A 72089-nucleotide genomic window follows, 5' to 3' on the forward strand; every position below is an offset into this window, starting at 1 on the left:
ATTATTTGTGATTAGTTACTTTTGTTCCTGAGGACATGGGATAAGTCATGCTAATAGTAGTCATGTGAATTTGGTATTCGTTCGGTAATTTGATATGTTGTATGTTGTTTGTCCTCTAGTGGTGTTATGTGAACGTCGACTACGTAACACTTCACCATTATTTGGGCCTAGAGGAAGGCATTGGGAAGTAGTAAGTAGATGATGGGTTGCTAGAGTGACAGAAGCTTAAACCCTAGTTTATGCGTTGATTCGTAAGGGGCTGATTTGGATCCACCAGGTTAATGCTATGGTTAGACTTTGTCTTAATTCTTATTTCATAGTTGCGGATGCTTGCGAGAGGGGGTAATCATATGTGTGATGGTTGTCCAAGTAAGGGCAGTACCCAAGCCGGTCCATCCACATATCAATCTGTCAAAGTAACAAACGCAAATCATATGAACATGATGAAACTAGCATGACAGAAATGCCCGGGTGTCCTCGGGAGCGTTTTTCCTCCTATAAGACTTTGTCCAGGCTTGTCCCTTTCTACAAAAGGGTTTGGGCCACTTTACTGCGCCGTTGCTACTTTTGTTACTTGTTGCTTGCTACGAATCATCTCACCACACAATCAATTGTTACCGACAATTTTAGTGCGTGCAGATTTTACCTTGCTGAAAACCACTTGTCAGATCCTTCTGCTCCTCGTTGGGTTCGACACTCTTACTTATCGAAAGGGCTATGATTGATCCCCTATACTTGTGGGTCATCAAGACTCGTTTCTGGCGCCGTTGCTGGGGAGTGAAGCGCCTTTGGTAAGTGGAACTTGGTAAGGAAACATTCATATAGTGTGCTGAAATTTATTGTCACTTGTCACTATGGATACTAATCCTTTGAGGGGCTTGTTTGGGGTATCTTCACCTCGAACGGAAGCACAAATAGTTGTCCTCAACCTGCTGCACCTACTTAAAATATTTTCTTTGAATTTCCTTCGGGTATGCTTGAGAAACTGCTGGCTAATCCTTTTACAGGAGATGGACCATCACATCCAGACTTGCATCTAATCTATGTAGATGAAGTTTGTGGTTTATTTAAGCTTGCAGGTTTGCCCGAGGATGAGGTTAAGAAGAAGGTCTTTCCTTTATATTTGAAGGATAAGCCGTTGACATGGTATAGGCTATGTGATGATACTGGATTATGGGACTACAATCGGTTAAAATTGGAATTTCATCAAAAGTTTTATCCTATGGATTTAGTACATCGTGATCGGAATTATATTTACAATTTTTGGCCTCGTGACAGAGAAAGCATCGCTCAAGCATGGGGGAGGCTTAAATCAATGCTATATTCATGCCCCAACCATGAGCTCTCGAGAGAATTATCATTCAGAACTTCTATGCTCGTCTTTTGCAGGATGATCGCACCATGCTTGACACTTCTTGTACCGGTTCTTTTATGAAGAGAGATATTGACTTCAAATGGAATTTATTGGAGAGAATTAAACGCAACTCTGAATATTGGGAGCTTGAAGAAGGTAAGGAGTCAGGTATGAATTTCACGTTTGATTGCGTTAAATCCTTTCTTGAGACAAATACTTTTTGTGATTTTAGCGCTAAGTATGGACTTGACTCTGAGATAGTAGCTTCATTGTGTGAATCCTTTGCTGCTCATATTGATCTCCCCAAAGGGAAGTGGTTTAAATATCATCCTCCTTTTGTAGTCAATGTAGTTAGACCCACTCTAGTTGAAGAGGAAGTAATTGCCTATAATGATCCTGTTGTTCCCAGTGCTTACAATGAGAAACCACCTTTCCCTGTTATGATAAAGGATAATTCTAAAGCTTCAACTATGATACGTAGAGGCTATATTAGAACACCTACACCCCCTGAGCAAATTAGAGTTGAACCTAGCATTGCTATTATCAAAGATCTTCTGTTCGACAATGCTGAGGGACATAATATTCACTTCTATGAAGATGCTGCTAGAATTGCTAAACCTCACGCTAGAGACAAACATAGGCATCTGGTTGGCATGCGTGTAGTTTCTGTTAAGATAGGAGATCATTGTTATCATGGTTTATGTGACATGGGTGCTAGTGTTAGTGCAATACCTCAATCCTTATATGATGAAATCAAAGATGAGATTGCACCTGTTGAGATAAAACCTATTGATGTCACTATTCAGCTTGCCAATAGAGATACTATTTCCCCTGTGGGAATTGTTAGGGATGTTGAAGTCTTGTGTGGTAAAACGAAGTATCCTGCTGATTTCCTCGTTCTTGCTACTGCACAAGATAGGTTTTGTCCCATCATATTTGGTAGACGTTTTCTCAATACTGTCAATGCTCATATTGATTGTGAGAAGCAAACTGTCACTGTTGGCTTTGAGGGTGTGTCACATGAGTTCAATTTCTCTAAGTTTGGTAGACAACCTCATGAAAAGGAGTTGCCTAGTAGGGATGAAACTATTGCCTTAGCCTCTATTGACGTGCCTCCTGCTGATCCCTTAGAGCAATACTTGCTTGAGCATGAAAATGATATGCATATGGATGAAAGGGATGAGATAGATAAAGTTGTCTTAGAACAATATCTTATCCTTAAGAATAACTTGCATGTTGAACTGCTTGGGGATCCACCCCCACCAAAGGGTGATCCTATGTTCGAGCTTAAACAGTTGCCTGATAATCTTAAGTATGCCTATCTTGATGAAAAAGAGATATATCCTGTTATAATTAGTGCTAGCCTCTCAGAGCATGAAGAAAATAAGTTACTAAAAACCCTGAGGAGGCACCGTGCTGCTATTGGATATACTCTTGATGATCTTAAGGGAATTAGTCCTACTCTATGTCAGCACAAGATTAAAACTGATCCTAATTTCAAACCAGTTGCTGATCATCAAAGGAGATTGAATCCTAAGATGAAAGAAGTAGAGAGAAAAGAAATACTAAAGCTCCTATAAGCAGGTATTATCTATCCTGTTGCTCATAGCGATTGGGTGAGTCCGGTGCATTGCGTCCCTAAGAAGGGATGCATTACCGTTGTCCCTAATGATAAGGATGAATTGATCCCACAAAGGATTATTATGGGCTATAGGATGGTGATCGATTTTAGGAAATTGAATAAGGCCACTAGGAAAGATCATTACCCTTTGCCTTTTATCGACCAAATGCTAGAAAGGCTGTCCAAACACACACACTTTTGCTTTCTAGACGGTTATTCTGGTTTCTCCCAAATACCAGTTGCATAATCTGATCAGGAGAAGACCACTTTCACCTGCCCTTTCGGTACCTTTGCTTATAGACGTATGCCTTTTGGCTTATGTAATGCACCTGCCACCTTTCAAAGATGTATGATGGCTATATTCTCTGACTTTTGTGAAAATATTGTTGAGGTTTTCATGGATGACTTCTCCATTTACGGGTCTTCCTTTGATGATTGCCTCAACAACCCTGATCGAGTCTTACAGAGATGTAAAGATACCAATATTGTCTTGAATTGGGAGAAGTGTCACTTTATGGTTAATGAAGGCATCGTCCTAGGACATAAAATTTACGAAAGAGGTATTGCAGTCGATAAGGCTAAGGTTGATGCAATCGAGAAAATGCCATACCCCACAGATATCAAAGGTATGAGAAGTTTCCTTGGTCATGCTGGTTTCTATAGAAGGTTCATCAAAGACTTCTCTAAGATTTCTAGGCCTCTTACCAATCTCTTACAAAAGGATACCTTTTGTTTTTGATGATGATTGTGAGGAAGCCTTCGACATACTTAAGAGGGCTTTGATAACCGCACCTATTGTTCAACCACTTGATTGGAACTTTCCTTTTGAGATCATGTGTGATGCTAGTGATTATGCTGTTGGTGTTGTTCTAGGGCAAAGAGTCGATAAGAAGTTGAATGTTATTCACTACGCTAGTAAAACTCTAGACAGTGCCCAAAGAAACTTAGCCACTACGGAAAAGGAGTTTTTACCAGTCGTGTTTGCATGTAAAAAGTTCAGGTCTTACATAGTTGATTCCAAAGTCACTATTCACACTAATCATGCTGCTATTAAGTACCTCATGGAGAAGAAAGACGCTAAACCTAGACTTATCAGATGGGTCCTCTTTCTACAAGAATTTGATTTGCACGTTGTCGACAGAAAGGGTGTTGATAACCCAATAGCAGATAACATTTCTAGGTTGGAGAACGTTCTTGATGACCCACAACCTATTGATGATAGCTTTCCCGATGAGCAATTGAATGTCATCAATGCTTCACGTAGTTCATCGTGGTATGCTCATTATGCAAACTATATCGTCACCAAATATATACCACCTAGTTTCACATACCAGCAAAAGAAGAAATTCTTCTTTGACTTGAGACATTACTTTTGGGATGATCCTCACCTTTATAAGGAAGGAGTTGGTGGTGTTATTAGACATTGTGTACCTGAACATGAACAGGGACACATCCTACAAAAGTGTCACTCCGAGGCCTACGGAGGACACCATGCGTGAGATAGAACTGCGCACAAGGTATTGCAATCAGGTTTCCATTGGCCCACTCTCTTCAAGGATGCCCGTAAGTTTGTCTTGTCTTGTGACGAATGTCAAAGAGTAGGTAATATCGCCTATGAACTATTCACTTGTCATTGAACCATTTGATGTTTGGGGCTTTGATTATATGGGACCCTTTCCAAAATCCAATGGGTATACTCACATCTTAGTTGCTGTTGATTACGTCACTAAGTGGGTAGAAGCTATCCCCACTAGTAGTGCTGATCACAACACCTCTATCAGGATGCTGAAAGAAGTTATCTTCCCTAGATTTGGAGTCCCTAGATATCTAATGAGCGACGGTGGTTCACACTTCATTCATGGTGATTTCTGTAAAACGCTTGCTAAGTACGATGTCAACCATAGAATTGCGTCTCCCTATCACCCTCAGTCCAGTGGTCAAGTAGAGCTAAGTAATAGAGAGATTAAACTAATTCTGCAAAAGACTGTCAACAGGTCTAAAAAATTGGTCTAAGAAGCTCAATGATGCACTATGGGCTTATAGAACTGCCTATAAGAATCCCATGGGCATGTCTCCGTACAAAATGGTGTATGGTAAAGCATGTCATTTACCTCTTGAGCTAGAGCATAAAGCTTATTGGGCAATCAAAGAGCTCAACTTTGATTTCAAACTTGCCGATGAGAAGAGGTTATTTGACATTAGCTCGCTTGGTGAATGGAGAACTCAGGCATATGAGAATGCCAAGTTGTTCAAAGAGAAGGTTAAGAGGTGGCATGATAAGAGGATACAAAATCGTGAGTTCAATGTAGGTGATTATGTCTTGCTATATAACTCTCGTTTAAGATTCTTTGCAGGCAAGCTTCTCTCTAAATGGGAAGGTCCCTATGTTGTTGAGGAAGTATATCATTCCGGTGCTATCAAGATCAACAACACGGAAGGTAATTGTCCGAGAGTGGTAAATGGGCAGAGAATCAAGCATTATATCTCAGGTACTCCCATAAATGTTGAAAGCAATATCATCAATACCATAGCTCCGGAGGAATACCTAAGGGATGTTTATCAGCCTGTTTTAGACTCCGAAAACGAAGAGGTATGCAATTCGGTAAGAAAACAGAGTCCAAAACTTTTCAAGTAGGAAATTTTCTCTATTTTGGAATATTTGAAAAAATACAAAAAATGGAAGTAGTCCGGAAAGTGCGCGAGGAGGCGACAAGCCTCCACGGCGCGGGCCCACCCCCTAGCCACGCCGTGAGGGCTTGTGGCCACCTCGTGCGCCTCTCGGACTCTGTTTTCGTGCGGAGTACTCCTTCTAGTCTGGAAAAAATCATTATATATACTCTCATTTGGTCTGACCCCTGCATCACACAAATCTCTTCTGTTTTTCGTTTCAAGACTGTTTTCTGCTGTAGATCTAGGTCAAGATGTCTTCTCAGGATTCACAGGGAGAGAGCTATGTGGATGATTACCTTGCTAACCCCAAGGTCTATGTGGACTTGGATCCTTATGGCTGGACAACTGATGAGGAAGAAGATTATGATCCGAAGGGGAAGGAACAAACAAGTTCCGATGAATAGGAGGCTCCTCTATATCAACCTGGAAACACTCATGTGGAGTTCAAGAAGTCGAAATTTATGATTAGAGGCAAAGGGTGTTGAAGCTTGAAGAGGAAAATGATGATCTGAGGGAGCAGAATTTTATGCTCAAGTGGAAATTTAACAAGCTCAAGACGTCTTCAACATCTCCTCCACCTTCACCACCAAAGGAAGACAACTGAGCACTGGTATGGGCAATCCCCTTGGCTTGTGCCAAGCTTCGGGGAGTTGCCCCGGTATCGTATCACCATCACATCTTTTGCCTTTACCTTTGTTTTAGTTTCCTTTTCAATTTTCTCTTTCTCTAGTAGATTAAAAGTCTTAGTGTTTTAGTCTTGAGTTTTTCTTTGTGTCACCCCTGATGTTTTCGAGCTCGTGAGCCATATAATAAAGAGTGTCTTAGTTGAAGGGCTTTGCCTCTTGCCATGATCAAAAGAGTGATAATAGAACAAAAGCATGAAAGATCATGTAATGATCTTATGGGAAGTGATGGCTTCACATATAAAAAGAATGAGGATTGAAACTTGTTGATGGTAGGCAAACGTAGACCTTGGTCATTGTTGCAATTAATAGGAAGTGATAAAGAAGGAGAGGTTCACATATAAATATATCATCTCTGACACCATCTATGATTGTGAACACTCACTAAACTATTACATGCCTAGAAGTAGATGTTGGACAAGAAAGACAACATAATGAATTGTGTTTGCTTGGCTCTGAACAATGTTATATGATTAGAGATCCCTTAGCATGTGACGATTGCTGCCACCTCATATTAGCCAAACCTCCCGCATTAAGTAGAGATACTACATGTGCATCCAAAAACCATCAACCCAGTTTTGCCATGAGAGTCCACCATACCTACCAATGGATTGAATAAGATCCCTCGAGTAAGTTGTCATTGGTGCAAGCAATAAGAATTTCTCTCTAATATGTATGATCTATTAGTGTGTGGAAAATAAGCTTTATACGAACCTGTGATGAGGAAGACAAAAAAGCGACAGACTGCATAATACAGTTCTTTATCACAGGAGGCAATATAAAGTGACGTTCCTCCGCACTAAGAGGACACACAGTCAAACCTCAAAAGCGCATGACAACCTATGCTTCCCTCTGCAAAGGGCCTATCTTGTACCTTTACTTTTTTCCCTTGAAAGAGTCATGGTGATCTTCACCAATTCCCTGTTTCGCCTTTATCTTGGCTAACGTCATATGCTTGGGAAAGATCTATATTTGTATGTCAACTTGGAGGTAAATATTCATGAATTATTATTGTTGACATTACCCTTGAGGTAAGCAGTTGGGAGGCCAAACTGTAAGCCCCTATCTTTCTCTGTGTCCAGCTGAAACTTTGATCTCATGAGTACCACGTGAGTTGTAGCAATTGTAGAGAACGAAAGAATGATTGAGTATGTGTATTTGCTTTACAAGCTCTTATTTGACTCTTTCTGATGTTGTGATAAATTGCAATTGCTTCAATGACTAAAGGCTATCGGTTCTTACTTCTCGGTAAGGTTCCTGATCCATGCTTTACTTTGTGAAGGAATTATCACTTTAGCATGAGAGATTATATGTTGGTATTGATGTTCTGATCTTGATCATGATGCATGCACGTTCGTATATTGTTTTGTCGAGACCTATCTCCCTAAACATGTGGACATATTTATTGAGCTAGGCTTTCGCTTGAGGACAAGTGAGGTCTAAGCTTGGGGGAGTTGACACGTCCATTTTGCATCATGTTCTCATGTTGATATTTATCGCTTCTTTGGCTGTTATTTGACTTCACGGTACAATTTGTATGCCTTTTATCTCTTATTTTGCAAGGTTTACATGAAGAGGGAGAATTCCGGCAACTAGAATTCTTGCCTGAAAGTGGAGCAAAGTTGAGATACCTATTCCGCGCAACTCCAAACGCCGTAAAAATAAACGAGGATTTTTATCCGGATTTATAAAAAATACTGGGCCGAAGAAGTGCCAGAGGGGCGCCAAGGGTTGGCTACAAGCCTGCACGGCGCGGCCACCCCCCAGGACCCGCCATGAGGGCTTGTGGGCAGCCTGCTCGCCCACTTGACCCCCTCTTCTGCTATATCAAGGGTTTCGTCTGGAAAAAAATCAAGGAGGAGCTTTTTCGTGGTTTCACCGCCGCCATGAGGCAGAACTTGTGCAGAACCAATCTAGAGCTCGTCGCCATCGTCATCACCAACACTCCTCTCATCGGAGGGGACTCATCACCATCAACATCTTCATCAACACCATCTCATCTCCAAACCCTAGTTCATCACTTGTAACCAATCTCTGTCTTGCGACTCCGATTGGTACTTGTAAGGTTGCTAGTATTGTTGATTACTCTTTGTAGTTGATGCTAGTTGGATTACTTGGTGGAAGAGTTTATGTTCAGATCCTTGATGCTACTCATTACCCCTCTAGCCATGAATATGATTATGCTTTGTGAGTAGTTACTTTTGTTCTTGAGGACATGGGATAAGTCATGCTAATAGTAGTCATGTGAATTTGGTATTCGTTCGGTAATTTGATACGTTGTATGTTGTTTTTCCTCTAGTGGTGTTATGTGAATGTTGACTACATAACACTTCACCATTATTTGGGCCTAGAGGAAGGCATTGGGAAGTTGTAAGTAGATGATGGGTTGCTAGAGTGAGAGAATCTTAAACCCTAGTTTATGCGTTGCTTTGTAAGGGGCTGATTTGGATCCACTAGTTTAATGCTATGGTTAGACTTTCTCTTAATTCTTCTTTCGTAGTCGCGGATGCTTGCGAGAGGGGTTAATCATAAGTGGGATGCTTGTCCAAGTAAGGGCAGTACCCAAGCGCAGGTCCACCCACATATCAAACTTACAAAGTAACGAACGCGAATCATATGAACATGATGAAACTAGCATGAAAGAAATTCCCGTGTGTCCCCGGGACCGTTTTCCTCCTATAAGACTTTGTCCAGGCTTGTCCCTTGCTACAAAAGGGATTGGACCACTTTGCTGCACCATTGCTACTTTTGTTACTTGTTGCTTACTACGAATCATCTCACCACACAATCATTTGTTACCGACAATTTCAGTGCCTACAGATTTTACCTTGCTGAAAACCACTTGTCACATCCTTTTGCTCCTCGTTGGGTTCGACACTCTTACTTATCGAAATTACTACGATTGATCCCCTATACTTGTGGGTCATCAAACCAGAACAGACACATCCTCGCAAATGCCGATAGGGAAAGTAGTTGATTTGTCGGCCATTTGCAGAGAGATTTCAGTGGGTGTCAACTTGTCCAGTTCAAGTCTACGATAAAGAGAGAGAGAGGCATAACACTAACACCGGATCCAAGGTCGCATAAAGCAGTTCTAACGTAGTTACCTTTAATGGAGCAAGGTATAGTGGGCACACTGGGATCACCTAGTTTCTTAGGACTTCCACCCTTGAATGTATAATTAGCGAGCATGGTGGAAATCTCAACCTCAGGTATCCTCCTCTTATTAGTCACAATATCTTTCATGTACTTAGCATATGAAGACATTTTGAGCGTATCTGTCAAAGCATTTGCAGAAAGACAGGTCTAATCATTTCAACGAATTGCTCAAAATCCTCATCATCCTTTTTCTTGGATGGTTTGGGAGGAAAGGGCATAGGTTTCTGATCCCATGGTTCCCTTTCTTTACCATGCTTCCTAGCAACGAAGTCATTCTTATCGTATCTTCTATTCTTAGGCTGTGGGTTATCAAGATCAACTGGTTCAGTCTCCATATCCTTGTCATTGCTACATTGAGCATCATCATGAACATCACTATTGATATCATCATTAGGCTCATGTTCATCACCAGATTGTGACTCGGCATCAGAAACAGACATCGTTTGGACTCTCAGGTGTAGCAGCAACAGGGTTGCTAGCGTGCAACTTCCTATCATCTTTCTTCTTCTTTCTAGGATGACTAGGTGCAATAGTGCTAACTCCTTGAGAATTTTGTTCAGTTCTCTTAGGATGACCCTCAGGATACAAAGGTTCCTGGGTCATTCTACCGCCTCTAGTGACGACTCTGACAGAATTGTCATTCAATTCATTGAGCAAGTCATTCTGAGACTTAAGTACTTGTTCTACTTGAGTAGTAACCATAGAAGCATGTTTACTCAGAAGTTTAAGATCATTGACATTTCTGTCCACACAAGCACTTAAATGACTAAGCATACGAGCATTCTGTTCCAATTGTCTGCTAACATAATCATTGAAACTCTGTTGTTTGGCAACAAAGTTATCAAATTCATCGAGCCATAAGCTAGCAGGTTTATCAAAAGGAATATCACTCTCATCGAATCTACACAGAGAATTTACTTCTACTACCTGTATCGGGTTAGTGAAACCATGGATCTCTTCGATAGGTGGTAGATTTTTGACATCTTCAGATTTAATGCCTTTCTCTCCCATAGATTCCTTAGATTCTTGCATATCTTCAGGAGTGAGGAATAGAATACCTCTTTTCTTCGGAGTTGGTTTAGGAGGTGGTTCGGGAATAGTCCAAGCATTCTCATTGCACAAGATGTTATTCAATAGAATCTCAGCTTTTTCTACAGTTCGTTCCCTAAAAACACAACCAACACAACTATCTAGGTGGTCTCTAGAAGCATCGGTAAGTCCATTATAGAAGATATCAAGTATTTCATTCTTCTCGAGAGGGTTATCAAGCAAAGCACTCAGCAGCTGGACGAGCCTCCCCCAAGCTTGTGGGAGAATCTCTTCTTCAGCTGGAGCAAAGTTGTATATTTCCTGCAAGGCAGCTTGCTTCTTATGGCCAGGGAAATATTTTTCAGAGAAGCAGTAAACCATATCCTGGGGGCTAAGCACACAACCAGGGGCAAGAGAAGTGAACCAGGTCTTAGCATCATCCTTTAGCGAGAAAGGAAACAGCTTGAGGATATAGGGTGGCTATATCGTGCAGTTTGGTAAGATGGGCTACAACCGTTTCAGACTCATAACCATGAAAAGGATCAGATTCGACGAGAGTGATTAACTCAGGGTCAACAGAGCATAATCCTTATCGGTCACAAAGATAGGAGAAGTAGCAAACTTCGGGTCGTATTTCATCCTAGCCTTCAGAGATTTTTCTTTCCACTTGCACAGTAATTTCTCAACATCATAGCTATCCTTACACAAAAAGAAAATTCTCAGCTATCTCTCCCTCCATAACATAACGCTCAGGCATATCAGGCAATTCATGTCTAGGAGAGCTAGTTCTAGCAAGGAAAATAGCAGGTTCTACCTCAATAGTTGTAAGTGCTTCTAGTGCCCCTTAGTAATTTTGGTGGTTTGAAGACTAATAGGTTAAGTATCTAATGTGTTTCTGACTGTACACATGATCTATACGTCACTAAGGAGTTTGAGATATTTGATGAATATCGACCCCTAAAAAGGTATATCTTCGGTTGAAGAAATTGGTCTGAAGCTGAAGAATTGAATTGCGAGGAATCTGCGATGAAATTGATATTCCTCATGAAGATATTGAAATTGAGGAATTCGGTGTGTCCTGAAGAAAATCATTTTGAAGACTTTGAAGCATGAAGATTTACTCTTTCTATTTACTTTCTTCACACTTGAGTAATAGGAACACCGTACTGTTAAAGCGGGTCGAAGTTACACTTTGGAATGAATTTCCTCATGATGCTCAACCCAAGCCTAATCCTACCAAAAGCCTCAAGCAAGGAATACGAGTGACATGAGGACTCTCACAGTTGAGGGTTCCGACCGTTTCGATAGCCACGCCACATCATTTGTCTTATCCACACCAACGGTCATATTATTTAAGGGCATTAGTGTCAAATCATGTCGGGATGCTCCCACGCTATAAATAGCCGCCCCCACAACCATTAGCCGGTCGGCTGCTCCGTTAGAAACTGACACTTGTGATAAGAGCAACCCAAATCCTTCAGAGTCTTCGAGAGTAATTCATCAGTGAGGAAATACCCCAAACACCAAACCACAAACCTAGAACCAAGTGATTGAGCATCACTAAAGAAGTTGTTCCTGTGTGGGACTGAAGCCTTTTACCTTTGAGGACTGTGCATCCTCCACACGGTTAGGCGTCATGGTCTAGAGCAATTCAGGAGTCAATTGTGGATCGCCGGATGACCAAGTTTGTGAGGGTTTGGAAGTCTGCCCGGAAGACTTACCACGAGTGTTGGGCGAGGACTGTGTGTTCTTAGCCCAAGGAGAACACGGTAGGGACTGTGTGTCCCGGACTGTGTGTCCTGGGACTGTGTGTCCTTTGGTTTCAATACCAAGCCGCTCGAAACCAAATGTACAAGTGTCACAGCAGTTGGAACTGGGTCATCAACTACTGTCTTCGCTGTGAAACGGGTTCTAATTCCTCAACTCCTTACTTTCCTCGGATTATGTGTTGATGACTTTCACAGTTACTGTTTGAAGAATTTGCTGAAGACTTTCTCAGAAATTCCTCAACCCCAAATTCTTCACGCTAGTTAATCCTCATCTGTTTTCTGCGTGCCTGCTCACTATGCAATCTGTTTTCACATTCCTCACACTGAAAAACCGCTGTTATGAAACTTTGCACTTCTGATCCTTTACTGGTTCCGCTGTAAGTTAGTCATCAGTGAGGAATTTCCTCAAAAGGAATATCCTCAGTGATGAAATTCTAAAATCTCCTATTCACCCCCCCTCTAGTTGATATAACGCACTTTCAATTGGTATCAGAGCAAGGTACTCCCTTTTTCTGTGTGATTTTGGTTTAACCACCTGGAGTTTTAGTTATGTCGACTGCAGGCATGTTTAAGGTTACTGCAGCATGTCCTACTTTCGAAGGAAAGAACTTTCCCTTCTAGAAGAACAAGATGCAAATGCATCTACAAGCTATTGACAATGATCTCCGGTATATTGTGGAACATGGCATCCCCATCATCTCTGCTAGTGTCCCTGCTGCGGATGTGAAGAAATTCAAACAACTTGATTCTCAAGCGAAGAATATCATTTGTGGCCATCTGAGCCCAGGCCAGTTTGGAAGAGTGAGTGCTTTGGGCTCTGCTACACTTATCTGGGAGAGACTGTGCAAAGTAAATGAAGAAGTATCAACCCAGCGTGACTCTCGTGTTGATATTCTTCGCAATCTCTTCAATCGCTTCAAGAGGCATGACAATGAAAGCTGCAAAGATACCTTTGATCGCCTCACTGACATATCAAATGAACTGCAAGCACTGGGAGCTCGAGACATTACTGATCACGAAGTTGCGAAGAAACTGCTAAGATCCTTGGATTCTTCATTTGATACTTTAGTACTGATGATTCAAGAAAGACCAGACTACAAGATGCTTGATCCAGCTGATATACTTGAAAGACTCAATACTCATGAATTCCAGCTAGAAGAAAAGAAATATCTATATGGACCAAGCTATTCTATACCACGTGCATTGAAGGCTATAGCAATTTCCTCATCTGAAGAAGAAGATTCAGATGATAGCATTGGTGACCCTGAAGAATTTGGACAGGAGCTTGCAATGCTCGTGAGGAAATTCCAAAGGTTTACACGACGTGGCCAGTTCGGTAAATCTTCAAGAAGAAATATGAGGAAATCAGAATCTTCATCTAAGGACTACAAGAAAAGAACCTGCCACAAATGCAAGAAATCAGGTCATTACATTGCAGACTGTCCCCATTGGGGAAAGGAATCAAAGAAGAAGAAATACAAGGATGACAGTTCTGATGACTCGAAGAAGAAGAAGAAATCTTCAAAATCCTCATCTTCAAAGCCCTCATCGCACAAGAAGACTAGTTTCACAAAGGCTCAGGCACTTGTTGGCAAGGAAATGGATTCCGAGGCAGAATCATAGGAATGTGATGAAGAAGAGGGTTATGATGAAGACTTAGAATCCGGACAAGCTAGTCTTGCACTGGCAACCACTTTCGTCAGCAAGTCAATCTTCAACCTTGAAGAAGATGATCACACCAACCTATTGCTTCATGGCAAAAGGTTCAAAGGTACCGAATGATGCTTCCTCCTCTGATTCAAGTGACTGTGAACCTGATGATTACAGAAAACCCAGTTAAAGTAAACATGCTATCATTGCCACTAAACAACAAACTGCCTTGGAAAAGCTTTAGAAACTGGTAGATAGAAGTGATGATCTGTTGAATGATGAAATGAATCTTACCCAAATCCTCACTGAAGATGTGAAAAGTCTTCAGTCTAGATTTGATAATCTTCAAGATCATTATGATACACTCCTCGCTGATCGTGAGAAACTTTCCTATGAATTTCTTCAAAGGAAGCTTGATCTAGAGAAGCTGAGGATTTCTCATGATGATCTTTGTATGGAAAATGATTCATTACTAGCTCAACAGATCAGCGCTGTTCAAGATGAATTCATTCCTCCATGTCTTAAATGCATTGAACGCGAAACTGCTAATTCTTCACCAGAATCATCAAATGCTTCTATTCCTACAAATTATTCAACTACACCTGTAGTGTCTATTTCCTCACTTGAGGAAAACACAAATGTTACTGATGAAAATGCAGGGTTGAAGTAATTGTATGTGACAGGAATATACAAAAGCCTCAAAGGACATCAAACCCTTTGTGATGTCCTCAAAAAGCAGATCTTGAACAGGAACCCGAGGAAAGAAGGAATTGCCTTTGAGAGGAAATTAAATGCTGATGGATCCTATTGGAAACCTGAGCAGTATCCCAAAACATCATGGGTTGCTGCTACTGGGCCTCCTTTTGATCCATCCAATCTAACTGATTTTTCATGTGAATTATCCTATTCCTCAGATGAGTCATTTGACTTCAACTATAAACTGTTCAAAAATCAATCTGGTGAAGTATTTGCTCGATATGTTGGAACTAACTGCAGGAATGGTCCTCCCTTGAGGAAAATCTGGGTTCCCAAAAGCTGTCTTGAAAATCTTCAGGTGAATGTCCTCATGACACCACCGATGAAGAATCTGAACCCCAGATGAAATTCCTCAGGAGGACCAAAGTCTTCAAGAAGATCAAAATCCTCAACTGGTCAAAATTATGCTCATACCCGTGCTAATGCATCTAACATGCAGGGAAACTACAAGGAATATGAATATGAGCGTTACTCTTCAAATCATTATGTTCATAAATCCTCAAACCAGTTCTCTGCATATTCATATCAGTACTTTAACCCCCCTACTGTTAAGAGAAGTCCATTAGCTTCAATGCCACCTTTCTCATATGGTGCTCGCATGATGATGAATGCTTTACCACCCCTTCAGATGTGGGTGGTGAAGAAATCGAACTAATCACTTCTGCACGACAGGTCTCCAGATGAAAATCATCATCTGAAGAATATGCTAGAGACCTGAGGAAATGCTTGATAGGACGCAAGCTAATATTAATGAAATAGAAATATTTCACACGTCCTTATAATTCTGTTGTGATGAAATTCGTATCTGATGAAATTGAAATCATATTCTTCAAATCTGAAGCATATGAGATGCTAAGCTGTACTAATTCATCTGCAGGATGACAAACCCAAGAATACTGAGTGGGTTCTTGATAGTGGCTGCACACATCACATGACTGGTGATAAAAGCTTGCTGATGAATATGCCGCTAACTCCATCACCTCTGAAGCAAATCACATATGCTGATAAAGGTAAAAGCAAGGTATTGGGACTTGGCAAAGTGGCTATTTCCAAGGATAGGCATATGGACAAAGTGATGCTTGTTGAATCCCTTGGTTTTAACCTCATGTCAGTCTCGATGCTTTGTGATCTTGATATGATTGTTATCTTTGCGAGATATAGATGTGTAGTCATCATAGAATCTGATAGATCCAAAGTCTTCGAATGTGTAAGAAGAGAGGATTTGTACAATGTTGATTTTTCTACAGGTCCTCAACCAACCACTTCCTTACTAGAAAAAACCTCAGAAGGATGGCTGTGGCACCGAGGACTAGGTCATGCAGGCATGAGGAATTTGCACACGCTCGCGAAGAAGAAGCATGTCATCGGCATCGAATCAGTCAAATTCCTCAAGGATCATCTCTGCGGTGCATGTGAATCTCGGAAAATGACGAGATCCAAGCATCCCTCGAAGACTATCATGACCACTACTCGCCCCTTCGAATTGCTTCATATGGATCTATTTGGACCTACTCACTATGCCACACTGACGAATGCAACATCTTTATGTGGCTTCTTCATAGTTGATCATTATTCCAGATATACATGGGTAGTATATAAAACTGAAGCGCAGGAAATCTTCAAACGATTTTCTTCAAGGGCCTCGGCGAACTTTGGCATCAAGATCAAACATATCAGGACTGATAATGGAACAGAGTTCAAAAACACTGGTCTTGATGATTATTTTGATGAACTTGGTATTACTCACGAATTATCTGCTCCTTATACTCCTCAGCAAAACGGTGTCGTTGAAAGGAAGAACAGGACTCTGGTTGAGATGGAAAGAACTATGCTTGAAGAATATCAGACTCCTCGTCGCTTTTGGCCTGAAGCAATCAACACTATATGCCATATCATCAACAGGGTATATCTTCAAAAATTCCTCAAGAAAACCTCATATGAACTCCTCACTGATAAGAAACCCAATGTAAGTTATTTCAAAGTCTTCGGTGCAAAATGTTGGATTAGAGATCCTCACCATAGCTCAAAATTTGCACCTAAGGCACATGAGAGTTTTATGCTCGGTTATGGAAAGGACTCGCACACCTACAGAGTCTTCAACAACTATCACAACAAAGTTGTTGAGACTGTAGATGTGCGCTTCGATGAAACTAATGGCTCGCAAAGAGAGAAATTGCCTTCTGATCCAGATAAGCTTTCTCCTGAGGAAGCAATAAAGCTCAAACCTACTGAAGACATTGTTCCCAATAAGGAAATTGATGAAGAAACTATCCCCATCACTAATGAAAATCAAGAAGATGCTCCTGAGGAAATTGCACCAGAACCACTTCCTCAGCCTAGACAAAATCCTCAACCAGCTCATCCGAGGATTGCAAATGAAGTAGAACTTGACAAAATCCTCAACGACATCAACGGGCCAGGTCCTCTCACTCGCTCAAAAGCTTCACACTTAGTTAACTTTTGTGGGCATTTTTTCCTTTGTATCTATCACAGAACCCTCTGAATTTGCTGAAGCTTTCCTGGAATCGGAGTGGATCCTAGCTATGCAAGACAAACTTCTTCCATTCAAGCTGAATGACGTATGGGAGCTCGTCAAACGACCAGATCCTCGCAAGCACAACATCATCGTACCAAGTGGATTTTCCGAAACAAGCAAGATGAGGACGGTCAAGTGGTGAGGAACAAGGCACGAGTTGTAGCCCAAGGCTACACCCAAGTTGAAGGAATAGATTTCGATGAAACTTTTGCACCTGTTGCTAGACTTGAAGCTATTAGAATACTACTTTCTTATGCTAATCATCATAACATCATCTTATATAAAATGGATGTGAAAAGTGCATTCCTCAATGGTAAGCTTGAGGAAGAAGTATATGTTTCTCAGCCCCCAGGTTTTGAGGATCCAAAGAACCTAGACAAAGTCTTCAGACTCAAAAAGGCGTTCTATGGTCTCAAGCAAGCCCCTCGGGCATGGTATGATACATTGAAGGAATTCCTCATGAAGAAAGGCTTCAAACCTGGTTCACTCGATCCAACTCTTTTCACTAAATCCTATGATAATGAGCTATTTGTGTGCCAAATATATGTCAATGATATCATATTGGCTGTACTGACAAACGATACAGTGATGAATTTGCTTACATGATGAGTGAAGAATATCATATGTCTATGATGGGGGAGCTGAAATTCTTCTTAGGTCTTCAAATTCGTCAACAACGCAGTGGAATCTTCATATCACAAGAGAAATACCTCAAGGATGTTCTGAGGAAATTCGACATGCATGAATGCAAAGGTGCCAAGACTCCAATGCCTACCAACGGCCATCTCGGCACTGATGAAAATGGTAAAGAATTTGATCAACAGGTATATCGCTCTATGATTGGCTCTTATTGTATCTATGTGCATCTAGGCCAAATATAATGCTTAGTGTTTGCATGTGTGCACGTTTTCAAGCAAAACCGAAGGAATCACACCATAAGGCTGTGAAGCATATTCTTCGATACTTAGCTCACACACCAACACTAGGATTATGGTATCCCAAGGGCTCCAATCTTCATCTGGTAGGATATTCTGATTCTGACTATGCTGGTGATCGTGTGGATCGCAAGTCAACTTCTGGTACATGTCATTTCCTCGGAAGATCACTAGTTTGTTGGTCCTCAAAGAAGCAGAACTGTGTATCACTCTCCACTGCCGAAGTTGAGTACATTGATGTTGGTTCATGCTGTGCTCAATTAGTATGGATGAAGCGAACCCTCAAGGACTACGGCATCAACATAAAGAATGTGCCTCTCTACTGCGACAATGAGAGTGCAATCAAGATTGCATACAACCCAGTACAACACTCGAAGACTAAGCACATCCAGATTCTTCATCATTTTCTTCGGGACCATGTCCTCTAGGGCAATATCCTCATCGACCATGTGAAGACTGATGATCAACTGGCAGATATCTTCACTAAGCCCTTGGATGAGAAAAGGTTTTGCAAGTTGCGGTGTGAGCTAAATATCTTAGAATCTTCAAATGTTTTGTAAAAACATGCACACATCCTAACACTTATGCAAAATTGATGACTTAGGTGTGCAACACATGATGAATCGATTTTCTTCAACTGATGGAGAATATCACTCTGAATGTGAAGAAATCAACGAAGAAATTGATTCTCAGGGCCCTACGACAATTGTACGCGGCGTCTGTAATCAACATTCTTATATGGTGGGTCATGCCACCGCCCAATGTGAAATTCCTCAAGTTGATTTTCTTCAATATTCCATTTCCTCAAAATGTGTTTTTCTTCAAAACAGTTGTTCTTCATTGTGACGACTTATCACAAAATCCTCAAGTTACTCAAATCTTCAAAACACTTGATGACTTTCGTTTGACTAGATAGACTATGATTTCAAGTCCTCAACAACATTCACTTATAGCTATTTCTTCAAGTTGATATTTCATCTAAGTGAATGTGATCGGACCCTACTTTCCCTCTATGCTATTCTCATCAAGGCTATATGATTCTTCATATGCGTTCTACTTGAAACTTTGTTCAAAATCCTCACTGCGTCCTTGTCAGCTGATGATTCTGTAACAAAATCCTCAACTCTTCAAAAATGTTTCTTTAATGCACAGTAACTGAACCCCACTCCCCACGTTCGGATAACCACGATCTCTACTATGTCCACCGCCTTGCTCGGGAACTACACGTGTCCTACGGAGACGTAGAGGCAGGGGCTGTTTGGTCCGAATTCTTCGCGCCAACAGTAACTGTCTGGCTATAAATATGTCCTTATCCCCCTCGGCAAACACTTCGTCGCCCCATCGCTCTCCTGCTACAGCAAAAAGCACCAAACCCTAGCGCCACCGCTGGAAGTCTCGTCGCCGGCGAAGAAGAGCTTCACTGCCTCGACTTCTCCGTCGCCGGAACCACGCCGGAGTCGGACCATCTTCGTCCACCACCGCCGTAGACGTCCTCTGCTGCTGGGTTAGGGCCCATTGGACACGCACCGAAGAGCTTCTCTCTCCAACTTTTCTGTGTTCTTCGTGCGCGCCTTCAAGGGTAAATAAAAACCCCATTTTTACAACAAGTTAGATCTACTATTTTACATCTCCGATGTGAAATCTGTTTTTCCTCAAGAATCGATATGCACTTGATTCCTCAAACACTGCCTATCACCACACCATTGATGAACTTCCCAAAGCATCTAAGATTTTCACGAGATTCCTCAATTGTGCGAATTTTCGGATCTGTACAACTATGGAACCCAAGAACAGTATGCTTAGGCAAATTCCTCAACCACTGGTTAAATTCCTCAACTGTCAAACTTCTTCATTTTTTTCAAATCTAAGAACTGGCAAATTCCTCAACCACTGGTTAAATTCCTCAACTGTCAAACCTCTTCAAATTCCTCGCAACTATACTCTGTTCACAGGTACACACATGTCAGCTGATGAATCTCTTGGTTCTCATCACATTAACTCATTTGCAGCGTTTCTTGAAGAAAATCTTCAAGTCTCCTCAGAATCCTCAAGAGTTCAATCTCATCAGCAAAATCCTCAGCTGAAGAAAATGAAGGATGACAGAAAACAGAAGGGAGGGAAGAAACTTGAGCAGAATACAGCTTTGGATATCCCTGAGGATATTTACTTGGACTATTGTACACCTGATGAAAATGAAACAATGGCCAAGAGAAAGATTCGGCTTCAGAAGATAGAACGCTGATGGGCTAAGGAATGGAAGGAATACAGATTTGTAACTGCCAATTATGCGAAGAAATTCTCCCTGAATCCTCCTGGCAAACGGGCCCCACTGGAGGCTCATCAAGTAGCACACCCCTCAAGCCTCAAGACCTTTGATGACTATCCTGATGAAAGGGACAAGCATTTGGCGAAGCTTAAGAAGCAGGCAGATGCTGCGGTGAGGAAATTCAATGAATCCTCAGCTGCTGCTTCAACTGCGGCTACTTCCTCTGCCGCCGAGACCTCTGGTTCAGCAATTCCTCAACCAAAGTCTGTGCCGTCAAAAACAAGGGCTCCAAAGCCTCAAGAGAAACCAGCTCAGGCATCAGTTACAAAACCCTCAGCGCCAAAATCCTCTGCGCAAAAATCCTCAGCACCACCACCAAAGCCTCAAGAGAAATCAGACTGAAGCCGGTCATGAAGCCAATGCCCACTACCTCCAGCTCCTCACTCCCAGCTGCAACCAGCTCGGAGACAAAGTCTTCACCACCTCCTGTGAAGACTCAGGTGTCTGCTAAAACAGCAACACAACCAAGCCCCAGCAAAATCATCACAGTCCCATCTGCATCAGAGGGTAGTGATGAATATGATGATCAAACCCTGCAAGCTATAGTCAGAAATAAGCAGGAGAGGGTAGCTCAAGCGTCTGGTAGCGCCATTCCTCTGGCCATGGACCCCAAGGTCCTCCTAGACTACATAAACATCTGGTATGAGGACCCAAACACTCCGCTTTATGATTTGGAACTTCCCCCTAGCATCAGCCACATGGTGGCCACATTCATCAACGAAGCCAAGTGGAAAGAACAGCAAGCCAAGCAGGCCAAGGTTGCTAAGCTTAAAAAGGAGAAATTCCTCAAGCACAATCTCCTCAACTTGACGCCTGATGCACTGGTGTGAACACAGGCTGGGTTGAAGGCTTTGACGGATAAGTACGCCAAGCTATCTGATCGTCAAAGTCTCAAAAGCAGTTTCATCAAATTTGCCACTAAAGTTGTTGATGACTACAACAAGATGGCTGCCCCTCCAGCATCAACACCTGAGCCTCTGATTGAAGAGCCAGCCGATGAATCTCCTCCAGCTGATGAATCTGCTACAGCTGGTGAGACTGCCCCTGACCCAGCTGCTTCATCAAAGCAAGCTGATGACTCTGCTCCAGCTGGTTCCTCAAAGCCAGCTGATGAATCTGTCGAGCGAACCCCTTCACCAAAAGCTTCAAAGGTGAAGAAGATGACTCCGTCTGCATCAGGCATGAAGAAAACCAGGGCTGCTGAGAAGGAAGCCAAAAAGAGAAAGGCCTCCTCAGCAGAAGAAGAAACTGAGGCCAAGCGCCTCAAAGCGCTTGAAGATAATGCTCCACTGGACCCTGTGCCCCTCAACTTCGCTCCATCCTATGAAATGGTCACCCTTGCAGACCAATAGAAAGGGACAGATGAGACAATGAAGGATGCCGCATCTGAGGAACACACTGTCGAAGAAATTCGTATTGACGACAGTCCTCAGCCCTCTATTCCTCAGGAAGACACTCCACAAGGATCAGCTGCACCAGCTGATGAAATTGCCTTTGTCACCAAGCCAGCTGAGGAAGAGCAAAGTGAAATTCCTCAAGCTGATGAAATTCAAAGTCCTGAGAAAAATCCTCAAGATGAGGAACAGGCTGACCCAACTCCTCCACCTAAGCAAGATCTTCACACTGAGGCTCAGAATGAACCTATTCCTCAGCCTGATGCCCAGTCAGATCCCATTCCTCAACATGAAGCACAACATGAGCAAGTTCCTCAGCCTGAAGCCCAAGCTGATGAAATTCCTCACCCTGAGGACAATGCTGAAGAAAATGCACCTGATCAAGACAACTTCGTCGTGCTCAACCCCGAGACTGCAATTGTTGTCTCCCCTCGTGTTCCTCAGCAAAATCTTCAGCCAATGCAGCGTCAGCCATTCTCCAAGCGTCCAAAGTTTCAAAAGGAGAACTTCTTTGAAGAACGCATGTACTTCATTGGAGAAAATCCCTATGATAAGCCTCAAATCAGACATCTGAAGTTTTGGACAAGGACACAGCTGAATTACTATGCCTCTGTGCTGTGTGGAAGAAACAAGATATTCTAGCACAGGCATATTCCTCATGTTGAACTTGAAGCAATACCATGCCTAGCTCCAGTCCTAAATGTCCTTCATGAAGCTGGACTGCTGCCAATGTGCTCAGACATCTCTGATTGGAACAGCGAGCTCATTCTTCAGTTTTATACCACTCTTCACATATCTGGCGATCCTGAAGACATTAACACCTGGGTGTGAAAGTGCGTTATATCGACTAGAGGGGGGTGAATAGGAGATTTTTAGAATTTCATCACTGAGGAAATTCCTTTTGAGGAAATTCCTCACTGATGACTAACTTACAGTGGAAACAGTTAAGGATCAGTCGTGCAATCGTTCACAACAGCAGTATTACAGAGTGAAGATTATGAAAACAGATTGCACAGTAAGCAGGCACGCAGAATACAGATGATGATTAACTCAAGTGAAGAATTTGGGGTTGAGGAAATTCAGAGAAAGTCTTCAGCAAATTCTTCAAACAGTCACAGTGAATGTCATCAACACATAATACAGAGAATGTAAAGAGTTGAGGAATTAGAACCTGATTCTTGGTGAAGACTGTTGTTGATGACCCAGTTCCAACTGCTGTGACAGTTGTACATCTGGTTTGGAGCGGCTTGGTATTTAAACCAAAGGACACCCAGTCCCGGGACACACAGTCCCTACCGTATTCTCCTTGAGCTAAGGACACACAGTCCTCGCCCAACACTCGTGGTAAGTCTTCAGGGCAGACTTCCAAACCCTCACAAACTCGGTTACCCGGCGATCCACAATTGACTGCTGGATTGCTCTAGACCATGACGCCTAACCGTCTGGAGGATGCACAGTCCTCAAAGGTAAAAGGCTTCAGTCCCACACAGGAACAACTTCTTCAGTGATGCTCAATCACTAGGTTTGGTTTGTGGTTCCGGTGGGTGGTGTATTTCCTCACTTATGATTTACTCTCGTAGGCTCTGAGGAATTTGGGTTGCTCTTATGACAAGTGTCAGTTTCTAATGGAGCAGCCAACCAGCTAGTGGTTGTGGGGGGCGGCTATTTATAGCCTGGGAGCATCCCGACGTGATTTGACATTAATGCCCTTAAATAATATGACCGTTGGAGTGGATAAGACCAGTGAGTTGGCGTGCCTATCGAAACGGTCGGGACCCTCAACTGCGAGAGTCCTCATGTCACTCATATTCCTCACTTGAGGCTTTTGGTAGGATTTGGCTTGGGTTGAGCATCATGAGGAAATTTACTCCATAGCGTTACTTTGACCCCCTTTAACAGTACGGTGTTCCTATTCATCAAATGCGAAGAAAGTAAAACAGAAAACTTAAATCTTCACGCTTCAATTTCTTCAGAATGATTTACTTCAGGAACCACCGATCTTCTCAATATCAATGTCTTCATGAGGAATATGAATTTCATCGCAGATTCCTCGTGATTCATTTCTTCAGCTTGAGACCAATTTCTTCAACTCAAGATATACATTTTTAGGGGTCGATATTCTTCAAATATCTCAAACTCCTCAATGACTTATAGATCCTGTGTACACTTATAAACACATTAGATACTTAACCTATAAGTGTTCAAACCACCAAAATCACTAAGGGGCACTAGATGCACTTACAATCTCCCCCTTTTTGGTGGTTGATGACAATTAGGTTAAGTCTTCAACAGGGAATAAAAATGTGAAGTGTAAATACTCAATTGAGGAATTTGTAGACAAGATTCACAGAGACTCCCCCTGAAGATGTGCATACCTTGAGGATTTTGCTTTTATAGCATATGCACATTGATGATTTATATCATGGAGATCTCCCCCTGAATCTTGTAAATCATGCATACATATAACATATCATATGAAGAAAATGAAGATGCATGATGGCAAATGGTATCTGACGAATTCCAGCATGCGTGCATTAAAACTTGAGGAATAAGCATGCGAAGAAAAACGTTCAAAAAGCGTCAGAATACCATCGGGCTTAAGTTACAACTCATTACATAAAAACTTCAGAAGACCCAAGAGTTTGTAACTTAAATATAGTTCATAAGCCCCAAAAATAAATCCCGTTTGAAGACTAACTCTCAAGTTTCTCCCCCTTTGTCATCAAGTGACAAAAAGGGACAAACTGAGGACTAACGCCCGTGAAGACTTCATTTCTTGGCGGTGGATGAAGATCCTTGTCGCTTCTTGGGTGTAGTCTTCTTCCTTGGGCCTGTTGCGGTGTCGAGCTGTTCCTCATCAGATTTGGCGGTGCGGAAGGACGAGAAGGAGCTGTCTTCAAGATCTGGCACTGGAATGGGCCTGAACTTCTTCTAGGGAGGCCACGACCAGTCAAAGTCCTGCTCAAAGTTCAATTCTTCAAGCTCAGTCTGGGTCTTCAGATGTGCAAGGGTAGCCTAGGTGCGATCAAAAACCTCATGCAGATAGTGATGATTAAGTTTCACAGAGTTCTGTGTCTCAGTGAGGGTTTTCACAATGGCACCAAACTGGCGTTTGACCCATTTGTGGTTGTGATCCACCTTCTGATGAAGACTGAGGAGAAGCTCTCTGGTGTTTAGCACGCGAGGAGGAACAAGGCTTGGTGGACGAGTCTCGGTATCGTCCCATGAGGAATATGCATCTGGCTCTTTAAATTGACCATCAAGAGGCCTGCTGCCTTCATCAATCACAGACATTCCTTTTCCCTCAATGGGCTCGAAAGTCTTCTTGTTGACCCGGATAGGAGGCATATAACCAACATGGTTCTGGAAGTCTGCGTGGAAGTTGATGCCTGTCCTTGTTCTGAGGAATCTCATGATCCATGGTGCATAAATTTTGTGATCATAAGGGCACATTGCATTGTCAGCCAAAGTCCTCAAGAAGAAATCATGGATATTCATGGGGATACCGTGAATGATGTTGAATAGGATATTCTTCATGAGGCCAACGACATCTTCTTCATCGTCATGGCCTTTGATGGGCGCGAGCACACTGCAGAGAATGCGGTAGACAGACCGGGGTGTGTACTTGAGCTCATGGACGAGGATTGTGGTTCTTGAGGGCTTTCCTGCAGCCAAAGGCTTCATGAGGACTTCCATCATTCCATTTGGTAGCTCATGCTCACCATAAAGCTTCACTGCCCCTTCTGAAGGAATTGGTATGGGCAGTTCTCTGAGGAGTTCAGACGCTGGAGCCTTGTAGTGAGTGTTTTGGGTCATCCAGTCGAACACCCAAGTGTTGATGCTATCAGCATTGCCCGAGATGTGCAGAGTTGCATAGAACTGAAGAATAAGCTCACTATTCCAATCTGATATGTCGGAGCACATAGGGAGCAAACCTGCATCATGGAGTACACTGAGGACTGGTTCCATGCAGGGAATTTCTTCAAGTTCATCATGAGGAATGTGCCTGTGTTGGAATATCTTGTTGCGTCCACAGAGCACAGAAGCATAGTAGTTCATCTGAGTCCTTGTCCAAAACTTCAGATGCCTCATTTGAGGCTTGTCATAAGGATTCTCTCCGATGAAATACATGTGTTCCTCAAAGAACTTTTCTTTCTGAAACTTGGGCCGCTTCGAGAATGGCTGGCACTGAACTGGCTGGATAGTGTGCTGAGGAATGGGTGGGGAAACAACCATGGCAGTCTTTGGGTTGAGCACAATGAATTCATTGTCAAGGGCGGGAACATTTTCTTCAGCAGTGTCCTCAGGTTGAGGAATTTCATCAGCTGGTATTTCTTGCTCTGGCTGAGCTTCAGGCTGAGGAATTTCTTCTTCCTCCTCAGCTTGAGGAGTTTGGTCAGCCTGTTCAATGGGAGACTTTGTGGCAGAAGCAGATTCATCAGCTGCTGCAGCTGAAGCTTGAGTAGTCTCTTTCTGAGGAATATGAGGTTGAGGACTGTCATCAATCTGTATTTCCTCACCAGTATGCTCCTCAGAGGCAGCATCCTTCATTTCCTCATCTTCCCTTGTAGTTTGGTCACCAATGACGACCATTTCATATGAAGGTGCAACATTTAGAGGCACCGGGTCCAGAGGGGCAGATTCTTCAGTTTCCTTGAGGCGTTTTGCCTCAATCTTTTCTTCTGCTGAGGAAGCTTTTCTCTTCTTCGCTTCCTTCTTAGCAGCTCTTGTCTTTTTCGCGTCTGATGCAGACGGGATTAATTTCTTCACCTTTGAAGCTTTTGGTGAAGGTGTTTTCTCGACAGATTCTTCAGCTGGCAGTGAGGAACCAGCTGGAATAGAGTCATCAGCCTGCTTTGGTGAAGCAGCTGGATCAGTAGCAGTTGCATCATGGGTTGCAGTTTCATCTGTGGTGGTCTTGGTGATGATTTCTTCAATGGTCGGCTCATCAGCTCGGCGCTCTTGGTGTTGTTCCTCACTTTGAGGAATTTCCTCCTCATCAGGAGATGCATCTTCTGGCTATTCAACCAGGGGCTGAGGAGTTGGTGCTAGTTGTGGGTGTCGCTTGTTGTAGTCATCAACATCACTAGTGGCAAGCTTGATGAAGTTGTGTTTGATGCTTGTGCGGTCTGACAGTTTCTCACACTTGTCAGTCAAGACTTGCAACTCTGCCTGGGTTGACACCAATGCTTCAGGCGTCAGCTTGAGGACATTTTGCCCGAGGAATTTCTCCTTTCTGGCCTTTGTAATCTTTGCCTGCTTGGCCTTCTGTTCCTTCCACTTGGCTTCGTTTATGAAGGTAGCCACCATGTGGCTGACGCCAGGAGGAAGTTTCAAATCATCAATGGGTGTGTTTGGGTCTTCATACCATACATTGATGAAGTCGAGGAGGACCTTGGGGTCCATGGCCAGAGGAATAGCACTGCCTGATGCTTGTGCTACCCGTTCTTGCTTGTTTCTGATGATGGCTTGCAAAGTTTCATCATCATACTCATCACTTCCCTCTGATGCAGACGGGACTGCGATGATTTTTCTGCGGCTGGGCAGAGGTGCAGGTTCAGTAGTTGTCAAAGTCTTCACAAGGGGAGTTGAAGACTTTGTCTCCGAGCTAGTTGCAGCTGGGAGTGAGGAGCTAGAGCTGGCAGTCGTAGTCTTCACGACTTTCTTCTGTAGTGGCTTTGGAGGTGGAGCTGAGGACTTTGGTGTAGATGAGATGGGTGCTGAGGGTTTTGGCGCTGATGGTTTTGGAGTTGACGGTTTTGGAACCGAGGGTTTTGGAGCTAAGGGTTTTAGAGCTGAGGGTTTTGTGACAGAAGCCTGTCCAGACTTCTCTTGAGGCTTTGGAGCCTTTGGCTTTGATGGCGCAGACTGCTTTTGAGGAATCTCTGAGCCTGAAGTTTCTGCTGCTGAGGAATGAGCAACACCGGAGGCACCAGCTGAGGATTCATTAAATTTCTTCACTCTTGTTTTGGCTTGCTTCTTGAGCTTGGCCAAATGCCTTTCTTTTTCATCTGGGTAGTCATCAAGTGTCATAAGACTTGAGGGATGAGCTACTTGATGATCCTCAAGTGGAACCCTTCTGCCAGGAGGCTTCAAAGCGAATTTCTTCTCATATTTTGGGGTCACAAACCTGTACTCCTTCCACTCCTTTGCCCAACTGCGTTCAATTTTCTGCAGCCTAATCTTTCTTTTAGGCATTGTCTCAGGTTCATCATCAGGCGTGCAATAGTCCATGTATATGTCATCAGGAATATCAACAGCTGTGTTCGGCTCCAGTTTCTTTCCTCCCTTCTGTTTCCTTTCTTCCTCCATTTTCTTCAGATGAGGAATTTGCTGATGATTTTGAACTCTTGAAGATTCTGATGAGCCTTGAAGAGTTTCTTCCAGAAATGCTGCAAATGAGTTAATGTGATGAGAACCGAGAGATTCATCAGCTGACATGTGTGTACCTGTGAACAGAGTATAGTTGCGAGGAATTTGGAGAGGTCATATGCGTTCTCAGATTTGAAGAAAATGAAAAAGTTTGACAGTTTGAGGAATATAACCAGTGGTTGAGGAATTTGCTTAAGCATACTGTTCTTGGGTTCCAGAGTTGTACAGATCCAAAAATTCGCACAATTGAGGAATCTCGTGAAAATCTTAGATGCTTAGCTAGTTCATCAATGATTGTGGTGATGGATAGTGTTTGAGGAATCATGTGCACATCGTATCTTGAGGAAAAACAGATTTCACATGGGAGAGGTAAAATTTCAGATCTAATCTGCTGTAAAAATGGGATATATTTACCCTGCAAGGTGCGAACGAAGAACACAAAAAAGGTGGCGTTGGAGAGGCTCTTCGGTCAAGTGTCCAATGCACCCTAACTTGGCAGCAGAGGACGTCTATGGCGGCGGCGGACGTAGATGTTCCGACTCCGGCGTGATCCTGGCGGCGAGAAGGTTGAGGCAGTGAAGCTCTTCCTTGCCGACAACAAGACTACCAGCGGTGGCGCTAGGGTTCGGTGTGCTGTGGCAGGAGAGCTATGAGGCGAAGAAGATGATACCGACGGGGAGAAGGACATATTTATAGCCCGAAAGTTACTGTTTGGCGTGAAAGTTTCGGACCAAATAGCCCTTGCCTCTACGTCTCCGCTGGACACGTGTAGCTCCCGTACGATGCGGTGGAGATAGTGGAGATCGTGGTTATCCGATCGTGGGAAGTGGGGGTTCAGTTACTGTTCCTTTTAAAGAAAACAATTTTTGAAGATTTGAGGATTTTTGTTACAAAATCATCAGCTGACAAGGATGCAGTGAGTATTTTGAACAAAGTTTCAAGTAGAACGCATATGAAGTATTGAATGGACTGGATAAGTATAGCATAGAGGGAAAGTCGGGTCCGATCACATTCACTTAGCAGAAACATCAACTTGAAGAAATAGCAATAAGTGAATGCTGTTGAGGACTAGAAATCACAGTCTACCTAGGCAAATGAAAGTCATCAAGTGTTTTTGAAGATTTTGCAATAGATCATCACAATGAAGAACAACTGTTTTGAAGAAAAATGCATTGTGAGGAAATTGATCATTTGAAGAAAATCAACTTGAGGAATTTCACATTGGGCGGTGGCGTTACCCACCATATAAGAATGTTGATTACAGACGCCGCGTACAATTGTCGTAGGGCCCTGAGAATCAATTTCATCGTTAATTTCTTCACATTCAGAGTGACTTTCTTCGTTGGTTGAAGAAAATCGTTTCATCATGTGTTGCACATCCAAGTCATCAACTTTGCATAAGTGTTAGGATGTGTGCATGTTTTTACAAAACATTTGAAGACTCTAAGATATTTGGCTCACACCGCAACTTGCAAAACCTTTTCTCATCCAAGGGCTTAGTGAAGATATCAGCCAGTTGATCATCAGTCTTCACATGGTCGATGAGGATATTGCCCTTGAGGACATGGTCCCGAAGAAAATGATGACGAATCTGGATGTGCTTGGTCTTCGAGTGCTGCACTGAGTTGTAGGCAATCTTGATAGCACTCTCATTGTCACCTTAGAGAGGCACATTCTTCATGTTGATGCCGTAGTCCTTGAGAGTTTGCTTCATCCATAGCAATTGAGCACAGCAAGAACCAGCAGCAATGTACTCAGCTTCGGCAGTGGAGAGTGATACGCAGTTCTGCTTCTTTGAGGACCAGCAAACTAGTGATCTTCCGAGGAAATGGCATGTGCCAGATGTTGACTTGCGATCCACACGGTCACCAGCATAGTCTGAATTAGAATACCCTACCAGATGAAGATTGGAGCCCTTGGGATACCATAATCCTAGTGTTGGTGTGTGAGCTAAGTATCGAAGAATATGTTTCACAGCCTTATGGTGTGATTCCTTCGGTTTTGCTTGAAAACGTGCACACATGCAAACACTAAGCATTATGTCTGGCCTAGATGCACATAGATACAATAAAGAGCTAATCATAGAACGGTATACCTGCTGATCGAAATCTTTACCATTTTCATCAGTGTCGAGGTGACCGTTGGTAGGCATTGGAGTCTTGGCACCTTTGCATTCATGCATGTCGAATTTCCTCAGAACATCCTTGAGGTATTTCTCCTGTGATATGAAGATTCCATTGTTTTGTTGACGAATTTGAAGACCTAAGAAGAATTTCATCTCCCCCATCATGGACATCTGATATTCTTCACTCATCATATAGGCAAATTCATCACTATATCTTTTGTCAGTACAACCAAATATGATGTCATCAACATATATTTGACATACAAACAGCTCATTATCATAAGATTTTGTGAAAAGAGTTGGATCGAGTGAACCAGGTTTGAAGCCTTTCTTCATGAGGAATTCCTTCAATGTATCATACCATGCCCGAGGGGCTTGCTTGAGGCCATACAGAGCCTTTTTGAGTATGAAGACTTTGTCTGGATTCTTTGGATCCTCGAAACCTGGGGGCTGAGCAACATATACTTCTTCCTCAAGCTTACCATTAGGGAATGCACTTTTCACATCCATTTGATATAAGATGATGTTATGATGATTAGCATAAGCAAGTAGAATTCGAATAGCTTCAAGTCTAGCAACAGGTGCAAAAGTTTCATCGAAATCTATTCCTTCAACCTGGGTGTAGCCTTGGGCTACAAGTCGTGCCTTGTTCCTCACCACTTGACCGTCCTCATCTTGCTTGTTTCAGAAAATCCACTTGGTGCCGATGATGTTATGCTTGCGAGGATCTGGTCGTTTGACGAGCTCCCATACGTCATTCAGTTTGAATTGAAGAAGTTCGTCTTGCATGGCTTGGATCCACTCCGGTTCCAGAAAAGTCTCAGCTACTTTTGAGGGTTCTGTGATAGATACAAAAGAAAAATGCCCACAAAAGTTAACTAAGTGTGAAGCTTTTGAGCGATTGAGAGGACCTGGCGCGTTGATGTCGTTGAGGATTTTGTCAAGTTCAACTTCATTTGCAATCCTCGGATGAGCTGGTTGAGGATTTTGTCTAGGCTGAGGAAGTGGTGCTGTTGCAATTTCCTCAGGAGTATCTTCTTGGCTTTCATCAGCGATGGGGATCGTTTCTTCACCAATTTCCTCAATGGGGACAATGTCTTCAGTAGGCTTAGGCTTTATTGCTTCGTCGCGAGACAGCTTATCTGGATCAGAAGGCACTTGCTCTCTTTGCGAGCCATTAGTTTCATCGAACCGCACATCTACAGTCTCAACAACTTTGTTGTGATAGTTGTTGAAGACTCTGTAGGTGTGCGAGTCCTTTCCATAACCGAGCATAAAACCTTCATGTGCCTTAGGTGCAAATTTTGAGCTATGATGAGGATCTCTAATCCAGCATTTTCCACCGAAGACTTTGAAATAAGTTACATTGGGTTTCTTGTCAGTGAGGAGTTCATATGAGGTTTTCTTGAGGAATTTGTGAAGATATACCCTGTTGATGATATAACATGGAGTGTTGATTGCTTCAGGCCAGAAGCGACGAGGAGTCTGATATTCTTCAAGCATATTTCTTGCCATTTCAACCAGAGTCATGTTCTTTCTTTCGACGACACCATTCTGCTGAGGAGTATAAGGAGCAGACAGTTCGTGAGTAATACCAAGTTCATCAAGATAATCATCAAGACCAGTGTTTTTGAACTCGGTTCCATTATCACTCCTGATATGTTTGATCTTGATGCCGAAGTTTGTCGAGGCCCTTGAATAAAATCGTTTGAAGATTTCCTGCACTTCAGTTTTATATACTATAATATGCACCCAAGTGTATCTGGAATAATCATCAACTATGACAAAGCCATACAGAGATGCTGCATTGGTTAGTGTTGCATAGTGAGTAGGTCCAAATAAATCCATATGAAGCAATTCAAATGGACGTGTAGTGGTCATGATGGTTTTGGAGGGATGCTTGGATCTGGTCATTTTCCCAGATTCACAAGCACCACAGAGATGATCCTTGAGGAATTTGACTGATTCGATGCCAATGACATGCTTCTTCTTTGCAAGTGTGTGCAAATTCCTCATGCCTGCATGACCTAGTCTTCGGTGCCACAACCATCCTTTTGAGGTTTTTGCTAGTAAGCAAGTGGCTGGTTGAGGACCTATAGAGAAGTCAACAATGTACAAATCCCCTCTTCTTACACCTTCGAAGACTTTGGATCTGTCAGATTCCATGATGACTACACATCTATATCTACCAAAGATAACAATCATATCAAGATCACAAAGCATAGAGACTGACATGAGGTTAAAACCAAGGGATTCAACAAGCATCACTTTGTCCATATGCCTATCCTTGGAAATAGCTACTTTGCCAAGTCCCAATACCTTGCTTTTACCTTTGTCAGCATATGTGATTTGCTTCAGAGGTGATGGAGTTAGTGGCATAATCATTAGTAAGCTTTTATCACCAGTCATGTGATGTGTGCAGCCACTATCGAGAACCCACACAGTATTTTTGGGTTTGTCTTCCTGCAGATGAATTAGTACAGCTTACCCTCTCATATGCTTCAGATTTGAAGAATATGATACTAATTTCATCAGTTCAGTAATTTCATCATAACAGAAATGTAAGGACGTGTGAAATATTTCTATTTCATCAATCATTAGCTTGCGTCCTATCAAGCATTTCCTTAGGTCTCCAGCAAATTCTTCAGATGATGATTTTCATCTGGAGACCTGACCTGCAGAAGTGATTAGTTTGATTTCTTCACCACCCACATCTGAAGGGTGGCAAAGCGTTCATCATCCTGCGAGCACCATATGAGAAAGGTTCCATTGAAGCTAATGCACTTATCTTAATAGTAGGGGGGTTAAAGTACTCATATGAGTATGCAGATAACTGGTTTGAGGATTTATGAACATAATGATTTGAGGTGTAGCACTCATTATCATATTCCTTGTAGTTTCCCTGCATGTTCGACGCATAAGCATGGGTACGAGCATAGTTTTGACCAGTTGAGGATTTTGATCCTCTTGAAGACTTTGGTCCTCCTGAGGAATTTGATCTGGGGTTCAGATTCTTCAGAGGTGATGTCATGAGGACATTCACTTGAAGATTTTCAAGACAACTTTTGGGAACCCAGATTTTCCTTAGAGGAGGGCCGTTCCTGCAGTTAGTTCCAACATATCAAGCAAATACTTCACCAGATTGATTTTTGAACAGTTTATAGTTGGAAACAAATGACTCATCCGAGGAATAGGATAATTCACATGAGAAGCCAGTTAGATTAGATGGATCAAAAGGAGGCCCAGTAGCAGCATCCCATGAGGTTTTGGGATACTGCTCAGGTTTCCAATAAGATCCATCAGCATTCAATTTCCTCTCAAAGGCAATTCCTTCTTTCCTCGGGTTCCTGTTCAAGATCTGCTTTTTGAGCACATCACAAAGGATTTGATGTCCTTTCAGGATTTTGTACATGCCTGTCACGTACAATTCCTTCAACCCTGCATTTTCATCAGTGACATTTGTGTTTTCCTCAAGTGAGGAAATAGACACAACAGGTGCAGTTGAAGAATTTGTAGCAGCGGTAGCATTTGAAGATTCTGGTGAAGAATTAGCAGTTTCACGATCAATGCATTTAAGACATGGAGGAATAAATTCAACTTGACTAGCGCTGATCTGTTGAGCTAGTAATGAATCATTTTCCATACGAAGATCATCATAAGACATCCTCAGCTTCTCAAGATCAAGCTTCATTTGAAGAAATTCGTAGGAAAGCTTCTCGTGATCAGTGAGGAGTGTATCATAACGATCCTGAAGAATATCAAATCTAGACTGAAGATTTTTCATGTCATCAGCGAGGATTTGATTAAGATTCATTTCATCATTCAACAGATCATCACTTTTGTCTAGTAGTTTTTGAAGTTTTCCAGAGCAGTTTGTTGTTTAGTGGCAATGATGGCAAGTTTACTGTAACTGGGTTTTTTGTAATCATCATGTTCACAGTCACTTGAATCAGAGGAGGAGGCATTATGTGATACCTTTGAACCTTTTGCCATGAAGCAATAGGTTGGAGCGAAGTCATCAGCATAGTCATCAGTATGGATGGTGCACTCATTTTCTTCAAGATTGAAGATTGACTTGCTGACGAAATTGGTTGCTAGTGCAAGACTAGCCTGTCCGGATTCTGAATCTTCTCCAGAGCCTTGTTCATCATCACATTCTTCTGATTCTGCCTCGGGATCCATTTCCTTGCCAATAAGTGCCCGAGCCTTTCTGAAGCTAGTCTTCTTGTGTGAGGAGGACTTTGAAAATGAGGATTTTGAAGATTTCTTCTTCTTCTTTGAGTCATCAGAACTGTCATCCTTGTATTTCTTCTTCTTTGATTCCTTTCCCCAGCGAGGACAATCAGCAATGTAATGACCTGATTTCTTGCACTTGTGACAGGTCCGTTTCTTGTAGTCCTCAGATGCAGATTCTGATTTCTTCATGTCTCTTCTTGATGATTTACCGAACTGGCCTCGTCGTGTAAATCTCTGGAATTTCCTCACAAGCATTGCAAGTTCCTGACCAAATTCTTCAGGGACACAACTGCTGTCATCTGTGTCTTCTTCTTCAGATGAGGAAATTGCTCTTGCCTTCAGTGCATGTGGTCTGGAATAGCTTTGTCCATATAGATCTCTCTTTTCTTCTAGCTGGAATTCATGAGTATTTAGCCTTTCGAGGATATCAGCAGGATCTAGCATCTTGTAGTCTAGTCTTTCTTGAATCATCAGAACTAAAGTGTCAAATGAAGAGTCCAAAGATCTCAGCAGTTTCTTCACAACTTCGTGATCAGTGATGTCTCGAGCTCCCAGTGCTTGCAGTTCATTTGATATGTCAGTGAGGCGATCAAAGGTGTCTTGGCAGCTTTCATTGTCATGTCTCTTGAAGTGACTGAAGAGATTGCGAAGAATATCAACACGAGAGTCGCGTTGGGTTGATACTCCTTCATTTACCTTGCACAGTCTCTCCCAGATCAGTGTTGCAGAGCCTAAGGCACTTACTCTTCCAAACTGACCAGGGCTCAGATGACCACATATGATGTTCTTTGCTTGAGAATCGAGTTGCTTGAATTTCTTCACATGAGCTGCAGTGACAATAGCAGAAATGATGGGGACACTATTTTCCACAATATACCAGAGATCATTGTCCATAGCTTGTAGATGCATTTGCATTTTGTTCTTCCAGAAGAGAAAATTCTTTCCCTCGTAGGTAGGACATGCTGCAGTCACCTTAAACATGCCTGCAGTCGACATAACTAAAACTCCAGGTGGTTAAACCAAAATCACACAGAACAAGGGAGTACCTTGCTCTGATACCAATTGAAAGTGCGTTATATCGACTAGAGGGGGTGAATAGGAGATTTTTAGAATTTCATCACTAAGGAAATTCCTTTTGAGAAATTCCCCACTGATGACTAACTTACAGCGGAAACAGTTAAGGATCAGTCGTGCAATCGTTCACAACAGCAGTATTACAGAGTGAAGATTCTGAAAACAGATTGCACAGTAAGCAGGCACGCAGAATACAGATGATGATTAACTCAAGTGAAGAATTTGGGGTTGAGGAAATTCAGAGAAAGTCTTCAGCAAATTCTTCAAACAGTCACAGTGAATGTCATCAACACATAATACAGAGAATGTAAAGAGTTGAGGAATTAGAACCCGATTCTTGGTGAAGACTGTTGTTGATGACCCAGTTCCAACTGCTGTGACAGTTGTACATCTGGTTTGGAGCGGCTTGATATTTAAACCAAAGGACACCCACTCCCGGGACACACAATCCCTACCGTATTCTCCTTGAGCTAAGGACACACAGTCCTCGCCCAACACTCGTGGTAACTCTTCAGGGCAGACTTCCAAACCCTCACAAACTCGGTCACCCGACGATCCACAATTGACTGCTGGATTGCTCTAGACCATGACGCCTAACCGTCTGGAGGATGCACAGTCCTCAAAGGTAAAAGGCTTCAGTCCCACACAGGAACAACTTCGTCAGTGATGCTCAATCACTAGGTTTGGTTTGTGGTTTCGGTGGGTGGTGTATTTCCTCACTGATGATTTACTCTCGTAGGCTCTGAGGAATTTGGGTTGCTCTTATGACAAGTGTCAGTTTCTAACGGAGCAGCCAACCAGCTACTGGTTGTGGGGGGCGGCTATTTATAGCCTGGGAGCATCCCGACGCGATTTGACATTAATGCCCTTAAATAATATGACCGTTGGAGTGGATAAGACCAGTGACTTGGCGTGCCTATCGAAACGGTCGGGACCCTCAACTGTGAGAGTCCTCATGTCACTCATATTCCTCACTTGAGGCTTTTGGTAGGATTTGGCTTGGGTTGAGCATCATGAGGAAATTTACTCCATAGCGTTACTTTGACCCCCTTTAACAGTACGGTGTTCCTATTCATCAAATGCGAAGAAAGTAAAACAGAAAACTTAAATCTTCATGCTTCAATTTCTTCAGAATGATTTACTTCAGGAACCACCGATCTTCTCAATATCAATGTCTTCATGAGGAATTTCAATTTCATCGCAGATTCCTCGTGATTCATTTCTTCAGCTTCAGACCAATTTCTTCAACTGAAGATATACATTTTTAGGGGTCGATATTCTTCAAATATCTCAAACTCCTCAATGACTTATAGATCCTGTGTACACTTATAAACACATTAGATACTTAACCTATAAGTCTTCAAACCACCAAAATCACTAAGGGGCACTAGATGCACTTACACGGTGTTTACTGGATGACACAAAACACTCACTACACGGCTCCTGCTACTGAGCTCCTCCGTGAACTGCCAGTATCAATTCCCTTAGAGGAGGTTGTGAAGCTTTACGGTGAGCGTGAGCTACCAAACGGGATGATGGAAGTCCTCATGAAGCCTTTGGCTGAAGGGCAATCACCGAGAAAAACATTCCTCGTCCACGAGCTCAAATATACACCAAGGTCTGTTTACAGAATCCTCTGCAGTGTGCTTGCGCCGATCAAAGGCCATGATGATGAATAAGATGTCGTAGGCATCATGAAGAATATCCTCTTCAACATCATCCATGGTATTCCTATCAACATACATGATTTATTCTTGAGGACTTTGGCCGACAATGCTATGTGTCCATTTGATCACAAGATATATGCCCCATGGATCGTGAGATTCATCAGGACCAGGACTGGCATCAACTTCCACGCTGATTTCAACAACCATGTTGGTTATATGCCTCCTATCAGGGTCAACAAGAAGACTTTCGAGCCACTTGAAGGAAAAGGAAAGTCAGTGATTGATGAAGGCCGTAGGCCCCTTGATGGCCAGTTCAAAGAGTCGGAAGCTTATTCTTCATGGGATGATACTGAGACTCACCCGACAAGCCCTGTTGCTCCTCGCGTGATGAATACAAGAGAGCTTCTCCTCAGTCTTCACCAGAAGGTGGATCGCAATCACAAGTGGGTCAAACGCCAGTTCGGCGCCATTGTGAAAACCCTCACTGAAACACAGAACTCTGTAAAGCTTAACCATCACTATGTGCCTGAGGTTTTCGATCGCACCTGGGCTACACTTGCTCATCTGAAGACTCAGACAGAACTTGAAGAATTGGACTTTGAGCGAGACTTTGACTGGTCGTGGCCATCCAAGAAGAAGTTCAGGCCAATTCCAGTTCCAGATCTTGAAGATAGTTACTTTTCTTCATTCCGCACTGCTGAATCTGATGACGAACAGCTCAACACTGCTACCGGTCCAAGGAAGAGGACTACTCCCAAGAAGCATCACGTCTCTTCATCGACCGCCAAGGAATGAAGTCTTCACGGGCGATAGTCCTCAGTTTGTCCCTTTTTGTCACTTGATGACAAAGGGTGAGAAACTTGAGAGTTAGTCTTCAAGCGGGATATTTTGGGGCTTATGAACTATATTTAAGTTACAAACTCTTGGCTCTTCTGAAGTTTTTATGTAATGAGTTGTAACTTAAGCCCGATGGTACTCTCACGCTTTTGAACGTTTTTCTTCGCATGCTTATTCCTCAAGTTTTAATGCACGGATGCTGGAATTCGTCAGATACCATTTGTCATCATGCATCTTCATTTTCTTCATATTATATGTTACATGGATGCATGATTTACAAGACTCAGGGGGAGATCTCCATGATATAAATCATCAATGTGCATTTGCTGTGAAAAGCAAAATCCTCAAGATATGCACATCTTCAGGGGGAGTCTCTCAGAATCTTGATTTGAAATTCCTCAATTAAGTATTTACACTTCATATTTTTATCCCTATTGAAGACTTAACCTAATTGTCATCAACCACCAAAAAGGGGGAGATTGTAAGTGCATCTAGTGCCCCTTAGTGATTTTGGTGGTTTGAAGACTAATAGGTTAAGTATCTAATGTGTTTATGAGTGTACACAGGATCTATAAGTCACTGAGGAGTTTGAGATATTTGATGAATATCGACCCCTAAAAATGTATATCTTCAGTTGAAGAAATTGGTCTGAAGCTGAAGAATTGAATCGCGAGGGATCTGCGATGAAATTGATATTCCTCAAGAAGATATTAAATTGAGGAATCCGATGTGTCCTGAAGAAAATCATTTTGAAGACTTTGAAGCATGATGATTTACTCTTTTTGTTTTACTTTCTTCACACTTGAGTAATAGGAACACCGTACTGTTAAAGGGGGTCGAAGTTACACTTTGGAATGAATTTCCTCATGATGCTCAACCCAAGCCTAATCTTACCAAAAGCCTCAAGCGAGGAATACGAGTGACATGAGGACTCTCACAGTTGAGGGTTCCGACCGTTTCGATAGCCACGCCACATCATTGGTCTTATCTACACCAACAGTCATATTATTTAAGGGCATTAGTGTCAAATCATGTCGGGATACTCCGAGGCTATAAATAGCGCCCCCCACAACCATTAGCCGGTCGGCTGCTCCGTTAGAAACTGACACTTGTCATAAGAGCAACCCAATTCCTCAGAGTCTTCGAGAGTAATTCATCAGTGAGGAAATACCCCAAACACCAAACCACAAACCTAGAACCAAGTGATTGAGCATCACTGAAGAAGTTGTTCATGTGTGGGACTGAAGCCGTTTACCTTTGAGGACTGTGCATCCTCCAGACGGTTAGGCGTCATGGTCTAGAGCAATTCAGCAGTCAATTGTGGATCGCCGGGTGACCAAGTTTGTGAGGGTTTGGAAGTCTGCCCTCAAGACTTACCACGAGTGTTGGGCGAGGACTGTGTATTCTTTGCCCAAGGAGAACACGGTAGGGACTGTGTGTCCCGGGACAGTGTGTTCTTTGCCCAAGGAGAACACGGTAGGGACTGTGTGTCCCGGGACTGTGTGTTCTTTCCCCAAGGAGAACACGGTAGGGACTGTGTGTCCCGGGACTGTGTGTCCTTTGGTTTCAATACAAAGCCGATCCAAACCCGATGTACAACTGTCACAGTAGTTGGAACTGGGTCATCAACTACTGTCTTCGCTGTGAAACGGGTTCTAATTCCTCAACTCCTTACTTTCCTCAGATTATGTGTTGATGACTTTCACTGTTACTGTTTGAAGAATTTGCTGAAGACTTTCTCTGAAATTACTCAGCCCCAAATTCTTCACGCTAGTTAATCCTCATCTGTTTTCTGCGTGCCTGCTCACTGTGCAATCTGTTTTCACATTCCTCAAACTAAAAAACTGCTGTTGTGAAACTTTGCACTTCTGATCCTTTACTGTTTCCGCTGTAAGTTAGTCATCAGTGAGGAATTTCCTCAAAAGGAATTTCCTCAGTGATGAAATTCTAAAATCTCCTATTCACCCCCTCTAGTTGATATAACGCACTTTCAATAGTATCAGCAGTTTCAGAAGTATCATCACATCTAGCAGCAACTCTAGCAATTTGTGCATCAAGGAATGCACCTAGTGGCAAAGTAGTATCAAGCATAGCATCATCAGGCAAAGCAGTATCAAGCATAGCATCATCATAAGCATCATGGGCAGCAGAAGTAGCATCATCAAGCACAGGCGACATATCAAGATTTCTAGCAGGAGGTGATGTCGCAAACATACTCATAACTGAAGGTGAATCAAGTGCAGAGCTAGATGGCAGTTCCTTACCTGTCGTCATAGTTGAGGGCAAGACTTTAGTTCTTGGATCTATCGGATTCCTCATAGTGACCAGCAGACGTAAATCCCAAGTGACTCAAAGAATAAAGTTATGCTTCCCCGGCAACGGCGCCAGAAAAATGTCTTGATAACCCACAAGTATAGGGGATCGCAACAGTTTTCGAGGGTAGAGTATTGAACCCAAATTTATTGATTCGACTCAAGGGGAAGCGAAAGAATATTCTCAAGTATTAGCAGTTGAGTTGTCAATTCAACCACACCTGAAAGATTTAGTATCTGCCGCAAAGTATCAGTAGCAAAGTAGGGTGATAGCAGCAGTAGCAATAGTAACCAATAGCAGCAAAGTAACAGTAGTACCAACGAAGTAATAGCAGTAGAAACAGAGTAACAGTAGCAGCAGTGACATCAGTAGCGGCAAAGTAACGTAACAAGGACCAGTAGTAAAATACTCGTAGGCATTGGATCGGTGATGGATGATTATGCCGGATGTGATTCATCATGCAACAGTTATAACACGGAGAGATAAGTAACTAGCTCCAGTTCGTCAATCTAATGTAGGCATGTATTCCGTATGTAGTCATACGTGCTTAGGGAAAAGAACTTGCATGACAGCTATTGTCCATCCCTCCCGTGGTAGCGGGGTCCTAATGGAAACTACGGGATATTAAGGTTCTCCTTTTAATAAAGAACCGGACCAACGCATAAACACTTGGTGAATACATGAACTCCTCATTTCTATGGTCATCTTCGGGAGTGGTTCCGGCTATTGTCACTCCGGGGTTGCCGGGTCATAACACATAGTAGGTGACTACAACTTGCAAGATAGGATCTAAAACACACATATATTGGCGACAACATAATAGGTTCAGATCTGAAATCATGGCACTCGGGCACTAGTGACAAGCATTAAGCATGGCAAAGTAGTAGCAACATCAATCTCAGAACATAGTGGATACTAGGGATCAATCCCCGTCAAAACTAACTCGATTACATGATAGATCTCATCCAACCCATCACCGTCTAGCAAGCCTACGATGAGATTACTCACGAACGGTGAAGAGCATCATGGAATTGGCGATGAAGGAAGGTTGATGATGACGATGGCGACGATCTCCCCTCTCCGGAGCATAGAAAGGACTCCAGATCTGCCCTCCAGATGAAGAATAGGAGGTGGCGGCGCCTCCGTATCGTAAAACACGATGAACTCTTCTCCTTGATTTTTTCCGGGCGAGATGGACTAACTAGAGCTGAGATTGGAGGCGGTGGAGCAACGTGGGCCCCACAAGCTTGCCAGGCGTGGCCAGGGGGGCGCGCCTGGTGGGTTTGTGGGCTCACAGCTCCACCCCTTCCGTTGATTCTTGCACCACTATTTTTCATTAATTCCAGAAAAATTCTTCGTAAATTTTCAGTTCATTCCGAGAACTTTTATTTCTGCACAAAAACAACACCATGGCAATTCTGCTGAAAACAGCGTTAGTCTGGGTTAGTTCCTTTCAAATCATGCAAATTAGAGTCCAAAACAAGGGCAAAAGAGTTCGGAAAAGTAGTACGATGGAGGCGTATCAAGAAACAAAAAATCTCTCATTTCAGACGCGAATAGATTTTGATCCTTTTGTTCCGGGGGAATAGCTTCTCATCATATTGCTGGGGGTACATTGGGTGTATTAGCGGGCTTATTCCATATTAGTGTCCGTCCGCCTCAACGTCTATATAAAGGATTGCATATGGGCAATATTGAAACTGTACTTTACAGTAGTATCGCGAATATTATTTTTGCAGCTTTCGTAGTTGATGGAACTATGTGGTATGCGTCAAAGTAGTTTTCACCAAGGAATTATATGCAAGTGCTGTAAGTAGGAGTGATAGATAGTTTTGTAGCAAGATAATTCATAACTAGTGACAAGTAACAAGAGTAGCAATGGTGCAGCAAGCTAGCCCAATCGTTTTTATCAAAAAACAGGCTTGAATGTTCTCTTATACAAAGAAAACGCTCCCGAGGTCATATTCATCATATTAAGTTCATTCATGTTTGCTACTTTGATGATTTGATATGTGGGTGGACCAGTGCTAAGGTGTTGTTCTTACTTGAACTAACAACCTACTTATGATTACCTCCTCTCGCAAGCATCCGCAACTACGAAAGAAGAATTGAGAATAATCTAACCATAGCATGAAACATGTGGATCCAAATCAGCTCCTCATGAAGCAACACATAAAATCGGGTTTAAGCTTCTTTCACTCTCACAACCCATCATCTATTTGTTACTCCACAGTGACTCCCCTTATGCCCATAACATGGTGAAGTGTCATGTAGTCAAAGTTCACATGACAACACTAAGAGAAGTAACAACATCCATATAATCAAAATATCGATCGAATACCAACTTTACGTGATTACTTATAACAAGACTTCTCTCATGTCCTCACGAACAATAATTACTACTCACGCAACATCAACATGTTCAAGACAAGAGGTGTAATAATAATATTTAAGGATCTGAACATATAGTGTTCCACCAAGTAATCCAACAAGCATCGTCTACAAGATGTAATCAACACTACTAGCAACCCACAGGTACCAATCTGAGATTTTAAGACAAAGATTGAATACACCTGACGGACTAGGGTTGGAGATGAGATGGTGCTGGTGAAGATGTTGATGAAGATTGGTCCTCCCACGAAGAAGGAAGCATCGGTGATGACGATGGCTTTGATTTCCCCCTCCCGGAGGGGAATGCCCCCCTGGCAGAATATCTTTGCTTGTGAGAAAAAGGTCCTCAGCCCAGGTTTCTATCTCGAAACAGTGGCGCTTTGTCCTCAAAGATAACTTATGATTTTTTTCTAGGGTAAAACACACCATATAGGAGAAGATGGTCTCCAGAGGGCTAGCTGGGGGCCCCACAAGCTATCACGGCATGACCAGGGGGCACGCTCTGTTGGCTTGTGCCTAGCTGGTAGCCCCTCTAGCAAATATTCTAGAAAATTATCCATAAAGTTTCACGTCATTTGGAGCAAGTTGATTGTTTTGCCTTTTTCTCGGTTTCCCGGTCGAGAATTCTAGTTTCCAGATATTTCCCTCTCAGCGATGTACCTTGCATGTTCAGAGAGAAAAGACATAAGAATTGTATGATAATAATGGATAATGGACAAGATCAACACAAATATCAATAGTAATTCATGATGCAAAATGAGCGTATCACATGGTTGCATTATATTACTTGTGTGCAATGATACAGTACATCACACACATCATTTGTAAAAACCGTGTGCAAAGCATCACACACGTTTTTTCAAAAGGTGTGCAATAATAGGCAACATCAGACACACATTTTTTGCACAAACTATTTGCCTCATATCACAAACTATTATTTTTTCGAAATGTGTGTGAAGTTATGACATTGGACATGCTTTTTTTGTGATGTTACATTGTACATGCTATGATTTACATCACAAATAGTTTTGTCGAAGGGTCTCTCATACATGTGTTGTCCTTGGACCATCCTGCGGTAGTGCTTCACGATAAGATGGTAATGGAAATGGGTAATGATATCACATCTCCATCCCCTTCTTCCATGTTGGGTAAGGTATTTGACCCACCAGCTTCCCATGGGCATTAAAATTGGCACATCGCCGTTCTTTGATGGATTAATTACCCATGCGGACGCGAGTAACGGTTAAGCATTGCCAGCTTGAGCTATAGGGGGTGCATCCTAGATAACCCACAAGTATAGGGGATCTATCGTAGTCTTTCGATAAGTAAGACTGTCGAACCCAACGAGGAGCAGAAGGATCTAACAAGTGGTTTTCAGCAAGGTAATATCTGCAAGCACTGAAATTATCGATAATAAGTACTTGTGTGGTGAGATGATTCGTAGCAAGTAGCAAGTAACAAAAGTAGCAATGGTGCAGAAAAGTGGCCCAATCCCGTTTATAGAAAGGGACAAGCCTGGACAAACTCTTATAGGAGGTAAAGCGCTCCCGAGGACACATGGGAATTTCTATCTAGCTAGTTTTCATCATGTTCATATGATTCACGTTCGGTACTTTGATAGTTTGATATGTGGGTGGACCGGTGCTTGGGTACTGCCCTTACTTGGACAAGCATCCCACTTATGATTAACCCCTCTTGCAAGCGTCCACAACTATGAAAGAAGAATTAAGACAAAGTCTAACCATAGCATTAAACTAGTGGATCCAAATCAGCCCCTTACGAAGCAACGCATAAACTAGGGTTTAAGCTTCTGTCACTCTAACAACCCATCATCTCCGTACTACTTCCCAATGCCTTCCTCTAGGCCCAAATAATGGTGAAGTGTTATGTACTCAACGTTCACATAACACCACTAGAGGAAAAACAACATACGACACATCAAAATATCGAACGAATACCAAATTCACATGACTACTTATAGCATGACTTATCCCATGTCCTCAAGAACAAAAGTAACTACTCACAAAGCATAATCATATTCATGACCACAGAGGTAATGAGTAGCATCAAGGATCTGAACATAAACTCTTCCACCAAGTAATCCAACTAGCATCAACTACAAAGAGTAATTAACACTACTAGCAACCGTATAAGTACCAATGGGAGTCGCGAGACGGGGATTGGTTACAAGAAATGATCTAGGGTTTGGAGATGAGATGGTGCTTATGAAGATGTTGATGGTGATGAGTCCACTCCGATGAGAGGAGTGTTGGTGATGACGATGGCGACGATTTCCCCCTCCGGGAGGGAAGTTTCCTCGACAGGATCGTCCTGCCGGAGCTCTAGATTGGTTCTGCTCAAGTTCCACCTCGTGGCGGCGGCGAATCCTCAGAGGGGGGTAGTGGGCCTGCAGGGAGCTCACAAGCCCCCTAGGCGCGGCCAGGGGGGAGGCTGCTCCTAGCACGCTTGTGGCCTCCTGCTGGCGCCCCTCTGGCACTTTTTCGGCCCAACATTTTGTTTTGTATTTCGAGTAAGTTGGTGCGCATGATATTTCTGCCATGTTGCCCTCTTGTCTATTTTGTGGGATTTATTCCGCGCGTGATATGCATTAGTTGTGAACTAGCGATATGCCCATGGATATGCATGCTAGCCCCTGGTTATTTTGGTTGCAATAAAAATCCATGTTTAGGTATTATTTGCTTGTTGTCAACATGCTATAAAATAGTGCTGATTTGGAGATGCTGAAATATTGCTAAGTCTGAAATCTCTTAGATTTTGTTGCTCTCTTGCCATGAGTTTTTCTAGAGATCTACAGCTCCTATGGGGTTGGTGCAATGGAGTTATTGGTAGTCCTTAAGATTCTCTAGCATGATGTAAATTTTCATGCCATTCGGAGACCTGTAGCATATAGTTTTGCTGCTGCCAATATGCCTTCAGATCGAAAAATGCACTGCCAATAGTGTTATATTCACTAAGTCTGAAACTCTGTGCGAGATGCCATTTTGTGAGTTCTTTTCCTAGTGATCCATGCTTCCATGCTAGTTGTATTTAGTAGGGTGTTCTTGAGAATCTTGACCACTACCGCCTCATGTCTTGTTTGAGCATTTTATAATTATGTAGCTTGTTGTTGTAGGGTGTAGAAAATGCCATGTTGCTGTTTTTGGCAGATTGTGACAATTTATTGTGTATCTTGTATTTGTTGAACCGTTGCTCCGTTTTGATCGTGTCCTATATGAAACTTCTTAGAATCTCGTGTAGTTTCAAATTATGTTGCTGCCTTCTTGGTTTGGAATGCTTGTGGCTGTTATTGCATACATATTGCATTCATGGTATCATATCTTGCGGTGGTCATATCTTTTGAACGGTAGCTCCGTTTGCAATGATCTCTATGTGTAAATTGATTGGAACGACGCGTAGAATCATGTGAACCTATTTTTGTTTTTGTTGTTTAACAAATATTAAAACGTGTTAGTTCAGATCTGGACATAATTATAAATTAACGTATGAGGTCAGTTCGGAGATGCTATAAGTCGTTTCCGACGTCATTTAAAATGCCTAGATAGGTAGTTTAATTACGCTTCACCTCCTGCCATGTTTAACCACAATTAATATTGCAGTGTACCTAAACAAGAGTGAACTAAAGAATTTGTATGTGGAGTTTCGTCAATATGCAACTCGTTGCATATTGAGCTTCACTTAATGTGTAGTGTTCGATTGTGTGAATTGCCATGTCACATGTGCATAATTGATACCGTTCATGCATCATATGTGTTGTGCATCGTGTGGTGAATATCGTGTGTTGATTCTTGTTTTTCCGGTTTGCCTCGTCTCAATAGAGTTCCGCAAGCGTGTCGGGATGTGAGGACCCGTTCGACTACATCGGTTCGTCTGCTTCACGGAGTCATTCTTCTTCCAAGCGGGATCCCACGCAAGATGACCATTTCCCTAGATACCATTACTATCATTGCCATGCTAGTTTTATCATTTTTATCGTTATGTCTCGTTGCCTACCGCCTGTTAAATATCAACCTCTCAACATTGCCATGAAACCTTCAACCAGTTCACAACCTAGCAAACCACTGATTGGCTATGTTACCACTTGCTTAACCATGTGTTAGCGTTGCTAGTTGCAGGTGCAGTTGCTTCCATGTGATAACATGGGTTCCTTGTTATATCACCATATTAATGCTATTTAATATAATGCGCCTATATACTTGGTAAAAGGTGGAAGGCTTGGCCTTTCTAGCCTGGTGTTTTGTTCCACCTTTGCCCCCCTTAGTTTCGGCTACCGGTGTTATGTTCCATAATTGAGCTCTCCTAACACGATCGGGGTTGTTATGGGGACCCCCTTGATAATTCGTCTTAGATTAAAACTGGTCTGGCAAGGCCCAACTTTGGTACTACATTTGCCTAATAACCTAATAAAAATGCATAGGGACCCGTCGACACCCGCGGAATAATTAATCAACCCCCGGGCCAGTGCTCTGCATGAGTGTTGGTCCAACCTGTCAACTACCGGTGGCTACCAGGGGTAACTTTGTGTTTGGCCTACCGGAATTTTGGACAATCCATCGTGTCCTGAGAAAGAGATACGCGGCTCCTATCCGGATCGTCGACACGTCGGCCAGCCTTGCTGGATTAGTTTTACCTTTGACGAATGTCTTATGCATCGGGATTCCGGTGATGCTTTGGGTAATCTCAGAGTTGAGGTTTTCCACTAAGGAGTCCGACGAGATCGCGAGCTTTGTGATCAAGGATATCTATGCGGCTTGTGGTAATTTTTGATGGACCAGTTGGAGCATCCCTGCAGGGTTTAATCTTTCTCAAAGCCATGCCCGTGGTTATGTTGCAACGTGGAAACTTTGTTTAACATCCGGTTCTAGACGACCTGAAGTAAACTTAATTAAAACTTGCCAACAGAGTGCGTAACCATGACTGTCTCTTTCATGAGCTCCTTCTCTAATCGAGGACACGGTGGGGTTATGTTTGACGTAAGTAGGTGTTCAGGATCATTCATTTGATCTTTCCCCTCTTTTAATACGTAGACACGGGTGACTATTAGTACACGCCCGTTATACGTAGACCTTTCCCCTCTTTTAATCTTGTACTCATAAGTTAGCCACCTCATAAATGCTTAGTCGCGTGCTGCAGCCTCACCACTTAACCATACCTCACCCACTAAGCTTTGCTAGTCTTGATACCTTTGGAAATGAGATTCCTCTTCATCGATCTAGGCTGGGTTCCAGGCCGGCAGCCTGGGATAGCAAGGATGGACGTCGTTCTTTTATCGTTTGTTTTCGTCCGTAGTCGGACCCTACTCTTCTTCATGATGTTTATGTATTGTACTGATGTGACTCTGATGTAGCTTGTGGCAAGTGTAAGCCAATTCCATATACTCTTCTCTTCAGTACATGTACTTGTAACGATATCCATTCTTGCGAAACGACGAGATGCGCTTGTATCCCTGTCGAGGCCCTCGTGCCAAAATAAGGATAGGATCGCGTCTTGGGCGTTACAAGTTGGAATTAGAGCAGTACCGACCTAGGACCCCCCTTAATTGATCGAATTTGGCCGAGTCGAGTCTAGTGAAAAACAATTTTGAGTCTTAGTTATATCGGAGAGTAGGTTTCTTTCTTCTCCTCATCTATGCTCTAGTGAGCTTCACGACTTAGGAATTTCAATTCTACTCCTCTTCTCACTCAATTTTTCTTTAGGATCACGCGGATATTTTTTGGAATCTATATGATGTCGATGTGACGGAGTTCTGTCTTGGTGCCTCCTGTCTGACTTGATTTCTTCCAGGGAGTTAAGCTCCAGGGGATTCTCGAGCACATCGTTATCACTCAGATTTCTTAGTATCTCAGGACGAAGGTTGTTTGAAATTGCTTCAATACTAGTAGTGGCGAGAGGAGTACGGCTTCCCCAGTACTGGTGCAGATAGATCCGGATGTATCGCCATACTTGGTATCGTTGTGATTATGAGTGTCTGAGATAGATGAGTTTCCGAGATTCTAGTTCTGTGTTGACGGATGTGATACACTGGACGGGTTAGTATAGGAGTCTGAGATAGATGAGTTCTTAGGTGGGAATTCAAGTAGTTACTTATAGGACAATATTCCAACAAATGTATGATGTTAGGTTAGGGTTCGACATCTAGTGGATTCGTTTGTTCACGATCGTTTTACAGTGGTTCTCGTTATGTCTTAAAGAGCCTTGTAGCTTGCTATGACTCGGGGACGCTTCGTATGTCGTGTGCACTGCCTTGCACATCATGGCTACTCTAGGATAGAGCCCGTGCGAGCCTCATCCACAAAAATATCAAGCGGAATCTCTCTCATGAGTTTGTTCTAGCTAATTTGCAAGCCTCGTCATTTGTTTTGTTGGAGTATGGTAATTCGAGTTGCTTCGATGTCAAGTGGTGAATTCACATCCTTCCGAGAGGTGTTCTCATATTTTATGGGAGTGCATATTCTTTTCCTCAATCAAGTTGTATTGTCAATTCTTATTCTACCCAAGTCATCATGTCAATTATTTTTCATCCGGTGTGCTTCTCTTCAAGTGAATTATATCCTCTCCAATTTTGCAAGATCAATCTCTCACTTCTTCCGGAGTTCATATCATTTGTCCCCAGTTGTCTCTGTTTTTCCCCGCCCTCCCGCCCTTTCTTGTTGCTTCCGCTATCTTTTTCTTTTCTCTCTTATCCGGTGATTCATTGTGAAGATTTTCAGGAGGTTCTAGTTCATCATTCTGCATTCTTGTTTTCTTCTCCAGTGGATTCAATTCAAGCTTTTCGTGCTCATTATGTTCAATTCATCCTGTAATGCTTTGTCATGTTGGAATTCTATCAAGTCTTTTTTGTTTTTATACTCTCCTTGTCCTATCCAGTGTGTGGAAGTTATCTCAGAAGTTTTTTCTTGTTTTCAATTCTTTCAATTATTTCGAGGTGCTAACCTCATCAAGTTCTCTTCATACCGGTGCAATATCTTTCTTCCTAGGCAGTTGTTTCAACAGTGGTTTCTTTTGAGTGGGCCCATAACCAACAGGTTCTTTCCCATGATCTTTTCTGGCTCTTGTAATCTTTTCAGAGTCCTCTAATTGTTTTCAACTATGACGTAAGTATGAATTTCATCAGTCATATTCCTTCTTCAAGACCTACTCGAAATAATTCTCATATTTGGCTCAACCTTTCATTCTTCATTAGTCCGGAGTGTCTTAGTATTCTTGGTGGTGTTCTCTTCATCATTGTTAGCTTGGTAGACCGACGAGTGCTTCCGTCAAATCTTGGTCCATTCTTTTGAAGATTCATCATTTCATCTTTGTGGAATCATCTCCAATTGTTCCAATTATGAGTAACCCCTTTCTTTATATCCGGTGCATTTCATATTTGTTTCATTTCTAGATCCTCCGAAGGCCATCATTCGACAAGATTTCTTCGTTCTCAGCTTTCAGCTTTCGTTCTCAAATTCTTCTCAATTGTTGTCTCTTCGTTCGTCTCTCAATTATTCCGGTGCCTCATTCATGTTTTTGTCAGGCGGCTCAAGATCTCTTCATTCTCAAGGTATTCTTAAAGATTCTTGTGGTAGTAGTTCTCATTTTCTTCTTCGTTGTTTTCTTGCCAAGAGCTAGTTTCTATTCTTTGTAACACAGGATTTGTGAGGGTGCTTTGTTCAATCTATCATTTTGTCTTTTTCAAGACCACTTTGTTCCCTTGCTTTTCAATTTAGTAAGTTTGTTGTGAGTCTTCTCAAGATCTTTCCATTGTATCGAATTTTGTCCCCTTTTTCTACCGAGGTGTTGCCGAAATTTTTGTTTGAATTCTTGCTTGTTCCCATGTCATTCTCATCTCTTTGCAACCTCCAAGGATCGTTGGTTTCACTCGTTGTCAGAAGCAACTAAGTTTACCTATTGCTCTTGCTCTTTCTCTTCCCCTTTCATTCTTGGATCTCGGGTCGAGATCCTATTGTTGTGTAGGAGAGTTGTGAAAACCCGAGACCGACGCCCCAAAAGATTCCCCCTTTATTCTGTTGTCGCCGTGTGATTATTTTAATTGTCGCATCATCATTGCATCATGTGCATCATCTGCATTGCATCAGCACTCCGTTGCTGCCAGTTTTCAAACTTGCATCCGTTATCAGTTGCCGGTTCTCTCCGTTCCCGTCATTGCCCGTTTTGAGCCCGACCACACACGCACGCGCCCGCGGCATAGTCAAAATCTTGTTTTTAAAAGTGTGTAAAAGATATTCTCTGATTGGGTTGAAACTTGGCGTGTGGTCTTACTTTAATATACGTAGGCCGCGTGCCAATTTTCGTCGCAATCGGAGTTCATCTGGTACCCGAATGGTCGACCGTAGCGGCACCGTCTTCGGTGTATCGTAGGATGTTTTTTGTTGTTTTTAACTCTGTCTCCGTGTTGCCTGATTTCCCTCTCGTCTCAGCCTACAGCCTGATACGTCTCCAACGTATCTATAATTTTTTATGGTTTCATGCTATTATCTTGTCAAACTTTGGATATTTTGTATGCCTTTTATATCTTTTTTGAGACTAACCTATTAACTCAGTGCCAAGTGCCAGTTCCTGTTTTTTCCGTGTTTTTGACCCCTTTCAGAGGAGGATTTTAAACGGAGTCCAAACGGAACGAAACATCCAAAAAGATTTTTTCCGAAACAGAAGAAGATCGGGAAGCCTGAGAATCAGGGCAGGGGCAAGCAGGGACCCCACAAGCCCCTAGCCGTGGCCAGGGGGCCCCGCGCCTCCCAGGCTTGTGGGCTCCCTGGGCCACCTCTGCCCTAGGTCTTTCGCCTATAAATTCCCTAAAATCCCAGAAAAAATCAGGAGATCATCAAAAGTACTTTTCCGCCACCGCAAGTTTCTGTCTCCGCAAGATCCCATCTGGGGCAGGTTCTGGTGCCCTACCGGAGGGAGATTCGGATACGGAGGGCTTCTTCATCAACACCATGACCTCTCCGATGATGCATGAGTAGTACACCATAGACCTACGGGTCCATAGTAGTAGCTAGATAGCTTCTTCTCTCTCTTGGATCTTCAATACAAATTTCTCCATGATCTTCATGGAGATCTATCCGATGTAATCTTCTTTTGCGGTGTGTTTATCGAGATCCGATGAATTGTGGATTTATGATCAGATTATCTATGAACCTTATTTGAGTTTCTTCTGATCTCTCTTATGCATGATTTCATATCCTTGTAATTCTCTTCGAGTTGTGGGTTTTGTTTGGCCAACTAGATCTATGATTCTTGCAATGGGAGAAGTGCTTGGTTTTGGGTTCATACCATGCGGTGACCTCACCCAGTGACAGAAGGGGTAGCAAGGCACGCATCGTGTTGTTGCCATCCAGGGTAAAAAGATGGGGTTATCATAATTGGTTTGAGATTATCGCTCTATATCATGTCATCTTGCTTAAGGCGTTACTCTGTTCGTCATGAACTCAATACACTAGATGCGTGCTAGATAGCGGTCGATTTGTGGAGTAGTAGTAGTAGATGCAGAAAGTATCGGTCTACTTGTCTCGGACGTGATGCCTATATGTATGATCATTGCCTTAGATATCGTCATGACTTTGCGCGGTTCTATCAATTGCTCGACAGTAATTTGTTCACCCACCGTGATATTTTCTATTTTGAGAGAAGCCTCTAGTGAACACTATGGCCCCCGGGTCTACTCCACACCATATTTTCAGCCTTATTCTTTTACTTCGTTGCACTTTCCGCCTTCAGATCTCACTTTGCAATCAATCTTAAAGGGATTGACAACCCCTTTATAGCATTGGGTGCAAGCTCTTTTGTGTTTGTGCAGGTACTCTGGACTTGACGAGATTCTCCTACTGAATTGATACCTTGGTTCTCAAACTGACGGAAATACTTACTGCTCCTGTGCTGCATCACTCTTTCCTCTTCAAGGGAAAAACCAACGCAAGCAAGTCTACGTCAACGTGTCAAATTCTGGCGCTGTTGTTTGAGAAGTAGCAGAATGATTTCTGGCGCCGTTGCCGGGGAGGATGAAGTCACGAACTCATCCAAGTAAGTCGCAAACTCATCTCTTGCATTTACTTTGTTTGCCAGTTGCCTCTCGTTTTCCTCTCCCCCACTTCTGAAAAACAAAATTTACAAAAAAATATTTGCCTTTTTCGTTTGCCTTTCCTTTGCTTGTGTGCTATGTGCCTTCAATATGCTTGCATCTTAGCTTGCTGAAAATCTAGTGATATGGATCCTATCCACTTGCTAATCTCTTTAAGAGATCCAATTATGTTGATCCAATTGCTAGTGAGTTGAGTGCACTTGACTTTCTCTATGGAGTTTTGCTTGATATGCGTGAATCTGAAAATCGTGATGAAGAAATTTGTGAAGTGATTCACGAGGGCTCCTTGAATGAAAAGCATGATTGCAATGGTTTCACTATAAATCCTATTAGTGTCAATCATGCTAAAAATAAGCAAAACCCTAAGCTTGGGGATGCTAGTTTTGCTATGTCCACTACTTGTTGCAATAATCATGATTGGGGCGATGATTTTTCTTATGATTTTGAAAATTTGTTTAAGCCTCATGATGAATATGATATTTGCAATAATATTGAAAGTGGGTTTGGAGAAGTCATGACTTTAGTTGATGATAATCCCACTATTTTTGAAGAGCGTCAACTTTGCATGCATGTGGATCATGAAAACAATATCCTTTGTGATAGCTATATTGTTCAATTTGATTATGATCCCACATGTAATTTCTATGAGAGAGGAAAATATTGTGGTATAAACTATCATGTTACCAAATCACCTCTCGTTATGTTGAGATTGCTATTGTCTCTTTCTTCTTCCTTGCATATGGTAACTATTGGTTGTCTTGACAATCTGTTTTCCTATAAAATGCCGATGCATAGGAAATATGTTAGACTTAGATGTGATTTTCACATGCTTTATGATTCTCTCGTTGTGCTTCAATTCTTGTCTTTTATGTGAGCATCATTGAATTATCAATGCCTAGCTTAAAGGATTTAAAGAAAAGCGGTTGTTGGGAGGCAACCCAATGAATTTATCTTTGCTTTCGGCTTTCTGTTTTGTTGCGTCCACACCATCATAATTCTATTATGATTGCGTCTTTTGTGTTTCTTTTTGTGTTTGAGTCAAGTAAAACGTTTATGACTAGTCTTGGTAATGGTTGTTTGATCCTGCTGGAAAGAGACAGAAACTTTTTGCTCACGAGATTATTTTTCATTATTATTCAGAAAGAGATTTTGAGTTGATTCTTTTTGCTTCTAGTTGATATGCCTTTTCCCCAGGCAGTCGAAATGTTTCAGAATTGTTCAGGTACTAGAAATATATGAAGTATACAGATTTCTACACACTGGTCTATTTTTGAAAGATTCTGTTTTTGTTGAGTTGGTTGCTTGTTTTGATGAAACTATGGTTAGTATCGGGGGGTACTAGCCATGGAAAATTGAGAATACAATAGGCCAACACCAATATAAATAGAATTCAATATTTCTACAGTACCTAGAGAGGTGGTAGTTTGTTTTCTTGTGCTAATGTTATCACGAGTTCCTGTTTAAGTTTTGTGTTGTGAAGTTTTCAAGTTTTGGGTGATGTTCTCATGGACAAAGAGATAAGAAGTGGAAATAGCTCAAGCTTGGGGATGCCCAAGTCATCCCAAGCCAAATTCAAGGACACCAAAAAGCCTAAGCTTGGGGATGCCCCGGGAAGGCTTCCCCTCTTTCGTCTTCAATCCATCGGTAACATTACTTGGAGCTATATTTTTATTCACCACATGATATGTGTTTTGCTTGGAGTGTCTTGTATCCTAGGAGTCTTTTTTTGTTGTTGTGTCACAATCATCCTTGATGCACACCTTTTGAGAGAGACATGCACTCATCGTGCTTCACTTATATCTTTTGAGCTAGATAGTTTTGCTCTATGTGCTTCACTTAGATCTTTTAGAGCACGGCGGCGCGAGACTTGGTAGTTGGATTATTCTATGAAAGTAGTCCCAAAGGTGATAGGTACCCAAAGAGGATAAAAAACCTCCATCTTCATGTGCATTGAGTAGAAAGAGAAGTCTTGATTCCTCTCAATTAATTTTGAGACGTTGATTTGGTAATACTAAGAGTTATGTTAGTAGGGTGTTGTGAATCTAGAAATACTTGTGTTGAAGTTAGTGATTCCCGTAGCATGCACGTATGGTGAACCACTATGTTAGGAAGTCGGAGCATAATTGATATATTGATTCTCATCCTTTGTGTTGAGGTCGGGATCGCGTGATGGTTAACACCTCCAACCCTTCCCCTCGGAGTATGCGTTTAGCACTTTGTTTCGATTACTAATAAAAACTTTCGCAACAAGTATGTGAGTCCTTCATGACTAATGTGAGTCCATGGTATAGATGCAATTTCACCTTCCACCATTGCTAGCCTCTCTAGTGCCGTGCAATTCTCGTCGGTGCACAAACCCACCAAATGAGTTCCTCAAAACAGCCACCATATCTACCTACTATGGCATTTTCATAGCCATTACGAGATATATTGCCATGCAACTCCCACCGTTCCGTCTCACGACTTATGCCGTCACTCTCATATTGCCATTGCATGATCGTAAGATAGCTAGTGAGATGTTTCAACGTCATACGCCAGGCTAGATCGTTGCACATCCCGGTACACTGCCGGAGGCATTTCCTATAGAGTCATTTCTAAGCTTTTGAGTTGTGAGTAACTAAAAGTGTGATGATCATCACTATTAGAGCGTTGTCCCATGTGAGGAAATAAAAAAAAGAGGCCAAAGATCCCAAATAAAAAAATAAAAAAAGAGGAAAGAGAAGAAAAAAGAGAGGCCTAAGAGCCCAAATAAAAAAAGAGAGAGAAAAAGAGAGAAGGGACAATGCTACTATCTTTTTCCACACTTGTGCTTCATAATAGCACCATGTTCTTCATGATTGAGAGCCTCTCGTTTCGTCACCACCATATGCTAGTGGGAATCTTCATTATATAACTTGGCTTGTATATTCCAATGATGGGCTTCCTCAAAATTGCCCTAGGTCTTCATGAGCAAGCAAGTTGGATGCACACCCACTAGTTCTCCTTTTGAGCTTTCACGTACTTATAGCTCTAGTGCATCCTTTGTATGGCAATCCCTACTCATTCACATTGATAGCTATTAATGGGCATCTCCATAGCCTTTTGATATGCCGAGTCAATGTGACCATCTCCTCCTTTTTTTGTCTCACAACCACCACCACACTCTAATCCACCTATAGTGCTATATCCATGGCCCACGCTCATGTATTGTGTGATAGTTATAAAAGGTTTGAGAAAGTAAGAGTGCAAAAACAATTACTTGGCCAATACCGGGTTGTGCTTGATTTATATTAGTTATGTGAGGATGATGGAGCATAGCTAGACTATATGATTTTGTAGGGATAACTTTCTTTGGCCTTGTTATTTTGAATGTTCATGATTACCTTGCTAGTTTGCTTGAAGTACTATTATTTTCATGTCAATAGCAAACTATTGTTTTGAATCTTACGGATCCGAACATTCATGTCACACGAAAGAAGTTGCAAAGGACAACTATTCTAGGTAGCATTCCACATCAAAAATTTATTCTTTATCACTTCCCTACTTGAGGACGAGCACGAGTTAAGCTTGGGGATGCTTGATACGTCTCCAACATATCTACAATTTTTGATGGTTTCATGCTATTATCTTGTCAAACTTTGGATATTTTGTATGCCTTTTATATCTTTTTGAGACTAACCTATTACCTCAGTGCCAAGTGCGAGTTCCTGTTTTCCATGTTTTTGACCCCTTTCAGAGGAGGATTTTAAACGGAGTCCAAACGGAACGAAACTGCCAAAAAGATTTTTTCCGAAACAGAAGAAGATCGGGAAGCGTGAGAATCAGGGCATGGGCCCAGCAGGGACCCCACAAGCCCCCTAGCCGCGGCGAGGGGGCGCGCCTCCCAGGCTTGTGTGCTCCCTGGGCCACCTCTGCCCTAGGTCTTTCTCCTATAAATTCTCTAAAATCCCAGAAAAAATCAACAGATCATCGAAAGTACTTTTCCGCCGCCGCAAGCTTCTGACTCGGGAAGATCCCATCTCGGGAACGTTCTAGTGCCCTGCCAGAGGGGGGATTCTGATACGAAGGGCTTCTTCTTCAACACCATGACCTCTCCGATGATGCGTGAGTAGTTCACCATAGACCTACGGGTCCATAGCTAGTAGCTAGATGGCTTCTTCTCTCTCTCGGATCTTCAATACAAAGTTCTCCATGATCTTCCTGGAGATCTATCTGATGTAATCTTCTTTTGCGGTGTGTTTGTCGAGATCCGATGAATTGTGGATTTATGATCAGATTATCTATGAACCTTATTTGAGTTTCTTCTGATCTCTCTTATGCATGATTTCATATCCTTGTAATTCACTTCGAGTTGTGGGTTTTGTTTGGCCAACTAGATCTATGATTCTTGCAATGGGAGAAGTGCTTGGTTTTGGGTTCATACCGTACGACGACCTCACCTAGTGACAGAAGCGGTAGCGAGGCACACATCATGTTGTTGCCATCAAGGGTAAAAGGATGGGGTTTTCATCATTGGTTTGAGATTATCCCTCTACATCATGTCATCTTGCTTAAGGCATTACTCTGTTTGTCATTAACACAATACACTAGATGCATGCTGGATAGCGGTCGATGTGTGGAGTTATAGTAGTAGATGCAGAAAGTATCGGTCTACTTGTCTCGGACGTGATGCCTATATGTATGATCATTGCCTTAGATATCGTCATGACTTTGCGCGGTTCTATCAATTGCTCGACAGTAATTTGTTCACCCATCGTGATATTTGCTATTTTGAGAGAAGCCTCTAGTGTACACTATCGCCCCCGGGTCTACTCCACACCATATTTTCAGCCTTACTCTTTTACTTCGTTGCACTTTCCGCCTTCAGATCTCACTTTGCAATCCATCGTGAAGGGATTGACAACCCCTTTATAGCGTTGGGTGCAAGCTCTTTTGTGTTTGTGGAGGTACTCTAGACTTGACGAGATTCTCCTACTGGATTGATACCTTGGTTCTCAAACTGAGGGAAATACTTACTGCTCGTGTGCTGCATGACCCTTTCCTCTTCAACGGAAAAACCAACGCAAGCAAGTCTCCGTCAACGTGTCAAATTCTGGCGTTGTTGTTTGAGAAGTAGCACACCCCCTCTAGACAGCCTAGCATAACCCTAGGACGTTTCCGGAGCCGTCTGATCGAGAACGGCGGGTCCGAAAATGCCTCAAAACCTAAACCTAGCCATTCTGTCTATAAATAGACAACCATTCTCTCTCCCTCAGTTCCCGTGCAAACCCTAGCCTAGCCCCCAGCAGCCTGTCTCCCACCTCCTCTCTCCTCCCGCGACCACCCCACCAGGCCTGCCCGAAGCCCATCTGGGCCTGCCCCCGATCCCCCCCAGTTGCTCCTCCTCCCGAGCCCTCCATGGCAGACTACATTGGCGTCCTCGTCGCCAGCGCCGCCTCGCGCCGTGGCAAGGTTGCCGGAAGGTCACCGGAGTCCCGCCCCTTGCCAGCCCTGGCCGCACCGCGCCGCCCCGGCTCCTCCCGGAGCGCAGCACCGTCGGCTCCCCCGAGCTGCTCCCCAAGGTGTCCCGCGCAGCCGAGCTCCACGCCGCTGCCTCAAAGCCATCACCGGCCGAATCCGGCCAGATCCGGTCCGAGGACCCCATCTGCAAGCTCCACCCGCTCCTTCCCGCCGGATTCCGCCTTCGCCGGAGCCGGGCAACCGCCACCGCCACCGTTCCCTCGATCCCGATCGGGATCGGGAGGGAGAGACGACCGAGCCAACTCTTGTGGGCCGCTCCGTGCCCGGCGTGGCCCAGGCCACCGAAGGCCCACGTGGCCAAGGCAGGCCCACCTCCCCTCGCCTCGGGTGGGCCGCATCCTCCCACAGCCGGCTTGAAGGCCCGAAGGTGACCCCCCCCATTGAGCCCCTCTATTCTCGTCTGCGCATAGTATTGCTATATTGCGCCACTGGTTTCGGCCCGTTTAGGTTTTTATTAGATTTCCGCCATTTAGTATTTTCAGGAAATAGAGTAATTTCAAACGTCTATAACTTTTATTTCGTGCGTTGGATCGCGGTGAGTGATATATGAAACCTGGTTAGTTTTTCGCGTAGAATAATATTTTGCAACTTGTGGTTTGACCCGCCGTTTGCCTAGAATTACGTGCTGTCCCAATAGGATAATATCCCGTAATTATATTTGTGCGCGTCCGGATTGTTCAAATCCCGTAGATAAAATCTTCACGATGTACGTGACCCTTTGCCATGTATTTTAGAGTAGTTGCTTGTATTTTTGCGTGTAGGTTCCATCATTAGTTTGCTATGTCGTGTTTAGGACATATTCTCGCATATATGTGTGGCCCTAGTTTATTTTTCGAACCCAACATATTATATATGTTTTCGGGGTAGAAAATCCATAGAATTTAACTGTGCATTTAGTTTTTGTCTTTTGAGTAAGTTGGTGCGCATGATATTTCTGCCATGTTGCCCTCTTATCCATTTTGTGGGATTTATTCCGTACGTGATATGCATGAGTTGTGAACTAGAGATATGCCTTTGGATAGGCATGCCAGCCCCTGGTTATTTTGGTTGCAATAAAATCCATGTTTAGGTGTTGTTTGCTTGTTGTCAACATGCTAGAAAATAGTGCTGATTCGGAGAAGCTGTCTTGCCATGAGTTTTGCTAGTGATCTACTGCTTCTCTAGCATGTTGTAAATTTTCATGCCATTCGGAGACCTGCAGAATATAGTTTGCTACTGTCAATATGCCTTCAGATCGAAAACTGCATTGTCAATAGTTTTATTTTCACTAAGTCTAAAATTGGGTGCGAGATGTCATTTTGTGAGTTCTTTGCCTAGTGATCCATGCTTACATGCTAGTTGTATTTAGTAGGGTGTTGTTGAGCATCTAGACCACTACCGCCTCATGTATTGTTTGAGCATTTTATCATTATGTAGCTTGTTGTTGTAGGGTGTAGAAAATGCCATGTTGCTGTTTTTGGCAGATTATGACTATTTATTGTGTAGCTTGTATTTGTTGAACTGTTGCTCCGTTTTGATCGTGTCCTATATGAAACTTGCTTAGAATCTCATGTAGTTCCATATTATGTTGCTTCCTTCTTCGTTTGGAATGCTTGTGGCTGTCATTGCATACATATTGCATTCATGGTATCATATCTTGCGGTGATCATATCTTTTGAATGGTAGCTCCGCTTGCAATTACCTCTATGTGTAAATTGATTGGAACGACTCGTAGAATCACGTGAACCTATTTTTTCTGTTTAACAAATATTAAAACATGTTAGTTCAGATCTGGATAAAATTATAAATTAACGTATGAGGTCAGTTCGGAGATGTTATAAGTCGTTTCCGACCTCATTTAAAATACCTAGATAGGTAGTTTAATTACGCTTCACCTCTTGCCATGTTTAACCACAATTAATATTGCAATGTACCTAAACAAGAGTGAACTAAATAATTCGTATGTGGAGTTTCGTCAATATGCAACTCGTTGCATATTGAGCTTTACTTAATGTGTAGTGTTCGATTGTGTGAATTGCCATGTCACATGTGCATAATTGATACCGTTCATGCATCATATGTGTTGTGCATCGTGTGGTGAATATCGTGTGTTGATTCTTGTTTCCGGTTTGCCTCGTCTCGGTAGAGTTCCGCAAGCGTGTCGGGATGTGAGGACCCATTCGACTACATCGGTTCGTCTGCTTCACGGAGTCATTCTTCTTCCAAGCGGGATCCCAGTCAAGATGACCATTTCCCTAGATACCATTACTATCATTGCCATGCTAGTTTTATCGTTTCTATCGTTATGTCTCGTTGCCTACAGCCTGTTAAATATCAACCTCTCAACATTGCCATGAAACCTTCAACTAGTTCACAACCTAGCAAACCACTGATTGTCTATGTTACCGCTTGCTTAACCATGTGTTAGTGTTGCTAGTTGCAGGTGCAGTTGCTTCCATGTGATAACATGGGGTCCTTGTTATATCACCATATTAATGCTATTTAATTTAATGCACCTATATACTTGGTAAAACGTGGAAGGCTTGGCCTTTCTAGCCTGGTGTTTTGTTCCACCTTTGCCTCCTTAGTTTCGGCTACCCATGTTATGTTCCATAATTGAGCGCTCCTAACACGATTGGGGTTGTTATGGGGACCCCCTTGATAATTCTTCTTAGATGAAAACTGGTCTCGCAAGGCCTAACTTTGGTACTAAATTTGCCTAATAACCTAATAATAATGCATAGGGACCCGCCGGCACCCGCGGAGTAATTAATCAACCCCCAGGCTAGTGCTCCGCATGAGTGTAGGTCCAACCTGTCAACCGCCGGTGGCTACGAGGGGCAACTCTGTGTTTGGCCTACTGGAAGTTTGGACAACCCGTCGTGTCCTGAGAACGAGATACGCGGCTCCTATCGGGATCATCGACACGTCGGGCGGCCTTGCTGGATTAGTTTTACCTTTGACGAATGTCTGGTGCATCAGGATTCCGGTGATGCTTTGGGTAATCTCAGAGTTGAGGTTTTCCACTAACGGGTCCGACGAGATCGTGAGCTTCATGATCGAGGATTTCTATGCAGCTTGTGGTAATTTGTGATGGACCAGTTAGAGCACCCCTGCTGGTTTAAATCTTTCAGAAAGCCGTGCCCACGGTTATGTGGCAACATGGAAACTTTGTTTAACATCTGGTTCTAGACGACCTGAAGTAAACTTAATTAAAACTTGCCAACTGAGAGTGTAACCGTGACTGTCTCTTTCGTGAGCTCCTTCTCCGATCGAGGACACGGTGGGGTTATATTTGACGTAAGTAGGTGTTCAGGATCATTCATTTGATCACTATTAGTACACGTCCATTATACGTAGACCTTCCCCCTCTTTTAATCTTGTACTCGTAAGTTATCCACCTCACAAATGCTTAGTCGCATGATGCAGCCTCACCACTTAACCATACCCCACCCATTAAGCTTTGCTAGTCTTGATACCTTTGGAAATGAGATTGCTGAGTTCTCTGTGGCTCACAGATTACTACAACACCAGTTGCAGGTAGAGGTAAAGGATTACTTGACGCGAGCGCGTTGATTGTTCATTTGGAGTTTCTTCTTCTTCCTCTTCATCGATCTAGGATGGGTTCTAGGCCGCCAGCCTGGGATAGCAAGGATGGACGTCGTTCTTTTATCGTTTGTTTTCGTCCGTAGTCGGACCCTGCTCTTCTTCATGATGTTTATGTATTGTACTGATGTGACTCTGATGTAGCTTGTGGCAAGTGTAAGCCAATTACATATACTCTTCTCTTCAGTACATGTACTTGTAATGAAATCCATTCTTGCGAAACGACGAGATGCGCTTCTATCCTTGTCGAGGCCCTCGTGCCAAAATAAGGATAGGATCGCATCTTGGGCGTTACACTTCACCACCATGAAGGGATCTAAGTGTCAAGTCTGTCTGCAATCCAAGCAACCTCGTAAGTCTCATACGACTGCCGAAGCGAGAAATCTTGCACCACTAGAGCTCATACATTGAGATCTATCTAAAATGAATGGTATTTCGACAAAAGGTTGAAAGAAATATTTCATGACATTAATTCATGACTCCACTAGATACTATCAAGTGTATCTTCTGTAATCTAAGGATGAGGCCTTGAACTTTTTCAATATCTATTAAGCTGAAGCAGAAAACCAACTTGATCGTAAGATCAAGAGGCTTAGGTCCGATCGTGGTGGAGAGTATTTTTCAAATGAATTTGATTCCTTCTGTGCGGAACATGGTATAATCCATGAGAGGATGCCTTCCTATTCACCTCAGTCAAATGGGGTAGCCAAAAGAAAGAATCGTACTCTAACTTATTTGGTCAATGCCATGTTAGACACATTGGGTCTCTCCAAGGCATGGTGGGGCGAGGCGATATTCACTACATGTCATGTCCTAAACTGAGTTCCCACAAAGAACAAAGAGATAACTCCATTCTAGGAACGGGAAAAGAAAAGGTTAAAACTCTCTTATATATGAACCTGGGGTTGTTTGGCGAAAGTCAATGTGCCAATCCCAAAGAAGCGCAAGCTAGGACCAAAAATTATGGATTGTGTTTTCCTGGGATATGCTTTTCATAGCATTGGATATAGATTCTTGGTTGTAAAATCTGAGGTATCTGACATGCATGTCAGTACAATCATGGAGTTGAATGATGCGACTTTTTTCGAAGATATATTTCCCATGAAGGATATGGCTACCTCATCTAATCAGCAGATGTCTAATTCATCAAATCATGAATTAGTTATAATTACTGAACCTATCATTTCGAGGGAACATTTTGAAAATACCATGGATGAGAACAATGAAGTTCCTACTAGGAGCAAGAGACACAGGATTGCAAAGTCCTTTGGTGATGATTTTCTTGTGTTTCTCATAGATGACACTCCCAGTTCTATTTCAGATGCTTATGCATCTGAAGATGGTGACTACTGGAAGGAAGCAGTTCGTAGTGAGATGGATTCCATCTTGGCAAATGCAACTTGGGAGATCACTGATCATCCTTATGGGTGCAAACCTATAGGAAGCAAATGGGTATTCAAGAAGAAGCTTAGGTCTGATGGTACTATCGAAAAGTACAAGGCACAGCTCGTGGCGAAGGGTTATACCCAAAAGGAAGATGAAGACTTCTTTGATACTTACTCACCTGTGGCTCGACTGACCACTATTCGAGTACTACTTTCACTTGCCGCCTCACATGGTCTTCTCGTTCATCAAATGGATGTTAAGACTGCTTTCCTAAATGGAGAGTTGGATGAGGAAATTTACATGGAACAACCAGGTGGGCTTGTAGTAGATGGTCAGGAAGCAAAAGTGTGCAAGTTGCTGAATTCTTTATATGGACTTAAGCAAGCACCCAAGCAGTAGCTTGAGAAGTTTGAAAGAACTTTAACAACTGGAGGCTTTGTTGTAAACGAAGCTGATAAATGTGTGTACGATCGCCATGGTGGGGGTGAGGAAGTTATCCTTTGCTTGTATGTTGATGACATACTGATTTTCGGAACAAATTTGAATGTTATTAAGAAAGTCAAATATTTCCTATCTCATTGTTTTGAGATGAAGGATTTAGGAGTGGCTGATGTCATTTTGAACATCAAGTTGTTGAGAGGCGATGATGGTGGGATTACATTGCTTCAATCTCATCATGTAGAAAAGATCTTGAGTCGCTTTGGATATAGTGACTGCAAGCCCTCTCCCACACCATATGATGATAGCGTGCTGCTTCGAAAGAATCAAAGAATTGCTAGAGACCAATTGAAATATTCTTAGATTATGGGCTCGCTTTATGTACTTAGCCAGTGCTACAAGACCTGACATCTCTTTTGCTGTTAGCAAACTGAGTTGATTTGTCTCAAAACCAGGAGATGTGCAATGGAAAGCTCTAGAGAGAGTTTTGCGTTATTTGAAAGGCACTGCGAATTATGGAATTCGCTATACTAGACACCCAAAGGTGCTTGAAGGGTATAGTGATTCAAACTGGATTTCTGATGCTGATGAGATAAAAGCCACGAGTGGATATGTATTCACTCATGGAGATGGCGCTGTTTCTTAGAAGTCTTGCAAGCAAACTATCTTAACAAGGCCAACAATGGAAGCAAAACTTATAGCACTAGATACAACTACGGTCGAAGCAGATTGGCTTCGCCGGCTCTTGAGTGACTTGCCAGTTGTCGAAAAACCTGTACCGGGTATCCTTATGAACTGCGACAATCAAAATGTGATCACGAAAGTGAGCAGCTCAAAGGATAACATGGAGTCATCAATACACGTTCAGAGAAGTTTAAAATCTGCCAGGAAAATGAGAAACTCCAGAGTTATTGCATTGGATTATATCCAAACATCTAAAAATCTGGCAGATCCTTTTACTAAGGGTCTATCACGTAATGTGATAGATAATGCATCGAGGGAGATGGGTATGAGACCCACAATTTGAGTTGTTCAAAGTGGTAATATATTCTTTGTGATTGGAGATCCTGTGAATTAGATGTGAAAGACAAGGTGTTGGTCAAATGAGAGGAAAGTATCCTTATCATTGATAATACCACTCCACGAAGATGCAATACATTCCTAAACTGCATGGGAGGGTTATATACATCTTAATATGTTCTAGGTGGCTTATTGAAGCAAAGATGTTATCCTGCAGAACATCTTTTTAAGAACATACCTATATGAGTCCGATTGTTAACGTCGCAATCTATGAGAGTAGGATGCTCTCTAGTAAACTCATGAAAGGTCTCGAAGTATGACGCATAAGCTCCACCCGCGGGGAAGTTCCACGGTATCCTAGTATCGATCAAGGCTCCGTGTGAAGCTAGATTCACAGAAAACTTGTAGTGCAAGGCCTAGTCCACTGTTCAAGTTGCTTACAAGTGTATCATAGAGTTCTAGGTGGAAGTTCAACTTAACAATCTCCACTTCAGTATCGGTATATAAAACAGTGTTTTGGAACCAAAGGCAAATTTTGTGTGCCTCTCAGATCTGGTGGGGGATTGCTGGAATTTTTATCTATTTTTGGGCCCTCCAATATATAACTTCAGAAATTCCTAATAAATCTCAGAGGCCCATGCAGCCCATTTGTGCAAGGCAAGAGGTGCAAATGTTTAGTCCCACATTGCTAGCTTAGTGGGAGTTGGACCTCCTTATAAGGGAGGATGTTTCCACACATGTATGAGCTTGAGAACAAGAGAGACATATGCGCTTGCTCCTCCTTCTCCACCGCCCACCTCACCTCGTCACGACGCGTCGCACCGCGGGTTGCGGGAATGAGCCGAGCCGAACTAAAATTTGCCACGCATGACTGGTATATGGAAGGTCACTCGGAAGCTGAACGTTTTTGCACCCTTCGGCTGCTGTGTGTTCTTTTCGTCTCCCTTGTTCTCTTCGGCTCCCATCGTTGGCCTATCGCCTCCTTCTCTTTCGACTATCAAAGAGAGGTCGCTCCTCTCCAGAGTAGGCGCATCAGAATCTCCTCTCACCACCGGTTCCATCTCTCTGTGTTGCTGCTACATTCTTCCCCATCCCGACTTGGGGCGTGCACCGTATGTCGGGACAATAGGCCTCCGAAACTCCGTCTCTTCGAGTCCTGTACGAAGAAGGGCGATAAGGTTTTTGGGGAGCGCTCAGCGCGACTACTGGCTTCCGTCACGGACATCGATGATCTCTTCCCAGACGACGACTTCTTCCCCGACGTCGACCACCTCTTCGGTAACATGGCCAACGACAACACCAACACCAACGCTATTGTTGCTGCAACTCAGTATGTGCTCGTGTTCTTTTTCTTTGAGTTCCCGCCGCAGTTTCTTTCTTTAATTTCTCTCCTAGATATATTCCGTTTCTGCTCATCCTTCCATATGATGTTTATGTACCTAGAATGGCTCTACATATGCTCTCTTTTAGATCATATGTGCACACATCTTTTGTCGTCTCATCTCTATATTGTCTGCCTTGTTTCGTCTATTTTATGATAGTCATGTTTTCCCTATCTTTTCTATTAATAAAAGCCTATGGTAAATTTCTCATATTTCCAAGAGTGTTGTCCTATGGTGCCTTCCGTTCCGCGCACACATGGTGGATTCCTGTTGTAGGGTTTGCAATACGTTCATGATACGCTTATAGTGAGTGGCTAGAGTGACAGAAGCTTACACCCGAGTAAGGGAGTTGTTTGCGTATGGGAGTAAAAAGGACTTGATGTTTAATGCTATGATTGGGTTTTACCTTAATGATCTTTAGTATTTTCGGATGCTTGCCAGAGTTCCAATCATAAGTACATATGACTCAAGTACGAAAAGTGTGTTAGTGTATGCCTCTCCCTCATTGCATATGATAAGTATCTATCATGTTATATTCAGTTGCCTATGGACAATCCTACTCTCATGTTACAAAAAAGATTTCTACTAAACAACTAACTTAATTAATCTTTATCTAAACAACGCCTAACTTTTATTTTTGTGTTATTTATTATCTTGCGAATCTATCTATTACACCTAATAAGTACTTCTTGTATCATTCCCGCAAAGTAGTTTCATACTTGTTCTTGTTAAAGTAAGCGTTAGCGTGCGTAGAGTTGTATCGGTGGTCGATAGAACTTGAGAGAATATTAATTCTACCTTTAGATCCTTGTTGGGTTCGACACTCTAACTAATTGAAAAAGGCTACAAATGACCCCCTACACTTGTGGGTTATCAAGACCTTTTGGTGTCGTAGTCGGGGAGCAATAGTGTAGCGATTGATATTCTTGTGTGTGCTTATTTGTTTTATCGATAAGTAAAAAAAAATTGTGTTGCAAGTCATGTTCTATCTTTAGTTACGGGTAGGAAACGCAAAATACCAAAAAAAGGTTCTAATTTCTAAGCGAGTTGTTTTCAATCTTTAGTTATGGGTAGGAAACACAAATCTACTATACCGGTGAAGCTTTTTTACTTGGATCATCTTCGATCCCTTTGTGCACTTCGTGAAAACCCAACTAGCTTAGTTGAGGTCAAATCATTAAATGAGCATGATTATTTTGTGTGACACCTCCTATCTCAAAAAGGGAAACTCTTGTGGCATCAAGTTAATACTTTGTATTGCTATGCTTGGATTTTTTGTGAAATACATGGTTTTACTTGTTCTTCTGAAGACACTAAAAAACACCCTCCCTATCAGTTGTGTTCAATGATAATGAAATATCATCTTCTTATGCCAAATATGCCTATTGTTATTACGATATTGAACAAATTAAAGTTTTTGTTGCTTTTAAGGGTGCTTATGAAATTGTTTCTTTGATTGAAAAGTATGATGCTACTCTTTAAAAATCTGGAAATTTTGGCATACATAAATATTTCTATGAAAATTATGCTTGCAATGCTTATGTTAAGGAATTTATTGAAAGAATGTATGCTCCCTTGGAAGAGATTAATATTTTGCAGGAATCTATGGAAGAAGAAATTTATGAAACTGTGAGCTTATTAGATGAAAAAGATGAGTAGGAGAGTGAAGAACAAAAGGAGGAAGATCGTATTAGCTATCCGTACCCAGCTTCTAATGAGAGTAACTCTTCAACTCATACATTGTTTAATTTCCCTTCGCACATACCGAAGGATGAATGCTATTGCTATGATCCCTTGGATTCGTTTGAAATATCCCTTTTTGATGAACTTGATGCTTCTTTATGCTTGTGGCCATGATGCCAATATGAATTATGCTTATGGAGATGAACTTGCTATTGTTCATAATGTTAAGCATGAAATTGTTGCTATTGCACCCACATACGATAGTCCTATTATGTTTTTGAATTCTCCCAACTACACTATATTGAAGAAGTTTGCACATATTAAGGATTATGTTGATGGGTTGCATTTTACTATCACACATGATGATTTTGATGAATATAATATGCATGTCATTGCTACTCCTACATGCAATTATTACGAGAGAGGAAATAAATCTTCACCTCTTTATGTTTCCAATATGATAAAACTGCAAGAAACTACTTATGCTATGTATTGGCCTTTACTTGATGGGAATGAATTGTTATTTTATGACATGACAAAGAATATAAAGAGATTTAGACTTTGTTTCTACATGACATATATTGGTTTGTTCTCACTACTAAACTACAAATCATTGCTTATTAAAATTGTCTTTGATACACCATATGCCTAGCTTAATGGCTTTAAAGAAAGCGCTGCCAGGGATTCAACCCAGAAGTTTTAGAGAGTCATTTTACTCTATCGTATGCTTTTAAAATGATTAAAATCAAAACAAAACGTGGGGAACTTAACGTTTTCAAAAAGAAAAGTGAGAGTGAGAAGGACAAGCATTGTTGAAGTGGGGGCTAGCCATGAAAAAATATTCAAGCCCATGCAAACACTGTGAATCTTGATTACAAAAACTTTTCAACAAAAATAATTTTCCCCTTGTATAAATCCATTGTATTATAAAAATAATGTGCCAAGATTTACCTTTAAGATGTTTAATTGGCTGGTTTGATATGTGCTTGCAAAAACAGAAACTTTGGCATATGTGCTTTCAAAATGTGCCAAGATTGTCATGTTTTCACAAATTATTGTTATAGTTACTTTGTTTGCTTATGTTTGAGTTATTGTGGAGTCCATTGACTTGGGAGCCATAGAATTGTGATAGCATACATTTGGTAATGTTGGATTCTAATTATACAAAAATGTTATGGAAGGACATAATGGGATTTGATCTTATATATACTAATCTTTGTAATAAAAGTTATGTCAAGTTTTGTGTGGATGAAGTATTCTAAGATCGAGGAGGTATCGATATGAGAAGAATAAGGAGATACAAAAGTTAAAGCTTGGGGATGCCCAAGGAACCCCAAGGAACCCCAATTAAATATTCAAGGAAACTCAAGCGCCTAAGCTTGATGATGCACCGGAAGGCATCCCGTCTTTCTTATTCAATAATTATCGGCATGTCTCTGTTTTTTTTTGTTCACATGATATGCATAAATTCTTAGAGCGGCATGTGACTTTTATTTCTTTTCAGAAATGCACCATGCTTATATGGGAAAGTCTAGGGTTGATCTATAGAATGCTCTTTGCGCTTCACTTATATCTTTTGAATACAGGTATATAGAATGCTTATTGTGCTTCACTTATATCATTTGAAGTTGGATGCCTATTTCTCTACATATAGAATACCGTTATTTGTATAATCCTATTTTTCTTTAAATATATAGTAATTTTTAGAAATAATTAAAATAGCATGCTTCACTTATACCTATTTAGAGAGTCAACAGGAATCGGTCATTTACATGGTTAGTCATAAAATCCTACATAAAACTTTAAGATCACTAATTATGATATGTTTGATTCCGTGCAACAGTTTTTTGATAATAATATGGTAATATGTGGGGGTACTAGTGAGTTATTGTGGTCTAGTAAGAATATTGATGTTAAGGCTTGTGATTCTTGAAGCATGCACGTATAGTCTCTAGTTATGCGGTGAAGTTGGAGCATAATTTATCCTTGACTGAAATCATTTGTGTTGTTATAATCGGCGGCGCGCGATGGTTAACTCCTACCAACTTCCTCCATTGGGGCATGTGAGTAGTACTTTTCTTCGAGAGAGCTAATAAAACCTTACAATAAGTACGTGAGTTGTTTATGACTAATGTGAATCCATGGATGTACACACTCCCACCACCTCATATTTGCTAGCCTCTTCGGTACTGTGCATTGCCCATTTTCACCTCAAGGATTGGTGCAAACTTCATGAGTGAATCCAAACCCCATGACATGATACACTTTGTAGCACATAAAAGAGAAATTGTGGGTTAATGATATTGATGTGGTAATATGAAGGGGCGTGAGTACATGGTTGTTGGTTAGTAGAAATATTGATAGTAAAAGGGTGTTAACTTCTTTTTCATATAAATATTGGTAATGGAATGGTGATGATGTGTGAGAATTGTTATTCCTTGTTGAAATCCTAGTGTTGTTCAGGTCTGGGGCGCGCGATGGTTAACACCTACCAGCCTCCTCCCTAGGGGCATGCGAGTAGTACTTTGCTTTGAGAGAGCTGATAAAGTTTTCCAAGAAGTATATGAGTTCTCAATGACTAATGTGAATCCATGGATGCACGGACTCTCACCTTTCCATATTTATTAGCCTCTTCGATAGCATGCATTGCCCATTCTCACCTCGAGGATCGGTGCAAACTTCACCGGTGCGTCCAAACTCCGCGACATGATACACTCTGTTGCACATAAGCCAGCTTATATCTTCCTCAAAGCATCAACCATACCAACCTAACATGGCATTTCCATAGCCATTCTGAGATATATTGGCATGAAAATTCCACCATCACATCATATGACTTGTACCTTCATTGTCATATTGCTTTGCATTATCATGTAGATGACATAGTATGTGTGGCAAAGGCATCGTTCATCATTATCATAAAAGTTATGCTAGATGATTGCACATCCTGGTAAACTCCCCAAAGGCATTTATATAGAGTCATATTGTTTAGTAGTTTTTCATCTTGGGTTGTAAACTAAATAGAATTGTGATGCTATTCATTATTTAGGGTACTGTCTCGGTGGGGAAAGGATGATGGAGACAATAATTCCCCCACAAGTTGGGATGAGACTCCGGACGAAAAAAAAGAAAAAAAGAGAAAGAAAAATAAAGACAAAAGAAAGAGAAAAATAAGAAAAAGAGAAAAATAAATAAATAAATAAAATGTATGAATAGAGAGAAGGGACAATGCTACTACCTCTTTTTTCACACTTGTGCCTCAAAATGGCACCATATTTTTCATATAGAGAGTCTCTTGTTTTGTCACTTTCATTTGCTAGTGGGAATTTTTCATTATAGAACTTGGCTTTCATATTCTTTTGACGGGCTTCCTCAAATGCCCAAGGTCTTCATTAGCAAGCAAGTTGGATGCACACCCACTTAGCTTCAGTCGAACTTTCATACACTTATAGCTCTAGTGCGTTCGTTGCATGGCAATACCTACTCCTCGCATTGATATTTATTGATGGGTATCTCCATAGCCCGTTGATAAGCCTACTTGATGCGAGACTTTCGTCTCCACTTTTTACCCCATTGAAACCTACCACCATATTCTATTCTACCTATATGCTATGTCCATGGTTCACACTCATGTATTGAGCGAGTAATAAAAAACTAAAGCATGCTAAGAAGTATGATCCGATTGCTTGGTTTGACACTGAGGTGGTCATGATTTACACTTTATGCTAGGAAGACCAAGCATGACATGCTATATAATTTTGTAGGGATAGCGTTCTTTAGCATTGTTATTTTGAACGGGCATGATTGTTTGCTAGTAAACTTAAGTATGGATATCTTTTGTCAAATAATAGACTATTGCCTTGAATCACTTATATCTTAATATTCACGCCATGATTAGACATTTGTTCAAGACTATGATAGGTAGCATTCCACATATAAAATTATCTTTTATCATTTACCTACTCGAGGATGAGCAGAGGCTTGGGGATGCTGATATGTCTCTGTTGTATCTATAATTTTTGCCAATATTCTACAACTTTCATATAGTTTTGGCAACATTTCATATTATATTTGGGACTAACTTATCGAGTGCACACTACCAG

This window comes from Hordeum vulgare, chromosome 7H (genome assembly GCF_904849725.1).
Source record: "Hordeum vulgare subsp. vulgare chromosome 7H, MorexV3_pseudomolecules_assembly, whole genome shotgun sequence".
Taxonomy (NCBI): domain Eukaryota; kingdom Viridiplantae; phylum Streptophyta; class Magnoliopsida; order Poales; family Poaceae; genus Hordeum; species Hordeum vulgare.